A 71,510-nucleotide genomic window follows, 5' to 3' on the forward strand; every position below is an offset into this window, starting at 1 on the left:
CTATTAAAAAAACCTGGGCCAACCTATTTTACATAACAAAGATCTCCCCCCTTCAGCTCCATAATGCATGATAGTATTAGCCTTCCACAGAAACTCACTACATGGCATCTGGAAACTCAAACTTGGCCCCATGGGATTTTGACAACCAATCAGAATACATTTCTTACACAGGAACAGGAAACAGAGAGGTGGGGCTGAACAGAATATAAAAAACCAGAAAGCCCCTTCTTCTTTCTTCTCTTCTTCACCCAATATTGAAGCACAAGATCACCTTTTCTGTTCAGGACTCAGGCTATGTGGTCCTGTCCACCATCAAACCATCTTTCCAAGCAGCCTCTGTGTCTCCAGTGTCTTTTCCCCCACTTGGAGCTGAACCCAGAAGGACATTTCTTCCAACACATCATAATCTTACCTTATCTTCTAAAATCTCTCTTGGCTGTTGTTTTATGTGACCATCTGAAACAAATGTTTTTGTCAATTTAAATTTAATTTGCATGTTCAGGGTGACCCTGGAAGATATTTATAATATATTGACTCCTGGTTATTTAAAAAAAGACAGCTGAACAGCACTCTGGATCATAACCTTAGTTGTTAATCAAAATATTCCACTGTGGATCGATGGGAAAACCTTTCTTTTGTCAAATGGAATATGGGGGAGGGAAGAACACTATAATATCAACATTCATCACTTCCTCTAGACTACAGATAGCATCCTTTCTTAGTCTGCTGTTTCTCCCTTCATGCCCATATTGCTGGTACATGATAGTCAAATGCATCTGGAAAACCTAGGCTCTAGTAGGCTGATTATAATATTTAAAAAAGTAACGGGATGAAGATAGCCATGTATTTTATAGAGGACTATCTTCTGTTTACAGAGTTTGGTTTAAAGATAGATCTTAGAACAGAGATGTTGAATTTACTTGGCCAGCAAATTGGATAGGCACATATTCCCTAGTGATTATGGGAAGGTGTACTATACTTCTATAATAATTATTTCTATAAATCAGCATAAATACATTATCAGAATACACACATTTTTCTAGCTTTTAAGTGTGATGATAGATTTCCAATTTTTCAATATATAGTGCACACTCCAGTGTTTTATTAAAGTTTATATATAACATAACCAGTATAATTTGTTCCTATGATTTAAGACGATATATAAAACTTCAAGTCTTCTGGAGATATTTTTCAAAGGGAAAAATTTATCAGATGCCTATCATTTTAAGAGAAGAAATAAAGGTTTTTAAAATACTTTTAACTCTCCTGTTCTTACTCAGTGGTGTCCTTCAAACAATAGTCTGTCATTATCAACAAATCTGAATGTAGAAATACAGGTACAAACCTCTGCCTTGATTACATTAAAAGCAAATATTCAAATCTGAATTAACAGGAGTTGCTCATATTTAATAAGCATTTTCCTCTACTATAAATACATTAATTTTTCTTTAAATCTCTTAACAATTCAACAGAATTAGATTTTGGAATTCTTATTTAAGAAAGAAAAATAAATAAATTTAGATGATGTAAATACCACTGCATTAAAATTTCATAATTTGTAGTCACAGAGAAATATTTGCAATGATCTTAAATCCTTTGACTTATTCTATTTCCCATTATTTACTCACAGACTGTGAGGTGATTGTTTCCAGGTACATACATTAAAAATTAACATCTTAAATAAGGTAGCTCATAATACATTGAAGTATTAAGGAAAATAAGAAATTGTAGAAACACATAGTTGTAAATGGAAAGAGTGACTTCAGTAATTTTTGTTGTAAATTCTTACCATAGTTATGTTTGATAGTGAAAGATATACTACCATCTGAATGAATATAGAGTTCGTCAATATCTGGAATCTTCATCTGTACTACAGAATCCAGTCCCTGAGCTAATATCTGTTTCATTTTACAACAACAGTGAAAGCAAATAGCCCAGGCTTGTTCTTCACTTATGGGCTGTTTATAAAATCTTAGAAACTGAGCCAGAGAGACCTTAGTGATATCCATTGTATTAACCATTGTAATTGCTGGCTTTGTCCTTCTTCCCCTCTTCATAGTACTAAGTGAAATCTTTACAACTCAACAAGGACTTTCATTGTGTGTAATTTATATCCTTTGATATGGTCTTTTCAGGTTTAGTTGTTTAGAGAAAATGTGGATGCATGTCTTAAAGGGAAAGTAACTCTATACAGAGTTACTCTATACGGTATTAATTTTGCTTGGATGAAAAAATCAAGGTCAATTTATTTATAAAAGCTGAGATCTCTGCAACAGTTTCCTATAGAGGAATAGATAGATAGCTGGATGTATCTTACAAAATTATTTATTTATTAAAATAATTTTAGTTTTGATAAACCCTACATTCATCCAATACCTGAAATTTCTTACATTAATTTGCATACATACTTGTAATCTAATTTCAAACATCACATACTTCTTCGTAACTTAAAATGTTATGGGAATTCATAATATTAAATAAATATATAAATAAACCATCATTTATATATTAGCCTATTTGATTATGCTAATTGCAATTTATTCAACAAACTGGTTCAACATGCATGATAGTTATTTTATTATACTCCATGAAATATAAGAAATTTCTTAAGTGTTTAAGAAGTATTGTTGAAGCAAAACTGTCATAGTCTCAAAATTACAACTATAATTATAATAAAATGTTTACTTAATTTTTACAAAACTGAGAGAAAATAACTTTAAAAGAAACTCAGCAAAGACCATGTGATACCTCTTCAGGAGGCAGGTAGAAAACCAGATGAAATTCATAATGGCATAGAACATCTCATCCTCAGCCCATTGCAAAGAGGTCTTCTATTTGGAGTAAGCTGTCTCAGTTTAAAGTAACATTTTCCTGTTATCTAAATACGCTTGTGATGATGCTGGGGTAGATGAAGTCAAGGGATTAGTTCTGCCCAGTTTTTATTGGCCTTATATCAGCAGATCTGTTTCCCTGACCTGGCAACATTTTTTTTGCTGCTAGGGTTCAGAGAAGTGGCAAAAGAGGAGGCATTGTGGGAACTTGGTTATTTCCTTGTTTCCTTGATTTTATTCATACTTATCACCTCCTCACTTTGAACCCTTAGCAGTAATGGACAGGCTGTACAGCAGTTTCTATTACAGTTTGGTCCATAAAGCTCTTAAAGACTTAGCAGGACAGCCATGGAAAGATATCCAGAGTTCATGATTGAAGTAAATAGCAGATGCTATGAAATTGTGGGGTTCTACTTCCTATTGTAATTTCAAAAGGAAATTACAACCTCTATAGTTTAGTTGCTTTCAGAGAAGAATTGTGATGGTCTGCTCTGTAATAAGTTCAAAATAAAAACAAAGCAAAACAGAGCAGCATTTTTTTTTGTAGATTACATATCGATATGTATGTTTTAGTCTCCAAAAAGTTATGGCAGAGCCAGCTTTTATTTGGCACTTTGCAGAGATCTCATATTTTATGTGGTATCATACACAACCAGCCCTAGAATAATGGGAATTGCAGTCATTACACTTTGAAGAAATACTGTGCAAAGATGATTCTCTTTCTCTAATCTGATTTGTACAAATACACCTTCCTCAATTTCTCCCTGTATCTGTTAATGAAGGTTTTCTTAATTTTTTTTCTTCTTTCAAAATAATTCTGTATCACTTTATGATGTAACTATTGTTCCTTTATAGCTGCACTGTTGAAGCTAAACCTTGAGTATGCAGGGAAGGGGAGTAAAAGTAACCTCTATAGTAATTGCTATGCACCGATTAGAGGAATTGAAAGGTGCCCTTTAAATACATGTTTACATTTTAAATACATGTACAGCAATACTAATCTCGGGCTATTTGTGAGTTGCAAATATCTGGATGCAAAACACCTCAGCTGGCAGCAAAACATTAGTGTATTTATTTATTTAGTCTGCTTCTTCACTGCTTTTACTGTTTGTTTGTTTGTTTACTGCCTCTCTCTGGTGCTATCTAGATCAGGGGTCTCCAACCTTGACAACTTTTAAGTTTGGCAAACTTTAACTCCCAGAATGCCCCCGTCAGCAACGCTTGCTGGGGAATTCTGGAAGTTAAAGTCCTCTAGGCTTAAAGTTGCTAAGGTTGGAGACCCCTGATCTACTTGGTCGTCACGATTCCTACACCAACACCAACAGAGCAGCATTTTTCACTCTTGATATTTTGGAGGGGAGGTGTTGAAGTCCCCAAGTCTTAAAGCTATCAAGAACAGAAATACTTCGACAGAGGAAAAAGGGGCGAGCGTGAAACGAAGAGAAAATACGCCACAGGAGCCTTCCCCGTGGATAAAACTAAAGCGCGCTTCCAGGTCCCGCCTCTCCGACGGAATAGCGAATCAGAAGACGAGAGGTTAAAGTAATCCCCTTTTGTGTTCTCCCTCGCCCTATTGGGGGGAGGAGTCGTCCGTCAATCGTTCTCCTTCCGGTGACATCTTTTAATCCGGGATTCCCCGCCAGGCAAAGATGGCGGCTGCCGGAGCCGGCGAGTTTGTGTGGAACCGGTGGGACGTGCCTTGGCCTGCTTGTAATTCGGCCGAAGTCGTGCCGGCTGAACATGCTTCAGGTTAACAGAGAGATTTCAATGCGGGACGCTTTATCTCGGGATAAAGCGGAACATCTTTGCATTCCGCGTTAAATTTGAGTGATAGATAAAAGCACGCTTGCTGTCTTGTCTTTTTATTATTATTAGTTAGGAAATGTCGTTTAACTGACAGGCTTTTTGGTGGTGGGACTAAGTTATTATCCAGCAGATTTGATCTTGATATTACATACCATATGCGTACGATTGTAAAATAAAAAGGAAGATAGCTCATTCGTTAATAAAATCTTACATTTTTTGCCTGTATGGGATTGCAATTTGTTTCTGATCGATTTTAGGGAAAACATCTTCCTTTCTTAATGTTAAACTAGTTGTGTCTTAGAAGTGTTTAACTTGGATGACTTAACACTGTTAGTTTTTTCAAACGATGATTAATATGGGGATAATTGACTAAACTGGACTTAACTTGAGGGATAAATAAGGGCGGGGGGGGGGAAGTAACCACATTCTACTATCCTACTGCATGGTCAGCTTTTGATGATACAGTCCACTGTAATGCAAGGACAGAAAATTGGATTAATTGAATGAACCATGGTTTAATTAAACATACATAAATGTGCCATGCAAAAAAACAGTAGCTATATATGCAGCAAGTATCTGGAATTCCATGCCAGGAAGTAAGCAAAGTAGCAGAAGGATACAAGATCTTGGACAGAACTCAAATGAATTGCTGAAAGGAAAAATTTTCTTTATAATTCAGAATACTACAGCTTCTTTGCTAATCTCCTGCAGACAACTAACTCTGGGTTTCCCAAACTATCAAGTGTACCTCTCTTGAAGAGATACTGACAGAATATGCAGGGAAGATGAAAGAACTTTTTAGTTCTACAATGTTACAATACATCTATCTTTCCTAATATTGTATTTTATTGTCATTGTTTATTTGTGCTCAGATTATTTTTAAGGGGATGTACATTACATTTATATAAAAAGAGATGTGGTGACAACTGAACTAACTGATACTGGAATTTGAGAACTTACTTTGTTACTGGTTTATTGAGTGAATTTTTGCATCTTCCTATCCATGCATGTTTTTATATTTTCTAGTGAGATGCCTTTCAACTGCTTTGAAGAAGTGTGGGACTGTTGACAGCATGTTAAACAGCAAAATGCTGGTTGCAGAACAGAGCCTTCTGCATTCAATCATTTATAATTACCATTATCAAATGATTCATCAAAAGGCATATGGGAGTCTTAAACAGGTTGGTAGAATGTTGTGATCTTTTTTGAAATCTTGATTAAATCATTTAAATCTGTAGGAATCATGCATATGTGGCATCCAGCAATTCTGCTTTATGGAATAAGGCCTTCCATAATTAAAAAAAATGCTGAATTTTCCCCTTGTGCCATCTTTAGTACAGGAATTCTTCAAGGGGGAGTGAAAAAAGTCCCAAAAATAAGATTAAAAAAGACATAGCTAGCTATAGCCCAAAAGTTAGAAATTTATATTTTTGCCATGGGAGTTATGTAATATTACTATAAGTATTTTGCATCTATTATATTTTATTTTGAATATATAAATAACTTCAAATAAATAGAATGCATTCAGTTCTGCAGAAAGTTTGCTTAACTTTTGGGAAATGTAGATTGTTTCTGTTCACTTATTGAAACATACATTGACACTTAATTTTGAACGAGAGGAATGCTCACAAGTATATATGCTAGAAATATTATAGTGCATATGAAGAATCTGGTTATAATTAATATGAGATGGAAAAAAAGATTCACTTACATCTAGAGCTAAGCATATTTATTGGAAATAATGCTATCAATTTGCTTGCTTTTTAATACAGCCCAGTAAGCAACATTTTTATCTTCATAATTTCAGGTTGAACAGTGCTTGAAACGTTTCAATTTAATGAATCTGGAAAAGTCGATTCAAAAAATTGCTCAGACGGGCCTCATGTAAGTAGCTTGTTAGCATGTGCATGTTTCTATAGTTTTATTAATACAGGTTGTCCTTGAAATACGACTGTAATGGGGACATATCACAACGATTGTTAAGCAAAATAGCATCAATTAACCCACTCGCTACTCTTCCTGATGTAACCATTAAATGAAAATGAGAATTGTTAAATAGAGCATGGGGTGCCTTGGGTGGGGGAGGCCCTGATGGCTATACAGATTTCCTGCCCTGAGCCTCTCAAAGGCTACTTCCACCCTGTGCTCCCCTTCTCTCTGGGGTCCCCATAGTCCTTCAGCTTCCTTTCCACCCAGCAAGCAAAAGAGAACAAGCTATCTGAAGCTTGCAAGCCTCCAACTGCCTTCATACCCAGCAAGCAAGGGGCAGGCAGTCCATACAGAGTTTTCAAACTCCAGCAAACAAGGGAAGGTTAGCTTCTTCACAGAGTACAAACACCACACTCATCTGGAATTCCTTAAAGCAGATTTTGCCAATACAGGTAGTTCTCAACTTACAACCTTTGTTTAATGACCAAAGTTACAACGGCACTGGAAAAAAGTGACTAATTACCATTTTTCACACCGACTGTTGCAGCTTTCCCATGTGATCAGAATTCAGGTGCTTGATAACTGGTTCATATTTATGACAGTTGCAGTGTCCCGGGATCATGTGATCACCTTTTGCAGGCTTCTTAGAAGCAGTCAACAGGGAAGCCAGATTCACTTTACAGCCATGTTACTAACTTAATAAGTGCATCATTTACCTAGCACTTGTGGCAATAAAGATTGTAAATTGGGGCAAAACTCACTTAACTGTCTCACTTAGCAACAGAAATGTGGCTCAATTGTGGGACTACCGTCTGCAGCTACCATGTGATCCAGAAACAGCTCATTTGATTTAAAGAGTTGCAGATAGGTTATATTTCATAATCTGTGTCATTAACATTATTGCCATATCAGTTTGTCACAAAGCAGGAGAGTATCATTGGAGCATATATACATTTTCTTATTTATTTTAAATAGAGAACAGAAATCTGAAAATTCTGAGGAGTCCTTGGTGCCCAGCCAGCCTGTAATAGAAGTTGTTCTGGTGAAGATACTGGGTGGTTGCAAGCTTATACTACGTTTACTTGAATGTTGTTGTACGGCATTTAGGTATCCTTCCCAAAAGATATTTCTATAGTTGTTATTATCCTGTTCATTACTAGTTGTGGTGTATAATTTTTCTCATCTGAGTTTTTGCAGTTCTCCAACATCATAATTTAGCATAAATGACTTTGATTTTTATTGAATTAAAAATATAAATAACAAAAAATAAACTTGTTTTACTCTTAGCTGTCTTAGGACTGAGCCTCACTGAGCTGAGTAACTGTAAAATAGACGTTTAACTTGGATCTCTAGCTTTTGGGGAAATATTATTTAGCCTTAACCCTTATGTTTCTCAGTTTAATTGTTAAACATCTGTGTTTGGAAGAGTACGTATTGTTCAATACTTTGATTCTGGGGTTGCTGAGTCGGCTATGGTATGTACACCTCTTTAATATTTTCTTGTTTCATTTCTAGTTATTCATTTACATATTTATAATGAAGATTTTGTTTAGCCAGTTTCATGCCAATTAGATTTTTTTTTGGGGGGGGGGCATACCAATGGGTATTGTACCACAGTACAATTTATAAATTTCCAACTGTATTTATTGCTATGATGGATCCAGAAAAAGTGGTGGATGAAGGAGATTAAATGGCATCTTCAGAAACTCTGGAGCTTTGTTTCAGCTGGAATGGGGAAAAGGAACATAATTTTTTAGAAACTTTTATTTATTTTTCCTTAATTGCTTTTGAGTGGAAGAAATTTAAATATGGCAGGTGCTATTAGTGTAGACTTGGTTGTGGGTACTGTATATATAATGGGTTTTATATGCAGATCCCTTTTTCCAAATGCTCAATTTGGGATCTTTCTTCTATACAAAACAATGTGTGGTCGTGTATCTTAATTCCAATAAAATGTTAGAAGTATACAGATGGGTTTGGGCCATATGTACTGCCCAACCATTGGAATTCATTTTTTCCAAAGATGGAACTGTAGTCTTTCTCACTGTGTCAGAATTGCTCCATTATCTGGTAACTGGATCTTCTTTGTTTCAGATAAATAAAATTGCCAGACATTCTGACCAAAGTAGATAGCTCATTCTTCTACCCATCCATCCTTCTTTATTTTTGATTAATGAATATGAATTCTGCTTTGTGTGTGCATATGTTTTGTCTATTTAAGTAAGGCTCATAGCATTTCAGATCCTTACTAGTAACTAGCATTTTTAAAAATCCTTGGATGCTGTTCTAATATTTAGAAGCTACTCACCTCTTTCAAGTGACAAACCTTTTTGACATTTACTGTTAATTACTGTTAATTTTATTGCCAAAGTTTATTGTGAGTCAGCATTGGTTAATTCATACTAAATTGGAGATCTTAGTAAAACAAGCAAACATGGAATTATGTTAACCAATATCAAGTGTTACATCTCTCTTTGTGTTTTTCCTTTATTATTCTAGGATTCTTTATGGAGCAGTATTAAAAAAGCTTAGTACATTATATAAGGATCTGTTTGAATTGCTTCAAGAAGTAGCAAAAATGCACCAAAGGCCATATATTAAAGGATTTGTCTTTCCTTCTGAAATAAATGATTTTCTGGAAACCAGTTATTTAGAGATTAAGAAGAAAATGTCTAAATCATTTATAGAAAGAAAAGCTGGCACTGGATGGATAAATACATTGTTTTCAGTTCCTAAGACTATATCCCACTCTCAGAATCTGAGTGTAGCAATTCCACCAACAGTCAGGAAAAAAAAGAAGAAAAAGAGGAAAGGTACCCCAAATAGTTCTGATATTGGAAAACCAGTTTTGATCAACAGAACTAATCAAGGTAAATAGTAATGGCTGCTTAATTTACTTCAATATTAATAACAGTCACACTCATGCTTATATTACATTATATATATTTTAATGCTTTTATAACATATTAAGTTGGAAGATCTGTATTGATTACCTTTTCTCTTAATAGTGTGGAGAATGCCTGAAAAAAAAGATGGGCAAAAAGTAGGGAGGGATTAAAATTGCAAGTGCTTAGATGTTTCTTTGGAATGAGACTATTACCGTATTTTTCAGAGTATAAGACACATAATTTTACCTCAAGAAGGTGAAAATCTGGGTGAGTCTTATACACTAAATGGTGCATTTTTGGCCCACCGAAACCCCGCCCCCTTTGCAAAAATGGATGTGCAGAGGGTTTTGGAGGCTTGCAAAGTGCTCCTGAGGGTTGGGGAGGGCAAAAAAGAGCAAAAAATGGGCTGTCCCCCCGCCGCCGCCAGGAGCACTCTACAAGCCTGCCAAAGTTCTGCATTCCCTTCCCCCCCCCCAAAAAAAGAGGCGTGCAGCGTGCAAAAACCTTTTTTTAAAAAATTTACTTCAAAATCATGGTGCATCTTATAATCCGGTGCGTTTTATAGTCTGAAAAATACAGTAATTATCTAATGGCGGGAAATCAGGATATCTGTTTAGAAACCCAGTGCAGATTACACTATCTAATGTACAAAATAATAATTTATTCAACTTGCATGTTCAATTTCTAACAATTGTGCCCTAGCCTACAACTAAAAAAATACAATAGAATTGTTAAAATATGGCAAGCATGACAGATAAGACATTTAGTCTCACTGTCCCTCTTCAAAGGCCTGGGTGAAAAGCCAATTTTGCTTTTGTGAAAAAGAGCAGAAAAAGAGCTGTTTTGGAGATCCCAATAGATGATATTTGTTGATGAAAGGAACCTGGAGCATGCTGATCCTGAAAGATCGAAGTGACCAGGCTGGCATTATATCAGATTTACTGATTTAAACCTATTGTTGTTCAAGATTATGTATCTGTTTTTAGTTTAATCTCAGTGCTTTTTCTTTTAGGTCTTGCAAAGAAGTTGGAGTTTGATCTGAAGACATTATGCAAATATCCTAATCCTGTATCACAGGAGGTTTGTCTATTCTATTCTTGTAGACTTGTATTTATTTATATTTGATAGCCAGTTTGATGTAATATAGTAGATAAGACATTAGATTAGAACTGGAAGACCATGAGTTCTAGTCTTGTCTTAGCCAGCTGGGTGATCTTGGGTCAATCACTTTCTCTCAGACCTGGGAAGGAGGCAATAGTCTGAAAACCTTACAAAGAAAACTGAGGGGACTTGTCCAAGCTGTCTCCAAGAATCAGACATGATCAGTTAAAGGCAATTACATAACTAATAATCCTGTTTCCTGTTTTATCCATAACAACCCTATAGAAAGAATATCTGGCTCATAATCATCCAGCTGGTACAGTCTGTATTATGTTTCTTTAAATGTCATAAGTACTATTTTATGCTTTGTAATTTCTTATGTATATGAATAAACAGATTTATCTATCCTGCCCTTGGTAAATAGGGTTTAGTTAGATTTAATTGCTACGTTTGTATATTGAAAGTTTATCCCGTTGAATATGGATTTATAGGAACTCAAGAATATTTGGGAATAGTTGATTATAGCTGGATGGTCAAAAACACACTTTCATGTGGAAAGCTTAATTTTAATTCCTTTCTCATTCTAGTTTGGCGTCTTTAGAACATGTGAAACCTTTGAGGGAATCTACTCCTAATTAAAATAAGCAGCACTAATCAATTGTTTAATTTGGTCCTAAACAATTTCACAAGTTAATCAGGCCTTCTGTGAAATTTTCTTGGTCACAAGAAAGAGTACTGATTTTTTTTAATAAGAAGAGATAGCATTTTACAGTTCTTCTAGAAACTACTTTGATATACATTTTAGGAGGCCATTCAAAAAGCAAATTTTGAAGACTCCCAAGGGGATATTTGTTCATGGTCAACATTTATCTTGTATTAATTCTAAACCCTTTAAAGTTGTTAAAACTGTCATCTATTTAATTTTTCAACTTCTATGAACTTTTTAGCCAAGGATGCTGTGTGTTAAAGTTTATTCTGAGTCTTAGCTTTTTAACTGTTTTCCAGTGTTAATTTTTTACTATTTTATTTCAGAATTCTAAATTCAGTAATATGCTTCCTGAGTCAAAGAAAATCACATCTATTTCTTCTAAAGACCTGAGATCTTGGCATCTTCACTCTTTTGTGCCCAGGTTTAAAGCAGTGCAGTCCTTTGAAGAACTGTCTCAAACCCTGAAAACAACAGTTATCTGGTGTAAAAACAATAAATTTAGATCAGGGGCTTTCTTCTTAGGAATGAAGCTTTTAAAAAGCAAGAGGCTGCAGCATGTGGAAGCCCAGGGTTGCAGGTGTGTAGATTGTTACTCCTTGTCTTTCCATATCTTCTAAACAGGCTCTGTGTAATCCTGAAATATACCACTTGTTCAAAAGTGACCATTTGTTCAGCAACTGTTCAAAGTTACGGTCGTACTCAATAAAAGGGACTTGCCACCAAGCCATGCACACCTACCATGCCACGCCCACAGAACCAGTAATAAGAAAATTTGAATCCCACCACTGGTGTTAAGATTTCTTCTGTAACCTGTTTCAGATTTTGATTAGTCAATTCAGCTCTTCCAAGCTCACTAGAATTTTGACGTGAAAAAACTGGATTATGCAAAATAAATGACTGTTGGTTATACAGACTGTTACATCAAACAATTGCTCTTTACCACTTTAATTGCTAATCTTTTTTCTCTTAGATTGCAGCGGAAACTTAGATGTGTTAGAGCTACTATTTGTAAATTCCTTACGCTCCAAAGGTACAGAGAGAGACCCATTCAACTTAGAAGTTCCCAGCGAAATAGTAGACTGTCACGGAAGCAGAGCTGTGTTTCACAGGCTACCTCTGTACATCGAGGGGGTCCTCTCTTCAAGGGAACTGTATCGCCTTTCCTCAGTCAGTGCTTTCTATTTCGGACTTTGGACTCCAGTGATACAAAGAGTTTTGAGGAATGTATCCATGATGACATTTCTGGCCCTGCTGTGTTGGAGAGTCATCCCACCCATATACAGAAAGAAGCCACTGAACAGAAAGATGACATTGATGATATTTTTAAAGTTATAGGTCTCTAAGGCTACTTTCTGTTAATTAATCAAAAATGATGTTCAGTTCAAATGTTATTTCTATTCCATTATAGCAAATGCAGGCAACTGTTCTTAGGTTTTGAGGTTTCCTTGAGGTTGTTGAAAAGCAACTTGTAATTGTTGGTGGACTAATTTGAATCATCCCTCAATTACTTATTTTTATGGCAACGTTTTTAATATCTGTAGGAGTGTGGCTACAGATCATATGAAACTTAAGTTGGAGCAGTGCCAAACAAATGCTGCTAAGAATAGTTGAGTAACAATTTCCTCAAATAATTATTTGAGGTGAATGGACAGTGGAGGGGAAAAGCAGAGCTAAAATGAAGTGCCTTCAGAGCTTATAGCAAATACCTGGAACCAAAAGGTCACTTTGCAATATTAGATGGTTGCAGGAACTATCCATTTTAAAATATCCATAAGAATGTGGCTGTGAATTAGTGTCCTTTAAAGTGATACACTTTGATGGCCAGTCCTAAGATGGGACAACTTAGGTGTCCCAGGTTAATGTTTCAACTCAGAAAGAAAAAAACCCTTACTTTTTTAAGGAGGAAAGCTTGCATTTTTAAAGTTATGTATGACATATTTATACTTTCTATGACAGCACATAGAATATACAGTGAAACAGGATTTGTTTATTACTGTCTTCTATTTGTTTTATTATGCTTGCTTGCCTAGTTAATTGGACTATTGAAGTGCCTTATAAATTGAATAAATACCTGTAATTTGTTAATAACTATTTTTCCCCCAAATACTCTCATTCTTCTCTCACATAAATACAGAATGTAACCTCATTGGTAACAAAGAGCACAAATACATTTTTATCATTTTAGTATCAAGTGATTCAGCTAATTTACTGCTTAATTCCTCAAAATATTTTCTGATAAATGTGATGTAATTCTCCTGTATAAGTTGCTCTAGTCTAGTCTACTCCCCTCTGCTACTTTGGCTGATTTTCTAGTGGTTATGATACTGTAATCCAAAATGAGTGTTTCAATTGCAAAGGAAAGAGTAGAAATCAAGTCCACCCCCTCCCCATTGTTTGTCTTCCCAGACCCTTAATTCTTTAAGATGGCATTTCATAATTAAAGTCAACATCATAGTCTGGCTCATTTTTTAATTTTTTAAAATAAAATTCACCAATTATCTACACTTTTTGGTGGAAAAGAAAATTCCCACAAAGATCTGGTTCTTGGTCTATTTTAATTCATTTTTTTTCAAAAGCACTTTCATTGAAAAATCTTTTAAAGATTTAAAACCTTTGTTTTAAACTTTCTTATAACCACTCTTTGTTAATTTTTTTGCCAAAAGTTTTAAAATCTTTGATTTTCATTTTAATCCAAAAAAATTGACGCAACAAATGGAATTCTCTTCCTATCACTCACAAATCACTTTAGCTGCAAATTAAATTCAAAAGCATTTAGAAATTAGGCCTGTGCAAACTTTTTGTCCATATGAACTGCATTATAGCTGTGGACTTAGCTAACTCACAGCTGCTCAACTCAAGCTTATCACAAAAATCTCAGTTCCTAAAATCTACTCACAAGGAGCAGCTGTCCAGGATGCAACTGGGTGCCCACAATCAAAACTTTTTTTGGAAAGACTACTGGAATTTACTGTCTGGCCACCATAGTTGCTGTACTCTCTACTCTCTCAGAGATGTTTAATTTGCCATATGTCTTTACCAGAAGTCCAGTTTCTTGCATTTTCTTATGTTAAGTTGCTATCCATATAGATGACTCGGCCTTGATGGTCCAGCAACTATCACCAACATACTGCACACATTTATATTGTTTCATGTTAATGCAAAATGACTGATACAGAGCACCCAAAATATTTCTTACCATTGTAGAAGGAACCTCATTTTAAAATTATGATTAATGCTTTTGATGGATTAAATAATTATTTCTGTGCTAGTGATTTAGTTCCATTTGTTCAATTTCCTTCTGATAGATTAGCTCAACCAAACTAAACTATTCCTGCTTGCTAATATTTGTACTCTTCTGTGAATGAAGCATGGAGTAAAGAAAGATTTAAAGCACGGGTGTCAAGTTGATCGCGTCATGTGACATATAACTTTTTGTGCCTTTGTGGAGCCGGGGTGGGCATGATGCAGCCGGCCTGTGGGCCGCCAGTTTGACACCTCCGATTTAAAAGTATTGAAATTTACAAGCATGTTTTTTTTTTTAAACAGAGTTTAATGTGACAGGTAAAAGATAAAAGCTATATGGCCCTTAGAAATCTTTAGCAATATCTGAAAAAAATTGTGAGCTAAATAAGAATATAAACCTAGAATTATGACACTCAAATGGTTGCAGTCTAAAAAAAATCAAGCTATAATAGGGAAAAATGACCAAGAATGAATCGTTTTAAAGGCAAACAGCACAATACAAAGAATCTCTGAAAACAGTCCACAATTAAATCTATTTCAACGTGCAGCAGTGTTCTGAATTGTTTTTTCCCAGAGCTTCCTTTTATAGAAAAGAAGACTCAAAAATGAGATGACTCAAAGAGTGAATCAAAAAATGAGATGAGCTCAAAAAATGCCTCAAGAGCCATAGTTTGCTTCATCGAATGCTTTTCGAGCCCGTTTTAATTCTTCATTCATTGTTAACAAGTCCTTCACACGAGCAAATTTTCGTGGGTCTTTACGAATCAAGAAGACAATATCTTCAACCTGTACTCGACCTTGTCGTCCAATTGACATTGCTTTGTGGGTCTAATGGACAAAAAGAAAATCCATTTCAATTAAATCCAATTAAATACATTTTCTATGATGCTACTGAGTTGTCCTCGGTATTTAGACAATATACTTGCTTATGAAAAAAAAACTAGAAGCTGATTATCCACTGACTGTGGCTGAAGGGGGAGACTAAAACTTAGATATTTCTTTTTCTAGTCCAACACTTTAATCACTATGCTATTTGGTTCATTAATAGTCTGAGAATCAGTTTGGTGCACTGATTAAGGCATCAGCCCAAAAACAGGATACTGAGTTCTAGTTCTGCCTTAGGCACTAAATCCGGCTGGGGTACTTTAGGCCAGTCACTCTCAACCCAACCCATCTCACAGGATTGTTATGGGAAAAATAGGAGGCGGAAGTAGTATTAAATATGTTTGCTGCTTTGAGTTACTTATAAAGGAATAAACATGTGAAAAACTGTAAAACAAATTGTTATTGGAAGTTAAGATGGGTGTGTCATAACAGCTTTTATACATGTCTCTGAACTCTTCTTGGTTTTACATAAAACGTAGAATTGCAAGGAAACAAAAGCCCAAATATAGCATCTGTTGTATCAACTGTCTAATAAGTAGTAACATACTATAAGAGCCTACCATTTCTGTGATGAATTCTATGACTAGATCTTCAAGAATATCCACAGACTCTGTGTAAGGATTCTGATCATCTCCAAATCCATACATCATACACCTCACTGAAATTAAGAAAAAAAAATCATCTGCAGGACAGAACTGAATGGAACAGCTGGAAGACATGATCTACATAATTATTCACAGTCTTCTAAATTCTCTATTTAAGCAAATTTTAATTATATATTTTTTTAAAATAAATACTGGGGAAGATGTAGTTCAAACTTGTAAGTAAGGGAAACAACGACACTATCTTAAAATATCATTTTAATAGAACATGTTGAAGGAAGAATATTCTGAGAAAGACAGTTGGCTTACCTGAACGGTCGTTCTCGGGGCACTGCGAAGAGAGCCCAAATGCTGGGTTAACACAGCCTATCTGCCCTTGGACTGAGTGATGTTTTTCTTGACCACGCCTCCCTTTGCCTGCACATGCTCAATTCGAAAACGAAGGAACCGTCCTGTAATCAATTACAGTCAATACAGCCACATCGTTCAAAATACAAACACCCGGGTGGGTTTGGGCTCTCTTCGCAGTGCCCCGAGAACGACCGTTCAGGTAAGCCAACGGTCTTTCTCCAGTGCACTGCTCAGAGAGCCCAAATGCTGGGACATGCCCAAGCTATTGAGTCCCAGGGTGGGGAAGCGCCGAAGCCTCTGGCATTTCAGCCACTCTTTGTAATACTCTTCTGCCAAGGAGGCTTCGGCTGAGGCAAAGGTGTCAATCTTATAGTTTCTAATAAAGGCCGTGGGGGAAGCCCAGGTGGCCGCTCTACAAATGTCTAGGATAGAGGCCTGGGTTGCCCAGGCTGCAGACGTTGCAGCGCTCCTGGTGGAGTGAGCGGTGATTCGTCTCGGAGCCGTCTTGCCCTGGTGCTCATATGCCAGTTTGATGCAAGCACGTAGCCAACGTCCCACAGTGTGAGAGGAGACCTTGCGGCCCAGGGACGCAGGGAGGAAGGAGACAAAGAAAACCTCTGACCGGCGGTAGTCCTTTGTTCTCTTTACATACGTGCGCACGGCCCGTCTCACGTCCAGCTTGTGCCACTCACGCTCCTTAGGGTGAGAAGGATGGGGACAGAAGTTGGGCAAAATAAGTTCTTGAGTCCTGTGAAACAGGGAGTTAATTTTCGGAGCAAATAACGGATCAAGTCTCAATATTACTCTGTCCGGGTGAACTACGCACAAATCCTCCCTGACAGAGAGCGCAGCAAGCTCGGCTACCCTGCGAGCGGATGTAATGGCCACCAGGAAAGCGGTTTTGATGGTGAGGTAGTGCAGACTGGTCTTTTTCAAAGGCTCAAATGGGGCTTTGGTCAGGGCCTTAAGCACAAATGGAAGATCCCATGACGGATACCGGTGAACAGTTGGAGGGCTGATGTTCGCTGCTCCCTTGAGAAAGCTCTTGATCTGGGGGAGCTGACTCAGCGAGCGAGAGGAGCCCTTTGCCAGGATGGTAGACAACGCTGCAACCTGGCGTCTGAGGGTGCTGACTGCAAGGCCCTTATCCAGACCCTCTTGCAAAAAGTCTAGGGTCTGGGGGATCGAGGCTGAGGAGGCCTCTATGTTCCTAGTCTTGCACCACCGTGAGAAAGGCGGCCCAGGTGGCATCGTAGATTCTAGTCGTAGAGGGCTTCCTGGACGCTTGGATTGATCGAATGACCTGGTCAGGGAATTTTTGCTTTCTCAGGAGCTCCCCTTCAAGTGCCAAACGGCTAGCTGCAGCCACTGGGGCTCCGGATGGGTGATGGCCCCCTGGCTGAGGGCAATCTTGTCCCGGGGGATTCTCCAAGGTCTTTGAACTGAGAGGCTGACCAGGTCTGCGTACCAGGGCCTTCTGGGCCAGAAGGGAGCCACCAGAATGAGGTCTGCCTTTCGGTCAGGAGCTTGTTCACCACTTGAGGGATGAGCGGAAGTGGAGGGAAGGCATACAGAAGTCCCTGAGGCCACGCTGACCTCAGAGCATTGGTTCCCTCCGCCTGGGGCGAGTGGTAGCGACTGAAGAAGCGTGGGAGCTGTGTGTTGTTGTGTGTGGCAAACAGGTCTACCTGTGGCTTGCCGAACCTCCTCACGATCTGCTGGAACAGGTCCGGGTGCAGGCGCCACTCCGAGTGGTCGATGCGTTGGCGGCTCAGCCAGTCTGCTTCCCGGTTGCTTACGCCGGAGATGTGATCTGCACTGAGAGAAGCCAGATGACGTTCCGCCCACCTGCCCAGCGCTTCTGCCTCGAGCATGAGGGCCTTTGATCGAGTGCCCCCTTGCCGGTTTATGTGCGCTTTTGTCGCCACATTGTCTGTCATCAACAGTACATGAGCCCCTCTTACTAGAGATGCGAACTTTCTCAGCGCTAGGCGAGCTGCCCTCAGTTCCAGCCAATTGATGCTGTGGGCGGCCTCCCTCTGAGTCCATCGGCCTTGGGCTAGGTGGCCCTGACAGTGAGCGCCCCACCCCAGGAGGCTGGCATCCGTGGTGACAACTAGTCTCTCCGGCTCCTTGAACAGGCAGCCCTTCCTGACTGCCTTGGACCTCCACCATGCCAGAGACCGGATCACCTTTCGTGGGAGCCGAACCCGCCTGAGTGAGTTGCTGTTCCTGGCCCTCTGCACTGGCAGCAGAAACCACTGCAGCTCCCTGGCGTGAAGGCGAGCCCAGGGAACCACCCCCAGGCACGAGATCATTATCCCTAGGAGCTGGGACAGCTGAATGATGGGTACCGACCTGGCAAGGCTGCAGTGCTTCACTCTGCGTCTCAGGTTCGACAGCCGGTCTGGCGAAAGAAATACCTGGCAGGAGGTGGAGTTGATGACCGCACCCAGGTGCTGTATACAGGTGGATGGTCGGAACTGGCTCTTCTCCATGTTGACAGAGAAGCCATGGTACTGCAGGGTCTGCACAGTTAGAGAAACATCGCGGTGTGCCTGCTTGGTGGTGAGAGAGTTAATGATTATGTTGTCTAAATAACATTCCAGACGAACCGGATGGTTGCGGAGATGAGCCGCTAGCACTGCCAGAATTTTGGTGAATGTTCTGGGCGCAGATGATAGCCCGAAGGGAAGAGCCCTGTACTGGAAAAGCTTCCTTTCCGCGTAGAACCTCAGGAACCGCCTGTGGGCCACATGGATGGGGACATGCAGGTAGGCCTCTTTGAGATCTATTGATGTCAATAGGTCCCCCTCCCTCACACAGCCCAGGATGGAGTGGAGTGACTGCATCTTGAACCTCTTGTAAGCCAGATGCTGATTTAGGCTCTTGAGGTCCAAGATGGCCCTCCACCCCCCTGAACTTTTGGGCACTAGGAAGAGGATCGAATAGAAGCCCCTCCCCTGCTGATCCCTGGGGACTGGCTCTATCGCCTCTATCTCTAGGAGATGGCAGATTTCTGCCCTCATGCGTTCCCTCTTTTCTGGGTTCCTGGGGGTAGGACAGCGGATAACCTTTCTTTGGGGAAAGGATAGGAAGTCCAGGAGAAGGCCCTTGCGAATGGTGTTGAGGACCCACTTGTCCGATGTTATCTCCTCCCACCTGTCGGCATACAGCCGTAGCCGACCCCCGATGGGGGGATCCCTGTGACCGTCACTTTCCCTTACGAAAGGGCCGGGATCCACCACTGTTGTTTCCTCCTCCTCGGAATGGTCTCCGAAAGGAAGACTGGGATTGGTTGGCACGAGCCCCGAAGGATCTGTCTTGGTGCCTATCCCCCCCTGCCTGAAAGGGCCTCTGATAGGGGGAAGGGTGAGAAGATTGCCCTGTTTCCTGGCTCCTGTAGGGTCTCTTACGAAAGGACCCCGCCCGTTTCCGGTCACCCCTTTTAAAGATTGCCGGAAGGATCTTGCGTTTGTCCTTGGTTTCGGTGACAAACTTGTCCAGGGCCTCTCCAAACAGAAAGCCCCCCTTAAATGGGGCCGATGCCAGCTTCCATTTAGCCTTCATTTCGGCCTGCCAGTGCCTGAGCCATAGGAGGCGGCGGGAGGTGATATTGGAAGCTAGAGCTCTGGAAGAGAATTTTGCTGCTGTCAAGGTAGCATCCGCCGAATACTCGACAGCGGTAATAATCTTGGTTAGCTCATGGCGCCACCTAGATTTCCTGGGCGGGGGTCTGGACCTGAGTTGGCGCAGCCAGAATAGGGTGGCCCTAATAAAAAAGGAGGCAGAGGTGGATGCCTTGATGGCCCAGGCAGACGCCATGTGTGTTTTCTGACATGCCTTTTCTGACCTCTTATCTTCTGCCTTAAGTCCCTCTAGGAGCTCAGCTGGCAGGTTGGAATTGGAAGTCAGAGACACGACTGGGGCATCTACTTCTGGGAATTTGAGGATTTCCTCCATTTTATCTTCTACTGCATATAGAGTTCTATCCCCCCCACTGGGGTTTGTCTCTTTGAACAACCCATGCTTAAGATCCTTGGAAGTGGAAGCCTGAGAGGCCTCAGGTCTGGAAGTGGGGCCTAACTCTGTGGCCGTCATGGCTTTGTGCAAGATAGACTTGAATAATGACGGTTGAAATAGGCCAGAGAATTTTGGCTTGTCGGGTGGGGTTTTCGTCTTCGGAAAGGGCGAAAATCTCCCCTTCTTCCTGCTCAGAACTTGATAACCCAGAGTGAGAGGGGCTTGAAGATGGGGAGGAGGATACAGGCTCCTTAGAGGTGGAGGCCCGAGGTTTGCGTTTCTCCTTTGGGGCCTTGCCCTTGCGAGAGCCCTTGCGCTTAATGCCTTCAGCTATCCCTTGGGAGATGGCTAAGGCAATTACCTCCCTCATTTCATCCGAGAGAGCAGGACTTTTTCCCCTTTTTTTCTTTTGCTTACTGGGCCTGCGCTGGCTAGGCCTGCCTGAGCTGGATCCACCCTTCCCAAAGGGGGAATTCTGGACAGAATCTCGTTCCTCTCCGATGGAGGAGCTAGGGGAGTCGGGGTACCCCCAAGATGCTTCAGGAGATGGATCCCTGGATGCATAGTTATCCCCAGACAAGAATTCACTGTCCCCGGGGGATTGGGCCTCACGATCAGGGGAAGCTGACTCCCTGCTGCGACGGTCTGGGCTAGGTTCTGGCTGAAGGGGCCTTGAAACCTCCCTGGGATCCACTGTGGCTCTTGGAGAAGACCTTTCAAGTGAGCCTTTGTGCCCTTTGCCTTTATTTACAGAGGGATCCAGCTTGCAGCGCTTGCTGGAGGGCCCCACCTGATCCCCTAAGGCCTCCCTGCATTCCTCAGCCATTTCAGGTCCCCACGAGGCCTGGGAGATGGCTGGAGTTGGGATGGGCACGCGCTGGCCTTTGCAGTCCAAAAGCGCTGGCAGAATCTCCAGGAGGGAAGGGCCGCCTTGGGGTCGGATTTCCTTCCTCCCACCGCCCTCGGTTCCCCGAGACTTAGCTTATTTTCCGGAGGGAGAGACTAGCTGGCTTCCCAGACTAGCCCCCAGCCTCCCCGCGGCGTTCTGCAGTCGTTGAGGGCTCGCTGAGGCTCCGTTGGCTGGCTGGGCTCTTCTTGCTGCCTTGTTCCTAGCACGCTCTGAGCTCTGCCGCTCTGCCCAGTGAGTCGGAGCGATCCAAAATGGCGGGGGGTGCGCACGCAGCCGCTTCCCGCTCTTTCCAGCCCTGAAGGTGTGCGAAGGCTCCAGCCGTCGCTGCTGTTGCCGGGCAAAATGGAGCAGGCGAGGGAATCCTAGCAATCCGGCTCACCTGCTTTAGAGCCTTCTCAGAGCCTTGCTGGACTTTTCCTCCCCCTGGGATGCCCCTGTTCCAACAGGGAACTTGGTTTATCCCACTAATTGCTCCCTTGCTAGCCAGCCCCCGCTGTGCAAGCCTTTCCAACCCCCTGCAGTGCTTGCAATTAGCAACAGCAGGGAAACCCGGCAGCCCTTCTCTTAAAGCGACGGAAGCCTCACTGGAGGTAAATAGACAGACCTGATGTAGAAGCGTGATTTCCTCTATCTGAGAATTTAAACGTGGTCCAAATTGGGAAACTTTTTCCAGCCTTTCTGCTCTTAGACTGGAGCTCTCCCAAAACAGCCCTAACTCGGGCGGACTGAGTTTTCGAATTGAGCATGTGCAGGCAAAGGGAGGCGTGGTCAAGAAAAACATCACTCAGTCCAAGGGCAGATAGGCTGTGTTAACCCAGCATTTGGGCTCTCTGAGCAGTGCACTGGAGAAAAGCCCTTTATAACTCAAATGAATAAAGTAGCCAACAAGTTCTAAATGCCAATTTATGGTTCAGGAAACGTGCACCTCTTACATTATATAAGCTGTAGTGCAACCCTTTAGTTTTCATGCAAATGATATTTTACAATGAAACTACTGGAGAGGCTTTTGCCTTACTAGTAAAACAGTGGGCTGAAAAGCAATCTCTGCCCTTAGAACTGTCATGAAAGTATTAGCAAACACAAATGCCCAAAATACAAATATACTGCACTGTAGTAAAAATTAAGTATTTTATTGGTAGTTGATGCACAGTTGTTCATCACTAACTCAGTGCAAGACCAACTGGCAATGAAAGACATCTTACATGACTCATAAAATGTGAAACATTATTCAATGGATCTGGACCCTTACCATTCTCCCAGCCTTCTGAAAAGCCACCAAGACCTGGCTGTTCCGGCAGGCCTGGGGCTGTTGATCAATGTCCAGCCCCACTCAGACAGAATGAATGGTGTGCAATTTTAACAACTGTATTTTTTACCTTTAATTTTTAAATGCTTTTATCTTGTCTGTAAGCCGCCCAGAGTCCCAAGGGAGTGGGTGGCATACAAATTTTATTATATTTCAAATTTAACCATCTCTTAACCAATTTTTTTACATAGTAATGCAGATTGATAGGATACAGATGCTAGACAAAAAATCATTCAATAATTCACAGTAATACTGGCATCCCAAAAGTGTACTGCAAAAAGAGATTCTTCAAAAGTGGAGACTATAAAAGGGTTAAGTTTCCTTACTACCTATGAAAACACAGAAAACTGCCTTATAAAAAATTAGATCATTAAAACTAATATATCTCTATTTCTTATACTAATAGACAGCAGTTCTTTAGTATTTTCAGCATGCAAATAATCTACTTTACTCTTACTTGTAAACCTGACATCAACTTACATTCTTTGGAGAACAACCGTTTCCTTTTTCCCTGTCCACCATCTGACCCTCCTCCAGTGTCTTCAGTATCTTCTTCAAACTATAGATAATAAATCCAAAATTTGGGTGAAAAAAGAGGCATACCCCATGATTAAGCTAAGAAACAAGGACTCTAGAATTATTAGGATGGTTAAAAGCAGAGAGACAGCAAAAAGTTCTAAAAAGATCTCTTGGAGGATTTAATACGACAAAAAGTTTACTGTAAGCAAAGATGAAATTAGGCTTACAGACATAAACCCCCCCACATTGATAAGATCTCAGTTAGAACTTTAGGATGCTACAGGCAAAGTTCATAAAAACATTAAGTATGGCAACTGAAAAAGGCATATTCCGTGCTACATATAATTTGAAGAATTTAACAAACTTATTATCAACAATGCAATAACACCTTTATAAAAGTATATGAATACTATACAGTTCTGTCCACAGTATATTAAAATGATATTAAAAACCTAGAAGGGAAATCTAAATGATAACTAGACTGGAGTAACTCATTTCAGAGAAAATGTGGTAAGTAAGAAAAAGAACTTTGAGCAAAAATAGAATACTATGAGAAAATGGATAGGGACAACTCTATATACTCATAATTCTTAGCAGAGAACTGTGCAGCAATTTGGAATGAAACACATACATCTGTACTAAATCAAAGATGGTCTTATGGAGCAAATCTTATTGTGGATGCATCTTGAATGGGGGAGACTTTATATTTGAAATTAATTTGTAAAGCATCATACCCCTATGAAATGTGATTCTTCTCAAATGTTCTGGATTATAACTTCCAACAATTATAACCAGCATAGCCCATGGTCAGTGATGAAGGAAATGCTAAGCAGATGTTAATGCAAAGCCCAAAAATAATAATAGAAAGCAGAATTGGATCTGTAGGGAGTACATTGCTGGCCCACATCTAGTACACATTGATTCCACAATAAACTTCCTGAACAAGCATTTAACTGGAATGTTACGGGGCTCCTGCCTTGACTAGAGGGTTGGACTAGAAGACCTCAGAGTTCCCTTCCAGCCCTATGATTCTATGATTTATGAGATTACTGGGAATTACCTTGTATTTACAGGATTACATCAGAAAATGTAAAACCAAATTCAAGTTTATCTACCTGTAAATCTCCTAATGCCAGGGAATCTTATTGCCGGTTTTGTTTGCATAAAATGAATTTAGACTGTAATCCTACATCCCGAGATCCATGAACAGGATGCAGCTTTTAATGTGAATAATACCCACTGAATTAAAATTTCAGGCGTCTCCAACCCGTGGGTGTGATTGACTCCAGCATCCCCGGGGGATTTAGGGGAGGCGGGGGGGAGGGCGCCACTTTCCTTTTCCCAAGCCAGCAGCTGCTACCCGGCCAGCATCCTAGTTGGTTCTTAATCACGGTTCACATCTTTTATGTTACCCAACACCTTATGCTTCGGCTTCACTTACAGGCTGGTCTTCTTCTTCGTCGGCCATGTTAGCATCAGGAATTACCTCCTTCCAGGTATAAAAATCTTAAAACCGTTTCTGACTAGCAACTCTCCCCCACAGCTTCAATACGGAAGGCGAACGTTCAACTACGCATGCGCCTTTGAGCAAATGACTGTAACAGGCCTTCGGTTCCTTTTCCTCCGGCTTCATTGGACAAGAGTCACGCATGCGTAACCCTGACAATGGCCGGCGACGGAAGGTATTCTCCAGGGGTTTTCACATCTGTTTAGAAGCACCTGCTTGGGCGCCTTAGAGTGGCGAAGAGATACAGAAAAGGTATACTCGGGGCTGTTTTCTTGTGATCATCTGAATCTTTCCAGCCCTGATTTATAGCCCTAGTGTTAATTATAATTATAGCCCTTAATTAATTATAGCCCTTAATTATAGCCCTTAATTAATAAATTAATTAAGGTTTGCTGTTTTGATTTCTCTACCTAATATACCACTATCCAGTGAGCTGGTTTCATAAATACAATGCTATGTTTGGCTTAATAATGGAATACTATACACATCAAAACTGAGTTCATGTAATAATCCTACATAAATCACAAGAAATTCGGCTTAATATGTTATGTAAATACAGCCACACTACTTTGTTTGCCATTGTCAGTCTTTTGGAGTAGCTTAAAAAATAAAAACCATAGGCTTGCATCAAAGTTTGTTATTTACCCTTAACAGAATAAAAACCCTTTATGAATTTATATTGACATGTTTGGGGAATACCAATCTCCCTGATATTCCAACTATTTCGAGATATCAAATTAATATATCTGAGCATGCATTCAGATGCTGGAATTATACCCTGGAATTAATATTCATTGTGATGAGTACATGTGTGAATGTATGCAGGGTAATGCAATTACCTTTAAATATAAATATGATTTGCTTCTGTATTGCTCATTTTGAATCCACAAACTGGACTTCTTTCTGAAAAATCCTGCCATTATTAAATCATTTAGCTATTGCATTTGATTTTAATTTCAAGAAACAAAGAGTAGGCTGTGCTAGATAGGGAAAAAGAGGATTGGAAATTAAAATGACAGCAATCAGGAAATGACTGCTAACCATCTGCTGTTGAAAGTTAAGAGAGCTGAAAGTATAGTTTTAAGCAGAGTAAAGTACTTAGAACTGCATGCCTGAGAAGCATTAGCCATTTGGATGCTTTAGCCCTATCACATGCCTGTGCTCATTAGAGAAGTTGTGCATTAAAGATTGTCAGATTTGAGTAGTCTTATTAACGAAGCTGACCATTTTAAAAAGGAATGCTTTTCACTGTTTTAGAAAGTCCACATTGCCTGCAGTAGAATTGTGCTGGGTCTTCTATTTTCACATAAATATATATATTTATTTTAAATAATTTAGTGCAAATATTTCTATTTTCTCTTGCTGTACAAAAAAACCAAGCAAATTAATTTCTGCTGTTGTTCTGCCTAATGCCCAGGCTTCATAGATAGGGAATTCCTAAATAGATAGTTGTTTTTGCAAAAGCTATCCTCACATATCTACATAATTTGTAGAATATCACAATTATAGAATTACAGAACTGAAAAGGACTGCAAAGACCATTACCAGCAGCCTCCTACTCAGCCTACTACAAATTAAAAGTACCCCAATAATGGCAATTCAATCTTTGCTTTAACATACAGTATCTAATAAATGAAGCTTATTGCCTTACTTGTAATTGATTCCAGTGACTTATTATTGAATGTATTTTTAAATCTTCTGCTGGAATTTGTCTTCTTTAGCTTAAATTCTATATTCTCAGATTTGCACTCTTGAGTTGAAAGAAAAATGGTTTTGAGATTTTGTGTTATCCATTCAGAATCTGATTGTCATATATTTCATCTTTTAATGTGTTTATTTACAGTATGTACATATATAACAATATTGAATTTACATAGCGTTTATTATTCCAAAATAATCTATATTTATACAGCATCTAGCATGAAGTTTGAAACAAGATACTTCCAAATATAATCCTTTATTCAGTGGATAATGGAAGATTTCCAGTAACATGAGCTATGAAGCATCTCAATACATGGATTCCAACATAATTCAAAGAACTGTGGAAACAAAGACAGAATTATTATATTAGCAGTCTCATAAAAATAAATTTGCATTTGTTCTCTATTCTTGCTCTTGCTCTTGCTCCTTTGCTTGAGTAACAACTCTTCCTTAGAGTTTAGGTTCAGCTAAATGGAAGCACCTAGTCAACCTTGGCTGATCTCATGATCCTGAGCAGTCAGCTTTGGTAAATATTGGGATGGGAAACCAAGATTGTAGGTTGTAGATTAGATTGATAGCAAGTAGCAACTGAAACTCACACTTCAATACAAGGCAATGGCAAACTACTTCATATTATTGCAAGAAAACAACATATGACTTTGTTATCTGTTACCTGATAGGAAAAAGTTGAGGAAAACATGTATGAGCATTTTTCTTTACATAGTCTTGAATCTGTAGCACATGTTTTGCCATCACGGATTTTGGTGCTTTGTCAATTTTGGTTAATACAAGCTGTCAAAAGACAAAAACATACCCACCAAAAGTAGCTTAGAACACGTTTGTGAAACTTTAAATTATTTTTAAGTTCAGCAATGAATTATGGTAGGTTAGGGATCCTCACAGGCTGTTCTTTAAAAGAATAAGACCCTGTCCTCTCCTTTTCCAACATTTTTTACTTTGAGATATATTTTTTGAATCTGAATTTCACCAACAGGTTTTATTCCTACCTACAAAGCACATGGCCTAACTGAGCAATCTCTGTGGGTCAAACAATTAACTAATATGGTTGGATGTAGACTAAATTATAGTAGCCATATTTGAATCCTGCTGAAAGCACTAGAACAGGGATATCAAACTGGCGTCCTGTGGGCCAGATTCATCATGCACAGGCCACACCCATCACGGCTCCACAAAGGCAAAAAAGGGTGCGATACGTCATGTGACATGATTGAGTTTGACACCCACGCATTAGAAAAAGTAAGTTATAATTGTGAACTCAAATGGAACTAACTAACTTCTGGGTATTTACAGTGGACATAGAAAGTTATACACCCCTCTGAAAATGAGATTTTTGAGATGTAAAAGAAATCAGACCAAGATAAAACACTTCAGATTATTTTTTTCATTTTTAATATAGTATATAACACATACAATTGAATTGAAAAGCAAAACTGATCAGGGGTGTGAGGAGTTTTTATATTCACTGTATACCTCTTAAGGAATGAAGTCCACAAGTCAGTGATAAAGGAAGCACATAATATAGGCACATAATATAAATTTAGTTAAGTGCTTAACAATCCATTTCTTGCAGGTAACACCATCTTTTTTTAAAGCTTAATATTTAGAATACATTATGTTGGAGCAAAAGGGTTTATGTCAGGATTAGGCAACTTATTTAAGAGGGACGGAAATGTTGTATTCATTATGCCATTATACTTCCACATTAATTTCTATGAATGTGATGGTTAAAATACTGCAGACATTTTAGTACAATTTTAAAACCCCTGTTGGTGAGAGCAGCATTTTAATTACAAATTTTATTGTTTGTATGCACATCTCTGACTAAACTGGAATATAATTCCTAAAAAATTAGCTGCTTCTGTTTCTTCACAAGTTTTTTTTAAAATTATCCTAGACCAATATTTTTTAACCTTAACAACTTTTAAGAAGTGTGGACTTCAAAGGCAGGGCCTGATGTTGCTATAACACGACATGCAATCTTGGGGCTCCAGGATTGCTGTCGAATCTCTGTTGCTGGATGGTTCTTTTTGGACCTAAACCGTCCTGAAGAGACGGTGATAGAGAAGGGCATATTCTGCTGATCTCAGGGACATCGCAAAGTTCCTGATTGATCCAGGAGAAAGCTCTTTTTGCCAGCTGCAAGAGAAGTAGCCATTTTAAGCTGCATAAGGTTGGGACAGACCCCCGAACGGAAGCTGTGCAGGACAGTGTGTGTCAGAATTGGTGAGATAAACTTTACTATTTACTATGAGAGAAGAGAATACCCAAAAAACTTAAAGTAAAATTAAAAGTGAAGGCAGAAGAGAGCAAGTGGCGGATTAAGCCTGTATTAAAATTAGAGTTATCTTTTTTTTTAAACTCCTTTTTTTTGGATGGAATTCTTACAAATGCCTCTTACTTTTTAAATTGGTCTGGTTTCTTTTTTCCTTCTTCCTCTATTTTTCCTCACTTTTTGTATCTGTGGAGCAAGAATCTCTTCCTTTTTGTAACGTTTGGGCGGATTATACATTTTAAGCATTTTTTTTTCTTACACCTCGTAACAAAGAGAAGGGTAAAAGCAGAATAAAATGAAGTAACATTGCTGGCCAGAGGCTTGGAAACACTAATTCCTTTGATCATTTGACTTATATGTTATATGTTCAAGTCGTTGATTTTGTTTATTGAAAGGAACAGTGGGAAGAGCATGAATTGTTTATACAGATGTTCTTCTAAAATATTATTAGTAGCTGGACTGGAGTAAAGAGAAAGCTTGGACTTGAAAGACTATAGTGAATTTGTTTGACATTTAGCAACAACCCTTGGATGTTTTAGTGGCAGTGTTTACAACTTGGAAAAATGGCGCAACAGGAGGAAGAAAAATAATTAATTTTGCAAAATAATTATGCTAGGAATCAAAAAAATGCTAATAAGTACAGAGAACATCGAAAAGAATCTTAGGATTATAGAGCAAAGAGTAGAAAGAATGGGAGGAAGAACCGAGAATATCCATAAAACGATGATGAAATTTGAGGATAGAATTCAAAAAATTGCAGAAAAACATGAACAAAGTGATAAGAAAACTGTTGACATTGGAGAGCTTGATGAATTGGAATTCTATCTTAGACCTCAAAACATGGAAGAAGAAAGGGGAGAAAATTTGGCAGAGATAAGGAGAATACCTTTGGCAGAAGCACCAGTGATAACCAAAGACAAGCAGATGGAAAGAACAGATGAAGAGTTTCGAGTCTTTAAAAGATATGCAGTGAACAACAAGTTGCTAAGAGAAGTCAACGTAAGATTTATTAAGAAAACAACTAGAATACAGATTTTACAAATGGCATGAGATATTGGATGACACTATTTCTGGAAGGATACAGGATGAGGAAATGAAATGTTACATCAAAAATTAAGTTAAACTTAGTTAAATTTTGAGTATTATGTATAAGATAAAGTAATAATAGTTATAGTTGAATAAATGATTAACAATGATAATAATGTATCTATATATACTAGAGGGATAATATGGAATTTTATATAAACTGTAAGTGAGAATATAAAGATGTAACACCATTGGATGATTCCAGGATAATGTAATGAAATGTCATAACATATAATTCACTTTAAATTTAGCATGCTTCACACAAAAAGGAGGTAATAATAGTTATTCTCAATGAATGTTTTATAATCATAATAATTGTATATCTATATATTTGATGATATAAACAATGGAATGTGCTGAAATGAGTAAGTTGACATATGAAATAAGAGAACAAGAATATAAATAATTTTATAGGATATGGGATTTATCTTATCTGTGGTTAGATTAAAAAAAATGCACATGGAATTGAAAATTATTAGAGAATGTTACCAAAAATGAATCAGAATAGGGTATAAAAATGTTTTATTATTGGATATATTGAAAATGATGTAATGAACTACGACAATATAAATGAACTCATATTTAGAATATTTTGTTTAAAATGAGGAAATAATAGTGAAAGTCAAATAAATGAAGTACTATAATAACAATGTATATAAACATATTTGATTGACAATATGTGACTATATAAAGTTTAAGTGATGACTATGGACAGGATGCACAGAAACCTTGTAACCAACAGACACATTGTACGTAATGGAAGATGTTTTTATGTTATATGTTTTTGTCTGTCTATGTTTGTTTAAAAATAAAGAAACTTTTTAATATAAAAAAGAAGTGTGGACTTCAATTCTCAGAATTCTACGGTTGAGAAATGCTTTCTTGGATATAATCAACAGAGTCTCACTAGATGGTATTTACGCTTTCCAGTTACTGTTATATGATTTTTAGAGAATCTTAATATTGTATATTCATTATTTTAAAGCAAGGTAAGTACCATATTTTTTGGAGTATAAGGTGCACCTTTTTCCCTCAAAAAAGAGGCTGAAAATCTGTATGTGTCTTATACACTGAATACAGCATTTTTTTGCCTCCTGAAACCCTGCCCCTTCACCAAAATGGCCGTGCATAACTTATAGGAGGCTTTCAGAGAGCTCCTGGGGGTTGGGGAGGGCAGAAATGAAGGAAAAATGGGCCATTTTTGTTCAATTTTGCCCCCCAGCCCCCAGGAGGACTCTACAAGCTTCCTAATGCCCGTTTTTGGACAAAAAACAGGACCATTTTTGCAAAAAAAGGCCGTTTCTTGCTCATTTTTGCCTCCCCCCCCCCGAACATTCTACAAGCCTCCTAAGGGCTATTCATGCCCTTTTTTAAAAAAAAAAAGAAATGGGCCTGTTTTCATGGAAAACGGGCCCTTTTTGGGAGGTTTGCAGAGTGCAAGAACTTTTTTTTTTAATTTGCCTTTTCAAAACCTTGGTGTGTCTTATACTCCGATGTGTCTTATACTCTGAAAAATAAGGTATGCTACTTACAACATAAGGGATCCCAAATTCTTCTAACATTTCTACAGCAATGTTATCCATTTCATGAATTCCTTCTTTAGCGTCTACTAATAAGAATGTACGCTTCAAGCTGCAGTAAATAGAAACAGAGTCACAATTTCTCACAAACAATATGAAAAAAATAACAGTCAAGCATGAGAAATAGGTGATTTTTGATTCTAATTTTTAAGTTAGTTCGGAATTCTATCATTCTACCGTACATTTATACCATTATTCTGTGGTAAATTCTCCTTTGGCAGAACAACAGAGGTAAGCATTTTGAAGGAAGATACATTTTGCTTTTGAGAAAATGTGCTGCTACAGATAGAATTGAAATTAGAGCAATATGGCTTCTCCCATACTTCAGGAATTACTTTAAAATTTAAAATTTAAAAAGTGATTATAACAGCATTGTATCGTATCCAAATTTAATTGTTGTTTCACCTAAACATTGTTTTGTATGCCCAAGCACATCTCTCTAAATTTTACAACTCTGTTCCCCTTCCTAATCTCACAGAAAAATTTCCAAGAAATTATAATATTCAATCTTACTTTGTGCGTTGACTTAAATAAGGCTCCACCATCTCTGCAAAATCTTTGGGTGCTTTAAACCCATAGCCTGGCATATCCACCAAAGTGAAGAATTTTCCCACTTTGAAAAAATTCATTTTCTTTGTGTGACCCTGGGGGAAAAAAAGGAGCTTTTTCTTCCTGACTTCTTTCAGGTAAAGCATTATGGAATCTATGAACTTATTTAAAATGTACTTTTAAAAATATCATAAGTTCATGACAAAGTCTAAAAAAATTATCTGTCATATCCTGAACATAAAATAAAATATAACACAAATCTCTAGATTATTGCATATAATCTGCAACTCAAAAGACATATACAGCAGATTCATTTTTAAAGCAATACTGTAGTGTACTGCAAAACATCTAAAATGGAGTAAAAAGTGTCTTATTTATATGTATCTCACTTTGACATTCTATTAAAACAACTGAAGTAGTTTCAGTTTTCAGCCAGGATAGCCAATGGATGGGTTTAGTTTGGAACCATATCCAAAATATCTTGAAAACACTAAGTTTTTCTATTAAACTGTTCCTGACGTAACAGAATATTAGATCTCACTGTAATAAAGGAATATACCTATGTAGTATTTACAGGTCTACCATGTAAATTCTCAATCTTACCAGGTCAAGCAGAATTTCTGTTTAGGTTTTACACACACTGTTGAATAAAATGTAAATAGGTTGACTGGACAGAACATAGATGTTATTTGTATATTCTGTAATCCCTCATTAACACTTTAAAATGTTCACCCGGTAATTATGAAACTCTGACCAATTTAGATGTGTACGATGCACTTATTCAAAAATTTTACCTGACCTTAAAACGATATTGTTTCAGGAATAAAGTTTCACAATACAGATATAACTTGTCTTGCTTATGCTCTATTCACTTTGAAGAAATGTAATCAATCCTCAAAGGAAACGTACAGGTTGTTTGGAAATTCTGACTTCAACATCAGGGGCCAATGAAAACAATGCTTTAATTAAAGATGATTTTCCGACATTGCTTCTTCCTAAAAAGCAAACCTGGAAGAAAAAATTATAGTGATTTTACTATTCTGTCCATGATGCAATAAAGGACATACTATTTAAACAAGGCATATTGATAGTAGCCTGGCGCTCTCCAGATGTGTTGGTTAGTGTCAGGAAGCTGGCGTCTTTAATACCAACTTAATATCTGCAGTATCCTGAAAAGGGGCCTGGGTCCAGCAATGGATACAGAAGGAATTGCTGATGAAAACACTTTTTTTTTGTAGCCATACAGAAAACTCAAGATTTGCAAAATGTAAGAACATCTATAGAAGACATGTGGTCCTTCTAGGAAATGGAAAGCATTGAGAAATTCTATGGGCTATCCAAATACTCCAGAAACAAATTCTTAATAGCCTGCCTAGTAAAGTGAGCACATGGAAACCATATTCTAATTTTATTATTTTGTAAATCTTAGGCTGCACTGTAACATTGTATCCAGGATGTTTTTAAAGAGGAACCAGCCCATTGGAGGCATTTTATCTTGGCCTCACATGTGGGGTTGGGACAACTGGGATCTAATCATATATTTTAAATAATTACAATTATACTTAAAACATTCCTACTGGTCTCCAATAAATGGTCCTGACACAAATTGGTTATGTTCCCTCTTGCCAGCATCAAGATTTAAACTTTGCTGCTACCCAATGGAGGCTAAGCTCTCATCAGCAGTCACCTTATGTGACTTCTTCCAAAAGACAGCCTAAAACCATGATGGCAAACATATAGCATATGTGCCAGAGGTGGCACACAGCCGTATCTGTGGCCAAACGCACTGTCGCCAGCTGCACCTTGGGGTTCTGTCATGCGCATGTGCACTGGCTGGCTGGTCCGGCATGCATGTGTGTGTGGCCAGCCGCTCTCTTCTGGATTCCATTGCGCGCATGTGTGACGACCAGCTGGCGGGGAAAAATGCACGCAATGGAACTCGAAGAGAGCGGCTGGCTACACACACATGCGTGCTGGCACAGCTGGTTGGCGCGCATGCCTGCGATAAAACTCAGATGCGCAGCTGGCTGACGCATGAATGTGCACCGGCCAGCTGCTGTCTTTCGGGTTTTGGTGCTCTGGCATGCTATGACTTGTGCTAGTTTTGGTGCCAATTTTTGTCTAGTTTAATCAGAGGAAACCCAGAAACCCATTGTGTTATTCGCACTGACATTACCATCACCATCTGAACAGCTGCCAAATTGACCAGAGCATCTACTATACCTAGCTGATGGACATTTAGATATTAAGATATTTTCTATTGCTCAATATAAGAAGCTAGTGTTACATTCAGCCATAAGGTTTCTTGCTTTCTGATAGGGGAAATGGTAAGACACTATCCTTTGGACTTGTTCTGAGGCCAATCGGAGAAACCTCTCAATTTAGACATGCCATCATGGCTTTTGACTATTCCAAAAATGTTATAAGCATTGAGGATAGTTCCATTTATGATGCTGCCTCCCTTGATGGCTGGAGGATTTTAGAGAATCCCTTCTGTAGGGGTACAGATTGTTTCCATTGGGAAACTACTTTTCCCCAAGTCCCACAGAACCACCCTACCAGGACCAGGTATGACTTGAATTGCCCCTCCCCCTTTTTTTCCTGTCCTTAGCAGGTGCCAACTTAATGAAGGGAAGGCAGCAGATCTGCTTACATGTCTTGCTTCTCTTAGGTGGGAAAAAGCTTCCTGGTGATCTCTGATGCTACCTCTCTCTCTTTCCGCTGGTTAACACTTGAATAGAAAGTCACTTGGAGATCAAGCCTCGACCATCTGCAGACTCCTGTTAGGGAAGGGAGGTATGTGGTTTGGAAGGCGCTATCGTTGGAACCAAGCAGTTCCAACCATAACCCTAACCCTAACCAATTTTGTTGTATTTAAGTACAATGTCAATAAAGATTATACTTAAACTTATATTACCTATCCACACCTCAACAACCACCGTCATAGGTGCTAATTACCTAGATTATCTTTATGCCACTTTCGGGGGGGGGGGGAGCTGCTCCTGAGCTCCAAGACTTTTCTGCTTACCCTCAACTAGTATTGCTCAAGAAAGAGCAGTGAATCAGGTGAGAAAATCCCCCCCTCAAGAAGTTAAAATATAAGATGTCATGCTCATTGTTAGCTTCTTTTACAAAATGACAGAGCTAGTTGCCATCTCTGCAAGCATTACCCACCAATCCATCTCTCCTCATGGCGTTGTGAACAAAGAGCTGGAGTCTTAGTCTTGTTTGCTGCCGCACATAAGCAAATACTTGGGTTGTTTCCCTATGCTTCCATCCTCCTCAAAATTCCTAAATCTCTCTTTCTCTCACTTCTCAATTAAACTAAAATGAAACCAAGGAGAAGCACTTCCTCTCTTGTAAAAGGTAGAGCTAAGACAGAGAGTTTAAACTTTCTAACCCAGTGGTAGTCAACCTGGTCCCTACCACCCACTAGTGGGCGTTCCAGCTTTCATGGTGAGCGGTAGGGGTTTTAATTTTATAAAGTAAAGTTACTTCCCTACTTTATAAATCACCATTACTGTGGAACCAGTGGGCGGCTAGAAAATTTTACTAGGAACAGAAATGCAAAAGTGGGCGGTAGGTATAAAAAGGTTGACTACCACTGTTCTAACCAAAGAAGTGGACTTAACTGATTCCTGATGTTTTAGATAGCCAGGATCAATATTTTTTTTTTAATTCAAGCTCACAAAACTTGCTAAGCTGCAATAAAACGGTAGGAGTTATCTTAGTGTTTCAAGCTTGTTCCCAAATTCCTGTAAGACGATGGTAATACTGATGTACAGAGGTTGAAAGAAACAAATGTGGGAGAAATTGTGCCTTAAAATGATATTTTCACTCCTGAACTACAATTGCTTTCATTGAATTGGCAATGTTACAAGATTAGCTTTGTTTATAGTTGCTATCATTTTGTTTTGTGGATCTTCCCATTTAAAAACCAAAGCTACAACGAACAAAAATGAATTTGGATTATATTTCTTGCAAAGCCAGGTACGTACCTGAACAATAACCCTGATGTAAAATAGAAAGAGATAAACAGACAGTATAAATCAGCTTCTGTTTATCTTTGAGTCATTTGTAATGATACAATAAATGATTAACCTAAGGGTTCTTCTTGGATAAGAAGCAAAAGTGCTTCAAAGAAAAAACAGAAAGTGCAGTTGACACTTGAAAAAGCACTTTGGGACAACCATCACCTGGATGACTAAGAATCTCCACAGACAATAAATAAGTAGATATTTAACCCCTTAATGGTCCATTAGCTGGGTTACCTTTGCAAGACTGCTATTTGGGCAGAATTCACATCACAAGGACTAAAAATTTGTTTACAATAGAGATATTCTGCAGTTAAAAAAACCCAGATTTCTACAATCTGGACTTTTAGAAACTTTTTTTCTTCTGTATCCAAACCTCTGCTCAACATGTCGAATAGCATAATTTTGATACCTTTTGTCCTCCTTCCTCTTAAACCTAAATAATAAAAATGGAACCTCCTTTTTACTGATCTTACCTCAGGCTCAGGCATTTCTGGGGCATGATCCATCCGGACCGCAGAAGTGGAATAATCAATGATATGTTGACGTGATGGAATGAAAAACCTCTCTGCTGTCTGAATGTCCTTCTGGTTAGGTTTGAAAATGCAGAAGGATGATCTGTCCACATTAGGAGACAAGAATTTTGCCAGATCTTGGAGAGGAAATGTTATGGCAGTAAACTGTTTTTCGGGGAGCTGTTGAACTTCTGTAAATGAAGCATACTGTACAGGAGTCCTTCTTTGGGCCATAAGCCGTTTCTGTAGTAGGCTGATATAGCTGCTAGATTTTGACAATTGATGCACCTTCACACATAGATTTTCCATTACCACGACGACTCAGTAAGTATAGATATGTAACTTCAAATGGAGAGTTTCAAGCCCAAATTTCTAGTGAGAAAAAGGAAGAAAAGTTAGCAATCATGATTGCTTTAACTCAGCTTTCTCTAACTTGGTGCCTTCAAATCTTATCATCATCAATCCCCTATTTTCAAGAATGATGGGAATTATCATTCCAAACATCTGGAGAGCATTTGGGTTGGGGATCACTTCCATAGGTAGTTAAAAATTGTGAACTAGAAGCTGTACAAATCTAATAACTAAATAATACCCCAAACATTTTACTCCTGCCCCCTGTAGCATTTTTTTCCCTTTAACGTATGGTGGCTAAAAGTATACATCAGGGGTCCCCAAACTTGGCAACTTTAAGACTTGTGGACTTCAACGCCCAGAATTTTCCAGACAGCATAGATGAATCCACAAGTCTTAAAGTTCCCAAGTTTGAAGACCTCTGGTATACATCATGTCATCCTGCATTTGCTCCTAGTGAATAAGATCCAATCACGTCAAAGAAATAATTTCCTTTTGCTAGATAAAATCGGATATTTAAAGGCAGATGTTTTTTGGGAGGGGGAGCGGAAGCTGCAATAAAGATTAAGCAATAAACAAAAGATAATCTGCAAGAAGGTGCAGCAGCAGTAGTTGTAATTGCTGTATAAAATGCATACATTAGAAGAGCTAAGTATTTTTTTTAAGAAATGCATTTGAGGCGGCGGAGTTGTTTCCCCAATGCGATGTCCTTCATAGGACAGGACATTAAATCGCCAAAGATTGAGCACACGAAAGAAACTTCAAAAGAAGGCACGCACAATCACAGCAGAAACGAAGGTCTCACCATTCACGCTTCTATCAGTACGGAAAGCCAGCACGCCTTACCCGGAAGCCGGGATTTGTTTGCTCCGAGGTCTTTGACCCGGACGCCAGAGAACATAGAGATAGAAAATGATAGGCTTTACGGTCCTCTTTGAATAGGGATATTCAGACATTATTCGCAAGGCAGTTTAAAAAACAAATCACGTTTTAGATACCCGTGTTGGAACCTGAATGAATTAAAAAGCATTTCCCTTCCGAAATTTTTACAGGTGTGGGAATTTGGCTTTGGCAATGATTACGAGTTCATATTTAGATTGATTCACCTTCTGCTCTTAGCCACAACTCGGTTTTCGCGTACATGTTGTGTGAATTTAATAGTTGTGGCTTATCCATCAAACAATGGATAACTCCATAAGAAAGAGGTGATAGAATAATAGTACCGTACATTTTGTTGGGGGAGTATGTGGCTTTTCATGTGTAAGCAGGCTTCATAGGTAGATCCGTTTATTAAAAATGAACTTATGCCATATATAAGCAATAGGAAATCATCAAGAGTAGATAAATCTTGGACCATTTATAACATTAATAAGACAACGGTTTAACATGAAATACGCAAGGTGTTTTGCTTACAGTCAGTGATTATGCTCAGCAACTAGCATATCAAAGTCTATGTGTTCACATTTTACTTTTATTCAGAGTTTTATTACTCAAGCAAAACAGATGTGCTCATGCATCATGTCCACCCTAAGCCAAACATATCAAAATATGATTTAGGGCTTATCAGCATTACAGTCTTAAACCGCCTGATTTTTGTATGTAAATGAAGCTGTCAGAACAAAATGTTTGGTTTCAAACACTTCTGAGTCCCTGTAAGCAGTAACACAATAATACCGTAATATATTGTTTGACAGCTAGGTGGCAATACAGGCAAAAAAGCATTTTTCGGGGAATGTTGCTATTGTAGAGAAAAAAGTTAGTTGTGTTGGGGAAAACTTGAAAGTTTGTGTCTGGTTGTCAATCGGCCTGATCCAAACCTTCAAATCTATCTTGCTTGTGCTGGCTGCCTATTTCTTTTTTTTTCTATGGCAAATCTTGATCAAAAACACTATTTGGATATATTCTGGTAGTCACAAAAAGTTTTCAGGCACTTTATCTTTCAAGTGTTTTTAATTATTAGGGATCTCCTTTGTTCTTGTGCAAAACTTGGGCTTTATCCAACCATATTAATATGCTCCTTAGTAGGAATAACTAAGAACTGGGATGTTAGTAAATAGACGGAAAAATGATTATTATGCAGTAAATTTAATCTGGCTTACATTTGTGAATAAATATTCAGGCAAAGAATAAAAGGAAGACATATTTTTCAGAAATATAAAAATATTAAATATTTGTCATTAATGTTAATATTTAGTATTAAATTATATGTACATACTATTTTCTACAATAAAATATCTATCTAATAAAAGATAACATAAACCCACCATATACCTAATAGTTGCATGTAGAATTTATAAATTTATAATTTTTATAATTTATATTTTTTTTCCATGAGGCTTATAGAAGCAATTTTCAACAAGAAGCTAAATTTGTTATCTATTTGATATTGCTACAACTCCAAGTCACTGGGGTACTCTATGAGTCATAGTCCATACATTTTAAAGTTGATGGGGTTGAGAAGCTTGGGGCCATAATACAAGCCACAATTCTGAGAACAGGATTTTTCTGCTTACGCATACAGTATGAAAAAGGGGAATTTTGCCTGTAAGTCTTAGTTGTTTTTTATAACTTCTCAGACAATTTCTAATTATAGGCAGATGACACAGGCATGACATGGCAAATATAGAAGCCAGATTCTGGTGGAGAGAAAAGCATTGTCAAACAGATAACAATTTTAGCTTCTTGTGGAAAATTGTTTTTGTAAGTCTTATGGAAAAAAGAAATTATCACTATGTCTTTCTCTTACGTGAACACACAATGAATTGTGGAAAGTTATCACCCAGCCCTTTCCCAGAAAAATGAAATATCCTAGGAAATATTGAAAAGGCAGAATATTATATTTCTCTGGATGTGAAAAAGATAAAAGTTTTAAAGGGAAACTTCCTGCAACTTCCTACCCCCTCCCCCTTTTTGTCAATGGGCCATTAAGAAGGCCAAGCCAGTCCCTTTACATAATAAAGAGTTCTCCCCATCAGCTCCAGGGGGATAGGATTAAGGCATGATAATATAGGCACTTTACCCAACTCACCACATGGCATCTGAGAACTCAACCAAACCTGGATTCAAAACGCAGCCTAGAGAGTTGCCCCTGCATGGCCCCATGGGAGTCTGACAACCAATCAGAATACAAGCTCAAGATCAAAGGCCAGAGAGGGCATAAAACCAGGGACTCAGTATCTCAGCCCTTCCTTCTCTTTTTCTCCACCAACATTGAAGCATGTGATCACCTTTTCTGTTCAGGACTCAAGCCATGTGGTCCTGTCCACCAATAAACCATCTTTCCAAGCATGTCTCCAGTGTCTTTTCCCCCACTTGGAGCCGAACCCAGAAGGACATCTCTTTCAACAGAATAAATTATTTTAAAACACTCGTGTTTTTTACACAATGAAGCAGTAACGTTTATATTGTTTATCTTTGCTTTGGCCACAATTCTTGCAGGCCTATGTTCCTTGCTACTGTGGTTAAACTTTTTGTATATAAGATACATGAAATTCTGGGGCTTTTATTCAGCCAATAATAATAATAAGCCAACTGAAGCTAAATTACTGCAGCCTTTTGAAAGTCTGAACTCTTTACCAACACGACTAAAACCATTTCCCCCCTCCCAAAAGGGGAGGGAGAGATAGAAATGTGTTTTTCAAGACATTTATGTCAGTTGACATTCCCAGGTTGAGTGAAATGGAAATGCTTTCTGATATGCAGACTGGGAAAGGGGGAAATGATATCATTTTATTCATCAGAGCAAGACATGGGGAGGCAAAAACTAAAGGCTATATTTGATGTTTTGAAAAAGGGATGAGAAAGAGGGACAGAGTAGCCTTACAAAGTGAACAGGGTTTCATCATGTAAGTAAACAACCAGGATTTTTCTGTTTGGGCTAGAGTGGGTTGTTTTAACTGTGGCAAGCCTTTTTTGGAGATTATGCTGAATTTTTGTGTGCTTGGAACCACAAAATGGTGGGAAACCACATCATTAATACTTTTGGTCAGATAATGCTCAATCTACAACAAAAATAATATTCCGGTTTCAGCAAAGTGGAATCTCAGATAATCCATTTTGCCTCAGAATGTAATAATAAATAATATCTATCCAGACTTAGGGCCTAAGCAAGTAATGTCGAATGGGTTGTGTCTCACAAGCACTGATAAAAATATATTTGACCAAAGATAGTGAACTCGATTAGGAAGGCTTTAAACTGAATGCTGTGGGGATGAAAGAAGAACGTAAAGGGTCTTAGATAAAGCCTTGATTCTTGTAGAGGGATATGAGAATCATGGGGTCATGGGGTCTATTAAACTCAACAGAATAGCAGGAAAAAAAGACTCATCGTTCATTATCCTTACTATCTTATACTGATTCACAGGGCACAAGAACACAAAGGCATATATGATTGGATGGGATATCTACCACAACTACAGTATAGCAATACAATAAATCCACTTGATCCAAGGAGACAAGGGGGAAACAGAAATTGCATTGTGTGTTAAAAGTATTTTTACTGATTTAAAAATACAAATGAATGAACCTGGTCATACTGTAGAGAGAAAATAGGTTAAAAAAACGTAGAAGAGCAAATAAAAGTCAAAGCATATATAATAGCAATATTATTAATATTAGATTTTAGTAATGAACAATTTCATTACACAAATAATTACAGCTAGGATATAATGGACAAGAAGCATTCATGGCATACTCTCTGCAGCATCCAGCTTAAAATAAGTGGAAGAACAAATATCTTAAAAGGCAATTCATAGCAATCTTAGAAAACAAGAGAACTAAGCTAAAATAAACAGGTTAAATTTAATAGAAACAAATGTACTTATTCAGTTAGGAAACTGAATCCGAGACCTGAATTTCTTTTCAACTAGAGTTTGTCTCCATTTTGGTGTGCCCAAAGATAGCTTAGCATTTGATTTAACTACCTACTTTTTACTAACATTCCGCAAGTTCTGGAATATCAGAGCCACTATGTGAGCAATGTGTTAGAAAAGAGACAACTCTTGTCATGACCTAGTTACGTGACCAGGTCCAAGGTTCCTGTGGAACAAGAGACTTGTCTAGATGGTTCTCCTTTCACCTTATCATGGTCTTTCTATATCTAAGGTTCATGCTGAAGATGCAGACCAGACAGAATAACCCAATCAGGAAGCATTCCTGAGGGAGTTTCAGGCAGGGACATTGACGGGTAGAAGGGAGAAGTCAAAAAGTGATGAGGCTTAAGTTGAAGTTCTGAATATCAATACTACACACCAAGGGCTCATATGCTGCCCAAATTAAGTAATGAACTTGCTCCCATATTCCTTACTACCTACTAGCCTTTGTGCCCTACTTATTTTTAAATAATAATTAAAGAACAGGGAGGTAGAATGCTGCAAAGCCACAAGATTAATCTATGCTTCTAACAATGTCTCTGAAATAGATGAAGGGAGGCCTCTGTTATGTTTATCGTATTGAAGATGAGCATTTTGTACTTTGTTACATTTGCTATGGCAAATACTCTATAAGAGCATCCTTTTCTTCCGCAAAAAAGGAAAAAAAGATTGGCAGTGCATAAAAAGTTTGGTTTTATCATATGAATAACATATTTAAGCATACTAGCAGAGATTGGCTGCTGCCGGTTTGGACTGGTTCGGGCGAACTGGTGGTTCCAACAAGCAGCTGGGCCCGCATCCTGTCCTGGCCCTATCTCGTCCTATGTAATCAACGTGTGTTTGAAGCATGTGTGCTCATGTTTTTGGTTCTGGATGAACCGCTTGTTACATTATATGACACCCACTTCTGCATACTAGCATCAGAAATAGGCAAGAGCGAACACTGTAAAAACTAATTTTAATTTCTACTCAGTGGCCTCTGCTATTTATATGTATTTTTTATCAAAGGGTACCTTGGCAGAAACACTGTATTTCTTAGAAAACTAAACTATTATATCCTTTTGAGTCACATTAGTGGAAATTAATACAGTTATTTCTTTTCTGTAAACTTGTTTTGAACTTAAACACCCACCAGAAGCATAGAACCATTCTCAGTTCCCAATTTAAGCCCAGGTTTTTGTTTCACATTTTATTGTCCTACTTCACATTTTTGTTCATAAACTGCAAAATACAATACTGTATAACCTTTTTAAAACCCTTTTTAATATCTGTAAAGATATAGGAAAAAATGTCAATAGTAACATTTTTTGCTTGACAATTGATTGTATGGTGTTTTTACTGTCCATAACATCTTTCATCACACCCAAGGCAGCAAGCTAGTCTACGGCAGGCTCTCTCCGACCTTGGCAATTTTAAGCCTGGTAGACTTCAACTCTCAGAGAAGTCTGGGAGTTGAAGTCCACCAATCTTAAAGTTGCCATGGTTGGAGACCCTGCTCTAAGGAGCTTAGAGGAGGTCATGTAGTTTCTCCTGCTCTTCTCTTTAACAGAGAAAATGAGGTAGAGAGCTCAGGGGAGGTAGAATGAGGAGAGAAAATGAGGTAGAGAGCCCTCTCCCTACGAAATAGAAAACAAAGTAATTGCTTCTTATCTGTTTGGTTTTTCAAGTTGTTTTCAAGTGTTCTGGTGTTTTTTTAAATGGCCAGTAAATTTATGATTGATTTATATGTTTTTATGTATTCAATCATAGCCAATTTGTTATGTAACAGCTTTTCAATTTACATGAAAAGAATGTCAGAAAAATTTTGTGGAGATCAAATAGAGAAGTTTGAAGTAGAGACTGTTTTGAGACAGTGCCTGGGTTCAGCTAGCTGCTTTTTTTAAAATTTTATTGGAAAAACTTATCTTTACAAGACAGCAGCTTTCTTTAGGGAACAAATGAGAAAAATGCTTGATCTGTTTCCTCAGTGATCACATTTTGACACAGGAAGTCTTGCACAGTACAAAGGCAGCTGACAGAGGCAAAATTGTTAATCAGTTGCTGCAGAAATGAAAGGATGTTAAAAGCAGGAGAAAGATGCCATCCGGAATTTTAAAAAATGTTCACCAAAAGATGCTCATGAGTACAACAAATAGTTGTACAATAGAATGGGTCAAATAGAGAAACAATTGTGTGAACCATGGAAGCAAAATGCAGTGATTTTATTATGAAGATTTGGGGTGCTGGGGCCCTTCTCACTATTATGATGGCCATGGCAGTATCTGGTAAGTTCAATATGTTAAAGTAAGTAAAGATGTTGTCTTTCCCTGGAATATTTGCTTCTCTGTTTTGGAAAGGTGTAGGATATTTTGCAAAATATCTGAGATATATTTAAACAATTTTTAAAGATAGAATATTTTTTGTAAGTAGTTGTCAACACCTACCTTCCTAAAGCAATGGCCCTTGCTTTATTTTGTTGAAAGTAAGTGGCATTATTATATGAATGTAAATTTATATTATAACCGGAAGAATAACGATAGAGTGAGAAAAATGGATAATCGTTCTAAGTTATAGTGATATATGAACTTACTAATTTATTTTACTTCTTTATTATTTTTATATTATGGTTTGTTTAAGTTTTTATTCCATAATTCTTCCAGAGTTGCACATATTGGTCTTCCTTCAGACATTTTATGTTCGCAGCCATCCAGATTATGCTAATAGTTGGAAAATGGCCATCTATTAACTAATGCTATAAACTTTATAGTGAGTAATTAAAAAGTATCACCTTAGTAATCTAAACATCATGCCATATTAACTTTGCATCACTATGTATACATGCCTAATTTAATGTAAAAACTACAGAATCCAGTTGAATGATTCTGGAAGCCACTTTCAAATTTGACCTTAGGAAATAAGATGCCTTGTTTAATATGTTTAATTAGGCCTCCTCCGAATTCCATCCACCGGCCAATGCCGGCTGGCGACTACCCGGAGGAGAGCCTTCTCTGTGGCTGCTCCGACTCTCTGGAACGAGCTCCCCATGGAGATTCGAACCCTCACCACCCTCCAGGCCTTCCACAAAGCCCTTAAAACCTGGCTGTTCCGACAGGCCTGGGGCTAAAGAGCTTTTGCCCCCCCCCCCCCTCGAATGGTATGGTTGTTGTGTGCTTTTAAATTGTGTATTGTTTTGTTTGTCTTTTTATCCCTTATCTGTATCCCCTTCCCTGACTTGGATTGTGAGCCGCCCTGAGTCCCCTCCGGGGAAAAGGGCGGAATATAAGTGCAATAAATTCAAATTCAATTCAAATGTTTCTGAATGCTACTTGATAAATCAATAATTTATTCAGTTTTGTAGTATAACTTTGACATTATAGTAAAGAGTATAAATTTATGCTTTCATATTGTAAGTTTTATAGGGCTATCCCTATCAGGAGAAATTGTTCAAAAGGGTATGATATTGTACAAACATTTTATTTAGATCAAAGATGTTCTTCAAGGGTGCTATTCTCTTTGTAGGAAGTAATGCAAAATTTATTAATTCTGTGGGCCAAGCATTATGTTATATGTTAAATCATCTTTTCCTTTGTTAAAATAGTTATTGAGTCAACCCATGCTATGGAAAAAAGTAGGAATAACAGAATTAGAAACAACCTTGGAGGTCTTCTAGTCCAACTTGTTTTTTAATTTATTTATTGATAAATGTATAAAGAATGTTTGTGAAAATGCTAGGAGAGTATTTATTGAATACATAGGCCACCAAATCATTCCAACATCCAATAGTTTACATTACAACAAAACAATACACAATAAAAACATCATTCAGAGTCAAAACCAAATAATAAAACAGCTGTGAGTAAAAAATAAGAAATTATGGCCTATCCTTTATAATACAAAGAACTAAAAAAGCCCTAAATTAATAGTTACAATAAAAATGAAAACATGTAATTAAAAAGGCGTGATGATGAAGGATTATGTCCCATAGACGCTCTGTATAACTTTAGCCTTTGGTGATTTTTGGAAAGCTATTGTGGAAGGCAACAGTCTTATTTTTGGAAAGAGGTTGCATCATTGATAAACAACACTTTCTAGCCACAGCTGTCCTGACATCATGAAAACAAATGTGTGTGTTCTCTTATATGAAGATGATATGTTTGCTACTGAAAATCTGAATGATATTTAGGAAATGTTAGACACATTGTATAATGCCACAAGCATGAATCTCAAAATCAATGTATCAAAGGCAGTTGTCTTTTGATGGGAAATGTGAAATGAAACTTGGAAGTTATATATGCGTAAATGATGAAAAATTAGTTATGTGGTAAAACTAGAAGATGTAATATCATTAATAAATGTGTGCTAAACAATTCAAAAGTGAGTGATCAATGCAAAAGAAGTACATTCAAGTGGTTTGGCCATATAAAGGGATTGAATGATAATTGAACTTGAAAGCAAACAAATGAGGGAAGAATGAATGGATTGAGAAAAAGGGCTGAACCATGGTTGGATAGAGTGAGTGAGATCCTCAGAAAAAGAGGAGTGAGGAGGCTAATGTACAAAATGGCAGTGAATAAATCAGTGTATCAATGTGATAGAAGCAAGCGTGATTTGCAGGCGTAGAAAAGTAGAGAGAAGTATAGTGAATGGTTTGAGGTAAATTCAATTTAGTTTGGCTTCTGTTTCTTTTCTTTTTTCTTTTTAGTACTTTTAATATTTTCTATTTTTTGCATAATTTAGTTTATACTGATAGGGTATAACACATTGGGTTCTCAGAGGTTACTCTAGGATTAGGCCATTTGTTAACCATTGTTTTTAATGTGTTGCTAGGCACTGAGAATTTCATTTGTTAAATGGGTGGCCATATAAATCAATTTAACAAACAAGGAAATAAATATTGGCCTATTGGTACTTTTTTGTGAGTAAATCTTGCTATGCTAGTAGCAAAATCATCTTTTAAAATTATCTTTTTGGGTACCAGGCCAAGGTACTCTGCAACATCTCTCTTACCTTGCCTGTTTACCTATAATAATTGTATGTATGTATGTGTATATATAAGTTTATAACATTCAAAGAGAATATTTGGGAAATATTAGGGAAGTTAGGGAAGGAAAAAGGGAAGTGAATAGTGGGGAAAAGAAAGAGAAAAAGGAAAAAAAGGCATTGACTTCCGACTCCTTTGGTGCAGTTGAATAAGGCATTAAGATCTATGCTCAACTTTTTACTTTGTTATAATAATTCTAGAAACTAGCCATTTCTGTAACAACAAATCTATCTCACTGGTAAAACCCAAAATCAAAATTTCATCTTTTTCCACCTCAAGCACAGAAGTGGTAAAGTTATTTATGTTTTTTTCTTTAATCAAAGCAGTCAATTTAGCTAAGTCCATCAGTTTTTGCAGCCATTCATCCATTGCAGGGTTCGCAGTGACCTTCCATTTCTGTGCGTAGTCTTGCTGCCGTTAGCATATATAACATCAATTTCCCCCCAAGTTTTGTTCCATTAAGAATTAAAGAAAAGTTTCTGTTTTTTTCTATATTCACTTTAATAATTTTCTGTATTAAGATATGAATCCTACTCCAATATTTCTTTGCCTTATCGTATGTCCACCATAGATAATAAAAAGTCCTTTCTTTACATATACATTTCCAGCATTCATTTGACAATTCTTGACAATTTATCTGGAGTTAAATACCAACGGTACATCATCTGATTAAAAATTATTTTAAATTATAGCTTAATGTAAACTTTAAACCTTTATTTCACATATTCTCCCACTGTTCAAGCATTACATTATATCCAAAATTCCTTGCCCTCTGAATCATACAATGCTTTACTTATTCATTTCCCAGATTTCCAATAACACTTTATAGACTTTTGCAATAATATGTTCATCACTACCACTCAGTAAAGTATCCAGTTCATTTTTAACAAAGTTAAACCCACGATTCTTTTTATCTAGTTTAAATCTTTCTTTCCATTGTAAGTATGTAAACCAATGACAAACATGACCTTCTGATTCTAACTCTTCCTTAGATTTGACGGTAGGATCTCCTAAATTAAAAGATATTATTTTACCATAGGTCCATCAATTTGCCTTGTCACCATTTATTTTCTAAAATGTGGGTTTCCTCCTGTGGGGAGGAGCATCTTCATGGACAACGGTGTTTACCTATAATAATTCTTGATAACATTTCTTTCTACATCTTTCTAGATAAATTCAGTAAATATGCAAAGCTTGGAACAGCCATTGAATTGCACTGTCCTCCAGAAAGATATAATCTGACAGTATGGAAGGTGAACTTTAACAACGGACAGCATTGTCATTTGTCATTTAAGAGAGAGAACAATACCATAGCCAGAAACTGCAATATGGACTTTATAGATTGGGTATCTAGACCAGAAGAAGATTCTGCTGTTCAGATAAAATCATTTCAAATGTCCAGTGAAGGAATATATAGATGTTTCATTGCTACTGCGAAAGGAACGTTAAGCCATGAATATGAAGTATCTTTATCAGGTAAGAAACAATATATGATATTTAAAATCATTGTCTTGGATTTTTATAGTCAGAACTATTATATTTATTTTTCATACATTTACGTCATTTTGCAGGATATCTCAAAACAGTTTATAATATTAAAATGCAAATGTAAAATATATTTTAATGATTGATACATTTGCTTGTGCTTGTAATATCCTGTTTTCATTAATGTGCTTAAGGCACCGTAGTACCTTCAGCATTATTAATGTAAGATGGCACATGGTAGACTTCCCTCAGGTGTTTCAACTGTCCTTCTTTACATTTATTGCTAATGTTTGCAGTCAGCTATCCCATTTCCTGGCATTTTCTAGAAAACTCCCACCATCCTTCTGCTTTCAGAAGTGGGGAGGAACTGCAGATTGTTATGAAGTATCAGCTGATTATTATCTTCATTTAAAACTTGCAAAATGTAGGAATTGCTCATTTTTGAAAACATAAAGAACTTGAAGTTCCATCTTCCATATTTTTCAAATGCCAACATATATATATATATTCAATATTCCTATAGCTCATCAACATATCTTAACCAGTTAGTTGGGCATGTATAAGAATAGAATAGAATAGAATAGAATAGTTGGAAGGGACCTTGTAGGTCTTCTAGTCCAACCCCCTGCTTAGGAAGGAAACCATATACCATTTCAGACAAAGGGTTATCCAATCTCTTCTTAAAAACTTCCAACCCTAATCCTCAAGTGCTTTGGAGAATAGCTTGACTCCCTCTTTTTTGTGGCAGAGAGACATTGGGAGACATCCCAATGTCTCCCTGCTCTGAGATGTTGGAACACTGTTGTCAATGGAGCTGAGGTGGCGCAGTGGTTAGGGTGCAGTACTGCAGGCCACTTTAGCTGACTGTCATCTGCAGTTCAGCGGTTCAAATCTCACCAGCTCAAGGTCAACTCAGCCTTCCATCCTTCCAAGGTGGGTGAAATGAGGACCCGGACTGTGGGGGCAAGTTGCTACTCAATTTGCTAAAAAAATTGTAAACCGCTTAGAGAGGGCTGAAAGCCCTATGAAGCGGTATATAAGTCTAATAAATAAATAAATAAATAAATAAATAAATAAATAAATAAATAAATAAATGTTGCAATCCTGCTGTACCATTTCAATTCCTATTGGTATTCTTAGAATATTTTGGGATCATAAAACATTTATATTTATCTGCCCATCATGTCCCGAAAGCAAGGCTAGACCTCACAGATATTATTTTTTTATTATGCATGCAATGCTCACACATGGAACATTTGGCAAAACCTCCAACCCATGTTTCCTCAAGCTATTTTCCTTCAACAATCTGTGATGGTTTTTATGAGCAATAGAGCAATTTTATTATTAGCACTACAATTAACTGAGGGGATTAACACAGGGTTGACTGATGATGAATTTGTGATGTTACAAGAATGGAAAACTTGATAAGGGGAGGGGATGGAAAGGAGGGAGGGAGGGAACACCAATTTTTTCTATATATTCACAGACAGAAAACCAAGCTAAGGGTAAAAAAACTCATGCAAAACTAAGTATGTGGCAGCAATATGAGGGTATATATTATTGATTGTAAGGCCACATCTAGAATTCTGCATCCAGTTTTGGTCCTACATTATAAGAAAAGATGTTGAGACTCTAGAAAAGAGTGTAGAGAACAGCACCAAAATGATTAGGGGCCTGGAGGCTAAAACATATGAAGAAGGATTGCAAGAACTGGGCATGGCTAATCTAGTGAAGAGAAGGACCAGGGGTGGCATGTTAGCAATGTTCCAATATTTGAGGGACTATTACAGAGGAGGGGGACAACCAGTGGTGGATTGCTAAATTTTTTACTACCTGTTTGGGCGCGCATGCGCAGAAGTGTCCAGACAGGTGGGCGGAGATTCCTGCTGCCACTACTACTGGTTTGCCTGATCCGGGCCGAACCGGGAGCAACACACCTCTGGGGACAACCTATTTTCCAAAGCACCCAAAGGCCTGACAAGGAACAATGGATGGAAATTGATCAAGGAGAGATTCAACCTAGAAATAAGGAGAAATTTTCTGATAGAACAATCAACCAATTTAATGCCTTCAGAAGTTGTGGGTGCTTCATCACTGGAGGCTTTCAAGAAGAGACCGGACAGTCACACTTGTCAGAAATGGTATAGTCTCCTGCTTGAGCAGAGGGTTAGATTAGATGACCTACAAGTTCCCTTCCAACTCTGCAATTCTGGTTGCTCAAATACATGCTTTTTTGTAGTGACCCCTACTTCTCAACATTATTTGGTGCGTTCCTTGAAAAATATATACGTATTTTCCTGTTTTATTCTATCATGTGCTTACTGATGAGTAAATGTGGCTGGAAATCTGATAATAAGATGCCTCTCACACTAAATGGGTGCTAGCTTGGTAATTGTAATTAATTATTTCTTATATGTCCCATTTCATTTTAGTGTCTCCACAAGTGTCCTTGACTCATGCCAATGGCACTGCTGTGTGCAAGGCAGCTGCAGGAAAGCCAGCTGCGGGGATATCCTGGAATCCACCAGGAGACTCTCAAATTGTGATTGAAATATTGCCAAATGACACAAAAACCGTCATCAGTACATATAATATGAAAAATGTTAATGAGGATAAGCTTACATGCATCATCTCCCATCCTACTGGGGGAAAGTCACTTATCTTAACTCTATCAGGTAAAATTTAAGCATTTAATCATCAGTTTCACTCGCCAAGTCATATTTGGTTTACAGTAATCTGTTCTTTGCTGACTTTTTAAATAAACAAATAAATAATATATCAGGCTGTCTATTTAACCCAGAGCTATTTACTCTGATGGACAAAGGTTTTTAGGGTCTTTCCTATCATTACACATGGCCTACTGCTAGGCCCGTGATGGCGAACCTATGGGACATGTGCTACCTGTGGCACACAGAGCCTTTCTGTGGGCTCGCCCCAGCTCAGCTCCACCGCGCATGCGCACGTGCCTCCCACTGGCCAGCTGATTTTTGGGTCTCTGCTGAGTATCCACAGGGGGTGGGGCACATGCATGGGGGGGTGCATGCGTGCATGCGTTTTTGCTCCCTAGAGGCTGCAGGAAGGCCTAGGCCCAAAATGGGGTGTTGGGAAGGGGTCATGTCATGTGCGCATGCATGGTGGGAATGGGGGGTTCACATCTGCATGTGTGTGTGGGTCACATGTGTATGTGCGGGAGGTGGGGCACATGGGTTATGTGTCACACAGATTTCAATTTTCTCTAGTTATTTTTATGTTATTTGCTTAAGCTATGGGAATTGAGGAAAGGGTGTGCTTATTATTAGACTGTTGATATAGGTACTAGTTATGAAATTATTTCAGAAAGTAAGTTGGAACTAGTAATGAATGCTCTTAATACTAGAAATAAAGTACTCGTTAATATTTCCTCCAAACAATTAGAGTGGCTAGATAGTGATTGCCTTTCTGCTTAAATTTCAGAGATTGAAAATTCCAGTTACTTTTGTGGAAAGGTTGGATATTTGCATTCCTATTTGTAGTTATTGCCATGACTTCTTGTAGCTTAAAGCAATAAAGATTTCGCAATGAATACTAAGTCTTCTACACAAAGTCTTAAATAACCTTTTAAATTAGAAAACATGAATTTGTCTAGGAACATATCTAAATGATAATTAATCATTCTATTTCTTTTCTGACCACTTTTTGTTTATTTAATGTATTAGGGCTTTAATCTCTCCTACTGATTATCTCTCACACTTTACAGTTTTCTCAGATATTAATGAAAAAAAGGAAAGTTCTACCATGATAATTCTCTATAGCTGTCTTACTGGTCTTTTGGGAATACTTGGATTTTCACTTTCCATCTATCTCTGGAGGTTCTGTGGAAGGTATGTATACCAAGTTTTAATTTAAATCAACTCATGGTCCTTTCGTTATTTATCGGAGTTGATCACGGCAACATTTGTGGAAGTAGAGGCATTGGCAAGATGGCAGGCAGAGCCGAGGTGGCGCAGTGGTTAAATGCAGCACTGCAGGCTACTTCAGCTGACTGCAGTTTGGCTGTTCAAATTTCACCGGCTCAGGGTTGACTCAGCCTTCCATCCTTCCGAGGTGGGTAAAATGAGGACCCGGATTGTTGTTGGGGGCAATATGCTGACTCTGTAAACCGCTTAGAGAGGACTGAAAGCCCTATGAAGCGGTACATAAGTCTAACTGCTATTGCTATTGCTATTGCTATTGCTATTGCAATACAAGCAATTTAGAACCCACAGAAAAGAAGCAGAGCTTGTATCATGTCACTCTGCTTTGCAGACACTGCGGGAACGCTATGAACATCAGCTGGGTCAACTACTGCAGGAGTGAAACCATTGCACGTTGAATGCTGCAGTGTTGCTTGTGCAATGAAATGTAGAATGAGGGGGAAAACAAAAGGGGAAAGAGTTATGGCAGAATGATGGTAATTCTAGAGCAGGAGATAGGACTCAGAACATGAAGGAAGTGGTAAACTGTACCTTCATTTTAACTCTGCAACCTTGCATCTTTTCTTATGAGGAAAGTATGGTTAAACTGAAAAGATACTGTGTTGTAAGTGGTATAAATTTGAAGTGCCTTTTCTTAAAAATTGAACAAAACTCATTTGCGGTGGCATTTAATGAGAAGGGGATCTGACTATTTTCCTTCCTCCTCCTGTCATAGCAGCAAAAGAAAAATCCCTGCAACTACAAATATAGAAACAGTTTCAGAACAAACCATCCAGGTAAGACCAAGGAAACAATAATTGATCTGTTTCAAACTGGCCTTTAATTTTTTTTAAAATGATTTTTGCATTGTAAAGTTCACAATAACTTTTAGAAGGATTTACCTGTGCTTGTCATCATATTAAGATGCAGAGAGAAGGCTATTAAATATCTTTAATAATTAATTAGTTAATTTCAGTACTTACTTAGATTTATTGTACATTAATTTCAATCACAATTTGTTTATGCCTTGACCGAGCCATCTTTTCAGAATACTGTGTCTAGCAATGCCGTTAAAACAGATAAAAATCACTCTTGGCTTGAAAACAAAGTATCATTCCCTACTTATGGCTGGCAATATGGCAATTCTAATACCAAAGCCTAGAGCTGCTGAGTCACATCCAGCTCTGTGAGTTGCAAGCACTACAGTTTCAGTCAATAGAATACTTGTAGGTACAAAGGCCTTATCTGATGGACCACTGAAGGTGAGATACAAGAAAGGAAGCTGTAAAGCTTAAGATGCAAGATGTACCGTTAGTCCTCGTCTTACAACAGTTCATTTAGTGACCGTTCGAAGTTACAACGGCACTGAAAAAAAATGACCATTTTCACACTTATGATTATTGCAGCATCTTCATGATCACATGATTTACATTTGTATGCTTGACAACTGACTGTATTTGTGATGGCTGGAGCACCCTGGGGTCATGTGATCATCTTTTGCAACCTTCTGACAAGCAAAATCAAAAAGGAAACCATATTCACTTAACAACGGTGTTACTAATTGAACAACTACAGTAAAATAAGTCAAAACTCACACAACAAATTTACCGTTTAGCAACATACATTTTGGGTTCAATTGTGTCGTAAGTCAAGAACCACCCGTAGTGGATTGTAGGCACCATGCAAAAACAAGTATTTGGCAAGATGATGTTCTTTCCAAAGCAACAAGGAGACACAAGCTTACAGTTATGTTAGTAAACATCATGCTTAATTATTATGGCATGTTTATGAGCTATTTTTTAGACATTCTTCTTAACATTCCCTCCCATTCCTCCTTCCTTTTTAATGAAACATCCTTTATTTAATTCTTGTAACAACTTTTAAATTTAAATGCGGAATCTGATATGTTTTATCAACCCAAGTTTCATAAAGGAAATAAGTGCAACAAGCAATCAAGGCTGAATAATCAACAGCAAGCTTTAAAAGAATCTGCTTCCTGTTAAATGAATTGTTCAAGCTATTAATATTTATTGACATCTTAGTTTTATCCATCTTATCCTTAATTTACGGTTTGAGTATTTTATAGATTAGTTATATAGGCTTGACTCCCTGCTGTTTATCATAATTAGTTAGACACTTGCTGATACATTCTAAGAATTAGTTAACATCTTTCTTTGAATAAATGAATACTTTTGTCCCATCATCAATACTTCCAAATGGAATGTAGCCATATACTTTTATTTATGCTTTATAAATATGATGTCAAGCATGCCAAGTCTTTGTGTTTCTTAAGCACATTATTTTCTTAAGCACATAATAATTTCAATATTTTCACTCACTTTTAACAAAATAGTTTGCCATTTCAATTATATTACAGCCATTTTATTTATTAAAAATGTTTGATTTACAAAGGAATTAATTCTAAACACTTTTTGAATCTCTATTAATTCATCTGCATCAAAATCCAAATAATTTTTATATTTTGTCTTTTCTTATTGTCAAGTAAGCTTTCTGTTCCAAAATCTTCTTATAATTAAATATTTGCATTTTCTTGTTTTCTGTAAACAGTTTTTGCATTTTTTTTCTTTGCTATGCTTCAATTTTTGTTGGATAATGTCATCATTTTTATTTCTCTTACTTTTTCTTACTTACCTCCATCTGATTTGAAAGAATAGCTTTTAACTCTTTCATTGTAGACAGCAAAATATCAATCTTGATTTCTACTGACTTTTTTCCTTTTTCTCTCCATCCAATTTGGAAGTTCTTGCAACCAGTGTTTTCCTGCTCATCAATAATCACTGGTTTCCTGCTCACTAATAATCATTGGTTTCCTGCTAATTAATAATCACTAATATTCACCAATTATCAATAGTGATGCCCTTTAGAACAAACAAAAAGCAAATCAGATAGTTATACCAATAATACCTCTTCAACCAACAGGACAGTATTTGAAATAACATATAATATGGACCCCCAATTTAATTTTTATATATAAGCATACAAGCAGAGAATAATAAACAGTTTGAACAAGCTATAAATGTAATGCACAATAATAACTTGAAATTAGTACATGAAAGCTGTTAAGATGCTGCTTTAATTTACTTAATTAATGTTATGTGCTGAAGTTTCTTCAATACGTTTACTTCCTGATCAACTCTGAATGCTGGATTCAACTTTTTTCAGTTTAGTTATTCAATCAACATTCTCACCTTTACCACAATTTATGCTTAAAGCATACCCACAATAGCAATCAGCAAAGTTTCTTACTAATCACTGCCATAATAATAGAAACTGTATTCTATTAGAAAAGGAGTACCACAGCAAGTTAAAACTGGTGGGCATAGTACATACGTAAATCTATCCTCCAGTGTTTTAATTATGTTATCAATCATACATAACTGAGCCCTGATGGTGCAGTGGTTAGAATACAGTATTGCAGGCTAACTCTGCCCACAGTCTGGAGTTCAATCCTGATGGGACTTGAGTTGACCCAATCTTCTATTCTTCTGAGGTCAGTAAAATGACCCACATTGTTGGGAGCAATATGATGACATTGTAAACTGCTCAGAGAAAGCTGTAAAGCATCTTTGAGTGATATATAAGCCTACGTGCTGTTGCTGTATTTTTTCCTTTTTCTCCATATAAAAAAAATGAAAAAAAGTAAAACTTGTTTCTAACAGCAATACTGGACTCAGTTAGATGACTGGGCTGTCTTCCAAAATAAAATCCCCACAGGCTATGAGGATTATGGTCTACTTTTACTTTAATTGAACCTAGTTACAATCTTAGATAACAAGCAAAGGGGTCACAGCTTAACTCTTGTCTCTAATTCCGAAAGGATCTTCCCTATTCCTCCAGGCCTGCCATCCACTGTAGTTAATCTGCCATTAGTAACACAAAGCACTGTGACAGAAAATAACAATTGGAAGACTTTTTACGTTTAAAAGATGTTCTAGTATCGTGACGGCGAATTTATGGCTCACATGGCGGAAGTGGCATGCAGAGCCATCTCTCTGGGCATGCGAGCCATTGCCTGTTGCTTTTCTGAGTTCCAGTGCGCTGGCCAGCTGGTCTTCACATGTGCGGGAGCACCAGAAACTGGAAAGGTAGCTTCTCAATGGGTATGTGCACACTGGTCAGCTGGTCTTCCGGTTTCTGGCACACATGTGCGCCAGCTGGCCGGTTAAGTTGTAGAGGAATGTCAACTTACTGGACTGGCCAGCTGGCCTTCACGCACGCATGCATGCCAGAAACCGAAAGATTACATAGCTGATGCGTGTGCTGGAAACCGGAAGATCAGACGCCTGGCGCGCACATGTACACTGGGCAGCTGCTCTTCCGGTTTCTGGCACATGTGCACACACACATTCTTCTGTTTTGGCACGGTGCCAAAAAGGTTCACCAACATTGTTCTAGTATCTTCCAGTAAGGTGGCATTTTCAAAGAATTCTACTGCTTAATTTCAGGGTAGCTATACTTTCAAATATTCCAAACAAAATTGCTTTTAGATCTGAGAATACTAGGATTAAAAAGGAATGAAAGAAAGAATAAGCCTCTTTTGGTAAAAAGAAAAGAAAACAAAATTGAAATGTTTATGCTATTACCCACACTATGTAACTATGCTTGTTCATAAGGTGTGGGGGTGTAGTTTTGTAGGGCTGGAGGATGTTTAATGAGAAGTCAAAATGTCACCTGTGTTATAAAACATGGATTCAATAACCAATTACAACGATTAGTATCTCAGTGAGTTATGTAATGCAAAAATCCAATCTTGTAAAGGTGATTTATGCCATATTGTTCCCATCAGGTATAAGTGTAATATAAATAGTATATATAAAATGAAAGAAAAAAAATAGACAGGGTTATTAATGCTTCCTTTTTAAAGTATGTTTTAAAACTTTATTCAGAAGATGTCATGCCTTTTCTTCTAAAAATGTTTTTTTTGTTTTGTTTTATAGGAAAATGATGTGGAACCATATGCCATCTTTGTGCAAGTGGAAAATGTATTATATGATAAAGCATGTAATTTCTCATCAGGTTATGATCTTTCATCTTCAACGTAAGACAGCATCAGATCTGAACTGAGAGGAGAAGTATGTAAGGGCAAAATGTGTTAATTACAGTGAATGGCAACTTATTTTTTTCTCCAATTTCTTGGAGACTACCTGAACATGTCTCTGCAGTTTTTCTGGCAAAATTTTTCAGAAATGGTCTGCCATGACTGTTTTCATGTTCTCAAGATCACCAAGCTGGCTAATTGATGCTGAAGGTAGGACTAGAACTCGGTTTCTTCTAGCATGATGCCTTGATCACTACATCAGACTGGCTCAACATGAATGGCAATGGCAGTAACTTTAAACCAATCTTTCCACTGGACATGAGGATATTTGCATAAATAAGTAACTATTTCTCTTTAATCACCACAGATTCTTCTAAGAACTTTACTGGCCTCTTCTGTACCAGGCACTTTTTCCTCACAAAGATTAAAATATCAGTTTAGAAAGCTGATATGAAAGTCATAAAAAGTGGATATTCTTCTACTATAATTCTGCTTAAGAGTGAGCTGAATTTGAAGAGCTCTGAGAATCAACTAACCACAAGATTATTATTCAAGAAAAATTTATACTGAAACCTGGTTTGCTTCCTCTCTCTGGATATGTCTAGTTTTCTATACTCACACACTGCAATCAAACACCTGCAATTTTTAAGCATTAAGTTTAGTTTGTTGCCTTTCAGAAAGCATGAAAAAAGCCTTACTGAGATTTTGTAGACTTTTGCACAGACTGCCTGCCTGTTTGTTTGTTTTTTACAGTGGATAAGATTAATATTATTTGAAGTGATTCAAGAAGCACACAATATACTCTAAATGACTTGACATTTACAGTCAGAATAAGTGAAGATAGTGGAAAGAATGCATAATTTGGTCAAAACATTTTCCTTGATGTTTGGTCTTGTTCTGGCATTTTTGAAGTGTACGTAATTACACAAAACTAAATTAGGTTAACAGGAAGACTTAGGACAATTACCCATTATATGTAAACACATATAAATGAACATTAATTGCTACTTTTGTAAGTGAGATCAGTTTTGACAGAATGTGATTTTGAATGTACAGAAAGCTCTAAAGGAGGATATACAGTGAGATTTGTTTGGACTTAGAATTTAAATGAATTTTTAAAAGTAGCTTACCAATTTGAAAGGAAAGTCTGTTAGAAAAACATTTTCACAAACAGATACATAACTATAAAAGTAATATAACATGCAATTAGTTAATTTGCTTGCAAAAAGTGTACACAACATTAGGGAAATTGCATATACAATTCATATGATAAATGTGCAGCAATCTATGATCTAAATTTATAGGAGGAAAAATTAAACATCAAAAGAAAACAAAGCACATAGATTCACCACCTGTATTTTTCTCCCTCCACTGTTCAAATACATTGTTCAAAATGGTTCCACAAATGGCCTGCTTTCTTCTGAAGCCCTTCTGGATAGATATAGGCTTGAATTCTGGGAAGGAGAGTGGCAGAATATGGGATGCATGAAAAAAACAACAAACAAAATAAGAGAAAAGCAGCCCTTTGAGATGCCAGCATATTGTTATGTCAACAATAATGAAAACACATTATTTGCCAAAGCACTGTTGCTGTGGTTGGATTCAAACCTGACTTTCTACAACACTGTATATCATATCTGACTTAAAAGAGATTATTTTTTCTCTCTACAAATGATATGAATTCCAACTATTTATATGGCAACCTCTGTACCTTTTCTACAGTAAATGTTTGCACAGGAGACTCTCTCTCTCTCTCTCTCAATCACCATTAAAAGCCACTAGATGGCATATTAGCCTGATGTTCAATTAAATTTTGGGAAATTCTCCATGTAGAAGCCTGGGGGGGGGGAGGGGATTCCTACAGAACTTTTGAGAAGGGATTATGATATTTCCCCCCCTCACCATTGTTTCCCTCCATGGCTTCCTAGACACATTTGGCTATGAAAGCTAAACTTAGAAAGTAGCTTTGTTTTAGTCATGGTGATATTTGTTAGTACATTGCAACATTTCTTTGACAATATTAGTTAGAAAATTCATGAAACTCTCCTATGTGATGTAAGAAGATTATAGCAGTGATGATTCACATTATCACTATAATCAGTGAATGACTATATGTTTTTCATGGAAACCAAAGCGTTTCAAATTGAGTTGATTTTTAAAAAAATGTATATCTTGCAGTTGCAAAATTACTAAACATTATGCTTTGGAGGAGAATGTGTGTCACCGCAAATTGACATTGAACTTGTTTTTCTTGGTTTTACTTTTTAGAGGAAATGAAATAAATGAGCGGTTTTCCTAAACTCAGACAAATATCTGTGGAAGAACCAGGGCATATAGATACCCAAATATACATTAGAACCTGAAGATATTTTAAGGGTTTTTGAGGCCTGTAGAAGCAATGGTGTCCAATGTAAACCAAGACAACAGATAAATAAGGGTACTTAGGGAACTCAACTGTATTACTTTGTTTGAAAGGAAAACAGAAATGTTTAATCATAGTACAAAAGTATACAGATATCTTCTTCAAACTAACAAGGCAATGAATGGATCACAATGTGTGTGTGTGTGTGCGCACACACACACACACATTGTGATCCATTCATTGCCTTGTTAGTTTGAATAATTTTTGTGAAACAAAAAGTAGGATATTACAAGCATGCACCCCATTTCTAAATAGTAAACTAACGTATACAGGTAGCCCTCGACTTACGATCACAATTGAGCTCAGAATTTATGTTGCTGAGACATTTGTTAAGTGAGTTTTTTCCCATTCTACAACTTTTTTTTCCATTTGTCACTGCAATTGTTAAATTAGTAACATGTTTGTTAAATGAATCTGGCTTCCCCATCAACTTTGCTTGTCAGAAGGTCACTGTCATAAGTAGGAGCCATTTGTCAAGTGTCTGAATGTAAATCACGTGAGCAGGGTGATACTGCAGTGGTTGTAAGGGTGAAAAATGGTCACATGTCACTTTTTTCATTGTAATATTGACGGATTCAGAAACCAGTTATAGCTTTGCAGAGTTTATTGCTTTTTATACAGTTATAACAAGGAGCAAAGAGTATATAGCAACAGCATCATTATTGGTGTATTTTCCTTGTCAATCTTTAAGAACATCCCAGCCAAGGTAGAGTCATATCTTGATGGTTCCTGGTCCTGGTGGTGCTAATTAGGTGAGCTCATAGACATTTGAGGTAAACAGGTATTGAGGCATAGTAGTTTGCTGCGCACGGCCTCTACGTAACCTTTATATGACCTCTATCTCTACATAATATGTCACTTTTTTCAGTGTCACTTTGACCGAACTTCTATCGTACTTCTGACTTAGCATATGGAAAGGCTCCCATAGCCTAATGGAACATGAAACTAAACGCAACCTAGGGCTCTTCATGGTTTGAAACCCATCAATTTTCTACACATTTCAGTATCTCGGCTTACAACAGTTCATTTAATGATCATTCAAAGTTACAACTGCACTGAAAAAAGTGACATGACTGTTTTTCACACTTGCGACTGTTGCAGAATCCCCTTGGTCACAAGATCAACATTCAGATGCTTGGCAACTGACTCATATTTATGAAGGTTGCAGTGCCCCCATATCATGTGATCATTAAGCAACTTTCTGACAAGCTAAGTCAATGAGGAAGCAAGATTCACTTAATAATTATGGTACTAATTTAACAACCATTGTGATTCATTGAACAACTGTGGCAAGAAAGGTAAAATGGGACAAAACTCACTTAACAACTGTCTTGCTTAGCAATAAAAAATGTTGGTGTTAAATTGTGGTGGTAAGTCAAAGATTGCCTCTACTTTGTCTAGTACTTCATTTTCTTTTAAATTGGAAAACTGCATGGCAATTTTCTGTGAATATTAAAGGGGAAATTACATATTTTGAGACTCTAGAATTAGAGTAAATTCACATTTACAGACAATAAAAACACAACCCTATTACCTAAAAGATTAGATATCTCTTTTTCTACAACTCTATGCTTCAAAGGATCCCTTTAAAAACAGATATGCTTTATTAAAAAATGACTTCTGAGTAATTTGCATGTAGTGTGTCATTAGACATAGCCTTCCAATTAATATAATCTAGGTTAACCTAATAGAGCAATTGAGAATTTGCTGGGAGTTTTGCCTTCCTTCTTCATTTAGGCTTATACATAGCTGCCATTATGCTTGCTTATTCCTTAAGACTTTGGCATCAAATCATCCAGAGTCTACTGCATGTTGTCAAGTTATTTTTAAAGGTAGCAATGCATATTTGTTGTACTTGGGGCTCTGGCAAAGCATGAAAAGAAATCTTTAGAAAGCTGTAAGTAATTTACTGACGCCAAACTCTTCCTTAGTTCAAATGTGCTTATTTAGACAGTCTATCTAGAACCTTGTGAAATCTCAGTAAGACTGTTGCTCTTTTGAAAAACAGAACACTAAATTTAATTCTTGCAAAGATTAACCATTTTTATGAAATTGTTTGAACACAGAGGTATAGACATAGGCACACACAAGATGTAAAAAGATGTCATCATGAATTATTCTGGACATGGACATTTTACCCCAGTGGAATGTATGGCTGTATAAATCTGAATGTGAGCAAAGGGGGCACTCCCCTTTCCTTGCCTGAGTGTTGCCATTACATATTTTTAAGTGCACAGCTGCAGAAACTCTAACACAGCTTGCTTTTCTGCCTTCTGGATTTACAGTATGAAGAAGTTAAATTCAGATGAATAGTCCAATAGATGCCAGAGAAGGTTGAAGCCAGCATGCAAAGTATTTAATACAGCTGTACCACAAACATCCTAGGCTTTTTAAAGTTTAAGCAGATGCAGTTTTCTTCTTCTTCAACTATTTCCTGCAATTTTTGAAAAATTTGATTTTGAACAGTTGTGAAAATTTGTAGGATCATTAAGATAAACTACACATAAAAGAATAACATATATTCCTTGTAAAAATGCCAGAAACAAACAAACAAACAAACAAAGTAACAAACAGAAAATGCTGTCTGGAAAAAGTAGAACAATAAAATGGCATTTGCCATTTTTATGCTTCTCTTTGTGCTATTATACAACTATGTGATCACCAAATCCCCCTCTAAGACCAAATTTGAAGGCTTATTCAATACTTGTCTATATTTTAATACACTTTTTGGTATGTAATTTCTGGTTTGGACTATAGTAAAAAGGGACTTCCCTGAAACTGTTTTAAAAATTGTAATCCCACCTGTGGTATACACCTCATAACTGAATAGAAAAATATTCAGACTTACAAATCCTAACCTAAGGTTCATTTTCTCATCTTTGGAGATGTGGTGGCCGGTTTGCAGGACATATTGAGTCACAAATTAGCAATAGCAATAGCAATAGCGGTTTACAGAGTCAGCATATTGCCCCCAACAATCTGGGTCCTTATTTTACCCACCTCGGAAGGATGGAAGGCTGAGTCAACCTTGAGCCTGGTGGAATTTGAACTGCTTAATTGCAGTCAGCCAGCAGTCAGCAGAAGTAGCCTGCAGTACTGCACTCTAACCACTGCACCACCATGGCTCTTAATTAGCCCATTATGTTTCAGCCTTGTATTTTTATGAACCTAAGCTGTGTGGCTATGTAATAGTTTGGTGAATTTGAATTACAACCACGGTGTTTTTATAGCATGTGTATTGAACAAAGTGACTGACCATGTGAGGGATGTTCTCACAATTAATATTTCAACAGATTTCAGATTATTTTAAAAAAAACCTTACTGCCGTTTCAACAAAGTCAGCTTTCTCTTTCCTTTTCTGAGTCACCATCCTTAACAGTGACTTTTTGCTACAAAAAAAGGGTTCACTCTTTCCCCTGTCTAGTGGGAGAAGAAAGGATGAGTAATTTCTGCCCATTAGCAATGTCTTACTGGAGCCTCTTAGCTCTCAGTGAATACATTGCAAGGAGATTAATTGCGGTTAACTGCCCTTGTTACTACTTAAGATGTATTGCCACAGAATAGCATTCATATTGAGAGAGCTACTCACATGAAGTACAGAATCTGGAATAAATTAATCGGAAGGGACTGATAATTTATCAGTCTATAGCAAACTACTGCTGTGAGAACGCACATTCATACAATGCCTGCCAACATGAGTGCAACCAAGAAAAGAAATAAACAAGCAAAGCTAAAAGAAAAACAAACTCTTGAAGAGTCTGAGTTCCAAAATGCAATCCAACTTCACAATTCTGTATCAGGCTCATGCTCCAAATCCTCTTTCTTATCCCTCAATCCCTCCACACAGATCACACTCCCTCCAATCATTCCTCTTGCACCCCCTCCCTCCCCCTGCCCCTCTCTACATCACCACCATCATCTCCCTCCCCTCCTCCATCACTTTCTTGAACTTTCCTCCTTTTAGCCATTACCAGTTTTTTTTGTTATTTATATAGTGGCCATATAACACTGCTTTGCCATATTTCTTTTCTACTCTTTATTTGGTCTTTCTTGTAGGTCTCTTTGATTTTCAGTAGGCTTTCATGGCGTACTGCTAAATTGCATATTCTTCACTGTCCTTCAGATATTCTTCCAATGCCTTTTTTATTTCTTTAAGGGTCTTGGTATACTTGCAACATTCTACGCCAAACTATGCTCCTTGATAAGTATTATTATTTGCACTTGGGTGGTTAGAATCATTTCACAATAAATGTAGTATAACAATAGCCAGAATTTCACTCTGAAACAAATAATCTACCAAACAAACAAAACAGCAGACTCTTTTGCATTTTAGAGAGTGATGTTTACATATCATCTATATCCAGGATTAAACAAAGTCTAAATTTCTTGTCTATACACAATTTCCTATTACTATTGTATCTATCACAAATAACAGGGAAAAAAGGATGAAACATTTTTGCAAGTTTAGCCAGTAATACATATTTTGACTTTTTCCTGCAATTCTGTTAGCTCAAGCAAAGGCAATAATTTCATCCTCCAGATGTTGGATGTCCATTTCATTAATCCAAAAGAGCATGGATTTTATCACCTGAGGTGATAAAATTGCCTCTGTGAAGCCACAAGTTCCCCATCTCTGTTTACACAAAATGTGCAAACCATATAATAAGGCTATTACCTGAACAGTTTATTGTTCTCATCACCAGATTAGAAACACAACTGCTTCTTCTAAAGAAATATCGGAAAGTAAAATCCGTGTTGATCCATTTATTTTATATTCTCCTGGAGGTTAGTTTGCCATGCTTGTAAAATAAACCAATTTTAAATTAATTTAGTGTTTGAACTTACAACAGATTAATTCTTCCTCAAATCTTTTGGGATAGCTCTTCATTCTCCATTATCATTTGGGAATGAATAATTCTTAGTCTTACTTCAAAGAAAACAATTTATTTTAACAGTATCTGAATACATGCTGAGGTAATATATATTTGATGCCTAATTGCATTTCTCTGGGCTGGGGCTGCGGGATCAGCAACTTTAGAAGAAAAGTTTATTTCTCTTTAAAGTGTTATTTCAGTTAATATGAGCTTGTGTATAAGTCAAGATGAAACATGTAATTAATGTTATTAACCAGAAGGGTTGGAAGACATTCACTCTTTTATTCTAAAGGCAATTGATGATACTTCTTGAAAATTTACTGGTTTGTGTGTGAGTATATAAGCTAGCAGGGACGTGGTGACTCAGTGGCTAAGACACTGAGCTTGTCGATCAGAAAGGTCGGCAGTTCAGCAGTTCAAATCCCTAGCGCCACATAACGGAATGAGCTCCTGTTACTTGTCCCAGCAAACTGCCAACCTAACAGTTTGTAAGCACGTTAAAAATTTAAGTAGAAAAATAGGGAACATTTTGGTGGGAAGGTAACAGCATTCCATGCACCTTCAGCGTTTAGTCATGCCGGTCACATGACCACGGAGAATTCTTTGGACAGTGCTGGCTCTTCGGCTTTGAAATGGAGATGAGCACCTCCCTCTGGTGTGGGGAATGACTAGCACATTTGTGCGACAGGAACCTTTACCTTTATCTGATATAAGCGAGTAGTAGAAAGAAATAGAGCACTGCTGGAAATAATGTTGGATGTATTGGAGTATTGCACTTATAATTTCAAAGGAACCTCATACCACCCATTTCAACAGTAATAATAGAGCCTGACTTCCTTTCAAATGGAAACAACTCATTTTGAGCACTGCACAGAAATATAGCAATAGCAATAGCAGTTAGACTTATATACCGCTTCATAGGGCTTTCAGCCCTCTCTAAGCGGTTTACAGAATCAGCATATCGCCCCCACAGTCTGGGTCCTCAAATATGCTTTCTACATTTTAGACAATATATTTCTAAAGGAAAACCCAGTTTCATCTTCAGAAAACCAAAACTCCGCCCGCCCCGCATTTTGAAAGATGAATGGGGTGAAGTGTAATAGCAATTTCCAACAGTGTAATTATATCACTTTTGATCATTAAAATTTGACATGAACAGTCTTAAATTCCCTTCTAAAGGTAACTTTTTTCACTTAATGCATCAAATAAGATTACAAAGGTACAAATTAAAGTAGAATTATTTTAAAAGATGATAGGTCTAAAAGCAAAATTATGTTGGATCAGATCTCCTCTTAAAGATAGTTGTTTAAAATGTTTCTAGCACATTTTGGCATTGCAACAAAAATACACTTGAATCAGGGGTGGGTTTCTCGCCCCGTTCCAACCGGTTCGGTTGGAACGAGGCCGGCGGCGTCCTCGCGTGTGCATGCACGTGGCGTGCGCGTGTGCACGCACGCGGTGCGCGCATGCATACTAGCGTCTGCGCGATGCTCCAGCTGCTCCTGGAGGATCGCGCAGGCGCTGTATGCGTTCTGCGCATGCGTGGAAGCGCAGAATTCGTAAAAACCGGGTAAGGAGCGGGCGCGGGTGTGCGGGCGCGCGCGGGCGCGGGGGGGGGGGGGCTTCGCCGTTCCCGGAAGTTACTTACTTCCGGGTTCGGCGACCAACCTGATCGCAGGGACCGGTGCGATCCGGTTGAAACCCACCCCTGACTTGAATGCATAGCAGAGCTCATAGGCTATATACATTTGATAAATAAAATAATTAAAATAGCTGTATACATCATGAGCTAACCAAAGCATAGAATATGTATGCATTTTTTTTTTGTAGTTATAAAGTGCAAAAGAAAGGGAGTCTGACACACTTTGTGTTCTAGTAAAAATTCACTGAAATTGGGTTTTTTGGGGGGGGGTCATTCTTTAAATCATTCTGTAAAGGAAATATTATTGCCATTTTATAAGCAGAGTTGAATTCAGGTTTATCTAAAAATGAAGGTTTCCAATTTCAAGGTTTATCAATGAAATTGAACTCAAAAGGTCCTAATTCCTAATTCAAATGTGTAAATTATATTGTAATTATTTTTAAGAGGCACCTTGTTGAAAAAAATGAACAATGTTGAAACACACACACACACACACATACACACACAAATGTCTACTTCTGGATGCACTAAAATATTCTTCTCAAAGATGAATACCTCCCATCAAATATACCTAGAATATTGACTAGTATGTCTGTTCATGTAAGTCTAAGATAGTCTTCACAGAAAAGAATACTTCTTTATTCTAGAGATGGCTTAGTTAAAAAGTTTGCATTTCCTATAAAACTGAAAAAATCATATCTTTTCCTTTTTTCCCATTTCCGAGGCACCTATGGCAAAAAGATGATAAACCTGCCAATGGCATACTGGTGAATTTGCAGTCGTATGACAAATATGTTGATTGAATCAGAAACCTTCCTGGCTTGCCTGGCTTTTGACTAATGTGGTGCTTTCAATTGTTACATAGCTAATATAACTTCATATGGGTTAAAATAATTTAATGAAAGGAAGTGGGAGCTTGGAACTTGGGTTCAGCTGTGAGAAGTTGTTTAAAATGCTTTAGAATAGCAGCAGTATTAGGATTTCTCCCCACTGTAACTATATTCTCACTAGCTATGTTCTCCCCAAACATATCCAAGGTTGTTACAACATGACCTAAATGTAGGCAGCTTTTCTGGGAGCTGAACCTTTGTTCTTCTTACAAACTGACTGCTAATTTCCTAGCTAGCACCACTAGAGGGAAGTGATTTTGCTTGACCGTAGAATTAAATATGCTGATGGAGGAAAATGTATTAATCTATGACCGCATAAAATCAAAATGAGCCTACTGGAATATTCTAACCAGCAGCTAATAATAATAATATGGGTCAACAGTTCCTTGACCCATAGCAGCTTCCCCTATTTGAACTTTTGCACTTTGTTGCTAGTTTGTCAATGGAGTCCCATAAGCTTATTGTCCTGGGGCATTTCAACTTGCCTTCTCTGGAGCTGCAGTCAGTGACAGCTTAGGAATTTATGGCCAGGATGGCATCCATGGGCGTGATCCACATCATCAAGGGTCCAATATATATGGATACACACATGCTGGATCTGGTTTCTCTGCAGTGACAATAGCGACATGATCTGGATTTGGAGGGAAATGAATAATCCTCCCTTGTCATGATTAATCTACTTTTTGATTGCTTGGAAATATTCTGTTACTGCTCCTTGCCACAAGCCGGCTGGTTCTATTTTGTTAACTGTCCAGGAACCTAAGGGATTCAGCTGAATTTTGAAGGAAGTTTGCAGTTGTTCCTTAAGGCTTGGTGCATTGTTCAGATGAAAGCACTAGATTAAAAGCCCTGGTGATACAGTGGTTAGAATGCAGTACTGCAGACAAACTCTGTCCACAGCATGGAGTTTGATCCTGACAAGGATTCTATCCTTCCGAGATCGGTAAACTGAAGATCCAGGTTGTTGGGGGAAATATGTTGTTCTGTAAGCCACTTAGTGAGTGCTGGAAAGCACTATGGAGCAGCAGTATATAGATCTAATTGCTATTATTATTGCTAAGATTGACACTTATGCACTCTTTTTCTAATCATGGATTTGGGATTCCTTATGGTTTAGAAAGGATCTATGTAAGATGAAACATATCAGGGCATCTGTACATCTGATTGATATGTGTGTGTGTATGTATATATGTATGTATGTATGTGTATGTATGTATGTGTATACACACACACACAGACAGACAGACAGACATATATATAAAAAATCTTACAGTAAAAAAAAGAAAAAACTTCCTCCCTTTTCCAGCACCTTAAAGCTACAGGACATGAAATTAATTTTGAAGGAACCAGGTTAATCTCCAAAACTGAACACTTATGGAAGCTATCAAAATAGAGAAATACCCCCACACCATGAATAAATGTGAAGATACCTCCCTTCTACCAAACATATGGAAACCAGCCCTGGTAAACAAACAAGCCCCAGCCACCACCCAGGCTGTTACAACACAAAACCACAATAGACTGGTTTTATCCAAGTTGAGGATAATTTGTTTAAACAAATAAGAGATCAAAGTTTAATGCATATAAAGAGGATATATGATGTTCTAATACAGATGGATTCAGAAACAGAATTAGTTAAAGATTGTATGATAAAGTGGGCTCAAAATATTGAAGAACCAATAATGTTGGACACATGGGAAAGAATATGGGTAAGAAATGTGAAATTCACACAAGCACAAAACCTGAGAGAAAATTTTATAAGATGTTTTATAGATGGCACTTAGATCCTAGAAAGCTGGCTTCTATGTATCCGAATGTACAGCCTAAATGTTGGAGATGTGGTTTCTCTCGATGCTACATATTTTCATATATGGTGGACTTGTCAAAAGGTTAAGGCATTTTGGATAAAAATGTGGTGGATTATGCAAAATATCTTTAAAAGAAGGATAAAGTTTACTCCTCAGTTATTTTTACTAGGTATATGTACTGACTTTACAGCGGTAGAGACTAATTTGGTTCTGCACCTAATAACGGCAGCAAGACTGTTGGTGGCGCAATACTGGAAGAAGGAAGACTTGCCTACAACTCAAGAATGGAGATTGAAAGTCACAAACCTAGCCGAAATGGCGAAAATATCGGCATATCTTAAAGACCATTCAAATGAGAGATATAAACGAGACTGGAAAAAATGGATTGACTATATACAAAACAAATATGGGACTAAGAAATTACAGATAGCCTATGTTTAAATTAGGAATAATCTAAACTGCTCAAAGTTAGTGCAACAGGAAGAAGCTGAGTTCAATGCAGAGAGTTATTAACTTCTTTTTTTAATTTCCTTTGTCTTAATATATTTTAGACTGTGTTTGTTAAAAATCTATACCGTTATGGGCTCTGGGAAGTCGGGGGGGGGAAGGGAGGTGGGGTCTTAGGGGGGAGGGGGGATATATAGTATGTGTTAGATTTTAAAGTAACGTGACTGCACTTGTATACTGTTGCTCTTTAATTCCACTGTAAAAATATGACAAGCTGAAATATATAATAGATTGTAGAAATACACCGAAGGGAGGAGTAGAGGGATAGAAGAAAAGAGGGGGGAGAGAGGGTGGGAGAGAGGACTGGAGGGAGGGGGAGAAGGAAGGGAGGGAGTGTATTGGGAGAGAGGAGTGGTAGAGGGGGAGGGGAAGTAGGGTAGAGGGGAATGATGGAGGGAAGATGGAAAGTTGGAGGGGGGCGAAAGAAAGGGTGTATGGAGGGTTGAAGAGGTACATTGGGTTTCTATTTTGGGGGGTTATTGTTGACAAGAGGAATGGCTGTGTTTATTGTTTAATGTTATATGGCCCCGGTTATGCACAGTATATATGTGACTGTACGAAAATGAAAATGGAAAATAAAAACACATTTATATATAAAAAAACCACAATAGACCCACAGCCAGCCCCAATCAGCACCATCTACCAATCATGATACAGCCACACATCCAATCAATCCACTTACTGAAACAACGCCAGCACTCCACAGATTAACTTCTTTGCACATAGCAATAGCAGTTAAACTTATATACCGCTTTACAGTGCTTTACATCCCTCTCTAAGTACTTTACAGAGTCAGCATATTGCCCCCAACAATTTGGGTCCTCATTTTACCCAGTTTGGAAGGATGGAAGGTCGAGTCAACCTTGAGCTTGGTGAGATTTGTACTGCCAAATTACAGCAGCCAGCAATCAGCAGAAGTAGCCTGCAGTACTGCACTCTAACCACTGTGCCACCGCGGCTCATATCCTTGCAATGTGAAGAACTGGAGCAAAAATTAGGAAGCTCTAACTCCTGGGCTTTATGGAACATAATATTGATTTTGGAATGAATTATAGAAGTTAGGTTTGACCATTACGTAGTACAGGACCATAATTAACCCCCATGAATATTGCACCAAGTTCTTCAACCTTGGCAAAGCATAAGTTGGTTACATGGGAAGTCAGGTTTTCAGAAAAAATAGCTGACATAGATTCAAAAATGGTTTTTAGAACAGTGCTCATGTTAAAATGATCATTCAGAGCCAAAAGTATAAGTGAAGATACTCTTATAAAATGATTAATTGAATAGTCCTGTTAGGATAGTTTAAGTTTACATCTCAAAGCAGTCAGAAACAGTTTTTCACACTGAACAGGATAATTCACATTTTAAAGAAGAAACCTGTAAAGAAAATTATTTAAATTATTAGAGTGGGGGGCTACTTGTTGATAAATATATTTGTCTGTTTCTGGGCGAAAGGATCTTTCCTTTATTTAGCTATAACCTGAGCATTTGAATAAATGTCCATAATCCAAAGTCAACAAGTTACACAGCGATTTATTTCATAGGGTTCACTATCTCATTCTTGTCTTGTCTGGTACTAATCTGATTACACTTATTTATTTATTTATATATAGTCGCTTGTATATTGGATGTTGCTTATTCTCATAATTTTCAGCAATTTTATTTGGGGAACTAAGCCCAGAATCTTTAAAGTGTCTTGCACAGAAATTTCATTCATTAAGCAACTTGAGGCCCTAATACTATGGACATCACTTGGTAGATGTGACTACTGAGCCGAGCTGGTGCAGTGGTTAGAGTGCAGTACTGCAGGCTACTTCAGCTGACTGCTAGCTGCAGTTCAGCAGTCAAATCTCACCAGGTTCAAGGTTGACTTAGCCTTCCATTACCCAACTAGGTAACATCATCAGTGCTAGAAAGGAGTGGGGTTTGTGGATAGGAGGGGGGAGGATAGTGGGGTGGAGGACTTGAGGGGTGGTTCCCTTGGTGTTCCTAGTTTTCCTGCACACATTTCCCAGCTTTCATGCCTAAGGTAGTATTAGAACTCACCGTCTCTGGTGATTGGCTCAACGACACCCAGGCACTTTCAAGCCTAGGGCAGGACTAGAACTCACATCTCCTAGCAATTGGCTTAAGGTCACCCGCTAGCTTTGATAACTAAGGCTGAATGAGAACTCACAATCTCCTGCTGATTGGCTCAAAGTTAACTAGTTGGCTTTCATGCCTAAAGTGGGACTAGAACTCACAATCTCCTGCTGAGTGGGCCAAAGTCACCCAGCTGGCT

At 37.8% G+C, this 71,510-nt stretch overlaps 4 protein-coding genes across 6 annotated transcripts; 2 read left to right on the forward strand and 2 right to left on the reverse strand.

Moving 5' to 3' along the window:
- The first annotated feature begins 4,469 nt into the window (after positions 1–4,469).
- On the forward strand, positions 4,470–14,998 carry NEPRO (nucleolus and neural progenitor protein). Its single transcript, XM_032219558.1, has 9 exons — positions 4,470–4,580; positions 5,664–5,818; positions 6,445–6,521; positions 7,542–7,673; positions 7,964–8,041; positions 9,066–9,436; positions 10,467–10,534; positions 11,588–11,841; positions 12,235–14,998. Exons 1-9 carry the CDS (start codon positions 4,481–4,483, stop codon positions 12,605–12,607), a joined length of 1,608 nt encoding a protein of 535 aa, XP_032075449.1. The 5' UTR covers positions 4,470–4,480; the 3' UTR covers positions 12,608–14,998.
- TAF13 (TATA-box binding protein associated factor 13) lies at positions 13,913–24,680 on the reverse strand. The gene is made up of 4 exons (XM_032219561.1): positions 24,545–24,680; positions 23,065–23,143; positions 15,953–16,050; positions 13,913–15,335 (listed from the first exon to the last, which is right to left on the reverse strand). Exons 1-4 carry the CDS (start codon positions 24,569–24,571, stop codon positions 15,165–15,167), a joined length of 375 nt encoding a protein of 124 aa, XP_032075452.1. The 5' UTR covers positions 24,572–24,680; the 3' UTR covers positions 13,913–15,164.
- A 176-nt stretch (positions 24,681–24,856) lies between these two features.
- Positions 24,857–37,582, reverse strand: GTPBP8 (GTP binding protein 8 (putative)). Of its 2 annotated transcripts, none has more exons than XM_032219560.1 (7): positions 37,525–37,582; positions 36,330–36,740; positions 32,729–32,827; positions 31,784–31,914; positions 31,223–31,322; positions 26,985–27,103; positions 24,857–26,649 (listed from the first exon to the last, which is right to left on the reverse strand). In XM_032219560.1, the coding sequence occupies exons 2-7, from the start codon at positions 36,675–36,677 to the stop codon at positions 26,568–26,570; spliced, it is 879 nt and encodes a 292-aa protein (XP_032075451.1). In that variant the 5' UTR covers positions 36,678–36,740; positions 37,525–37,582; the 3' UTR covers positions 24,857–26,567. The 2 variants fall into 2 exon arrangements, with proteins under 2 accessions (XP_032075451.1, XP_032075450.1); XM_032219559.1 differs by having other exon boundaries at positions 37,499–37,582.
- A 6,057-nt stretch (positions 37,583–43,639) lies between these two features.
- CD200R1 (CD200 receptor 1) lies at positions 43,640–59,547 on the forward strand. 2 transcript variants are annotated; one of them, XM_032219273.1, is made up of 6 exons: positions 43,640–43,854; positions 47,781–48,086; positions 50,528–50,770; positions 51,832–51,955; positions 52,764–52,824; positions 56,986–59,547. In XM_032219273.1, exons 1-6 carry the CDS (start codon positions 43,770–43,772, stop codon positions 57,088–57,090), a joined length of 924 nt encoding a protein of 307 aa, XP_032075164.1. In that variant the 5' UTR covers positions 43,640–43,769; the 3' UTR covers positions 57,091–59,547. The 2 variants fall into 2 exon arrangements, with proteins under 2 accessions (XP_032075164.1, XP_032075165.1); XM_032219274.1 differs by having other exon boundaries at positions 52,767–52,824.
- Positions 59,548–71,510: the final 11,963 nt, after the last annotated feature.

This window comes from Thamnophis elegans, chromosome 6, assembly GCF_009769535.1.
Source record: "Thamnophis elegans isolate rThaEle1 chromosome 6, rThaEle1.pri, whole genome shotgun sequence".
In the NCBI taxonomy this organism is placed as follows: Eukaryota; Metazoa; Chordata; class Lepidosauria; order Squamata; family Colubridae; genus Thamnophis; species Thamnophis elegans.

What these genes read in the sequence shown, in the direction of transcription:
- NEPRO (XM_032219558.1), top strand. Translation starts at nt 4,481, where the DNA reads ATGGCGGCTGCCGGAGCCGGCGAGTTTGTGTGGAACCGGTGGGACGTG. An exon ending in GGGTTGCTGAGTCGGCTATG is followed by an intron (nt 8,042 to 9,065) that starts GTATGTACACCT and finishes TTATTATTCTAG; the next exon opens with GATTCTTTATGGAGCAGTAT. An exon ending in GTGGAAGCCCAGGGTTGCAG is followed by an intron (nt 11,842 to 12,234) that starts GTGTGTAGATTG and finishes TTTTTCTCTTAG; the next exon opens with ATTGCAGCGGAAACTTAGAT.
- GTPBP8 (XM_032219560.1), bottom strand. Translation starts at nt 36,677, where the DNA reads ATGGAAAATCTATGTGTGAAGGTGCATCAATTGTCAAAATCTAGCAGC. An exon ending in TCAGAATTTCCAAACAACCT is followed by an intron (nt 31,915 to 32,728) that starts GTACGTTTCCTT and finishes TTTTTCCCCCAG; the next exon opens with GGTCACACAAAGAAAATGAA. An exon ending in AATTTGGGATCCCTTATGTT is followed by an intron (nt 27,104 to 31,222) that starts GTAAGTAGCATA and finishes GTCTTTTGACAG; the next exon opens with CTTGTATTAACCAAAATTGA.
- CD200R1 (XM_032219273.1), top strand. Translation starts at nt 43,770, where the DNA reads ATGGAAGCAAAATGCAGTGATTTTATTATGAAGATTTGGGGTGCTGGG. An exon ending in GATGGCCATGGCAGTATCTG is followed by an intron (nt 43,855 to 47,780) that starts GTAAGTTCAATA and finishes ACATCTTTCTAG; the next exon opens with ATAAATTCAGTAAATATGCA. An exon ending in ACTTATCTTAACTCTATCAG is followed by an intron (nt 50,771 to 51,831) that starts GTAAAATTTAAG and finishes CACACTTTACAG; the next exon opens with TTTTCTCAGATATTAATGAA.
- TAF13 (XM_032219561.1), bottom strand. Translation starts at nt 24,571, where the DNA reads ATGGCCGACGAAGAAGAAGACCAGCCT. An exon ending in ACGAAGAAGAAGACCAGCCT is followed by an intron (nt 23,144 to 24,544) that starts GTAAGTGAAGCC and finishes TATTATCTATAG; the next exon opens with TTTGAAGAAGATACTGAAGA. An exon ending in TAGAATTCATCACAGAAATG is followed by an intron (nt 15,336 to 15,952) that starts GTAGGCTCTTAT and finishes TTTGTCCATTAG; the next exon opens with ACCCACAAAGCAATGTCAAT.